Genomic DNA, 72,089 nt, shown 5'->3' with positions numbered 1-72,089 from the left:
CTCCTACCATCTCCCTAAGGCCCCATCTCCACTATACATTTAAAGCAGTATCATGCCACTTTGTGGCTTCCCCCAAAGAATCCTGGGAACTGTAGTTTCTTAAGGGTGCTGAGAGTTGTTAGGAGGCACCCATTCCCCTCCCAAAGCTACAGTTCTTAGAGTTCACTGGGAAGAGGGATTGGTTGTTAAAGCACTTTGGAGATTGTAGCTCTGGGAGGGGAAGTTGGTTTAGTGGCGGAACCGACCAACTATTTGGGCAATTCAGCTGCTTGCCAGGTTCTTACCTCGACCTTGCTGAATTCCCTCAAGATCATCAATCCCAAACTACTTCTCCATTGGCATAAGAACAAACTGCTGGATCAGGCCAATCTAGTCCAGCATCCTGTTCTCGCAAAAGACAACCTGTGGGAAACCTGTGAGCAGGATTCAAGCAGCAGAGCACTCTCCCCTCCAGTAGTCCCTCACCCCAAATGGTATTCAGGGACATTACTGCCTCTGTGTGTCTCAGTATTACAAAATTTCAGCAGGATATGCAGTAATTGGCATGAAGCAGTGCGACCGCTCTGAAGCTTTTGCTATATTCAAAGTGAGGTGAGGGGTGGAGGGGGGATATATTTACAAGAAAAATAACAAGTAACTGCACATTTGTTTTGTTACGCCTCTATCACACCCTTCCTTAGAGGAGCTTAGGTTGGAAGCTCTTTTCATACTCCTTATTTCCTTTCATGCCCCTACAACAACCCTGTGAGGTAGATCGGTCTGAGAGATAAGGGCTGACCCCTTATCACAACTGAGCAGCCATCTGAAGCTGGACCAGTCTGGTTGGCCAATTTTTTTGTCCACTAGGCCAAACCGGCTCTTGTATACAATCGCTTTATATTACACAATTCAGCTTCTCTTGTCATAAATTGTGGCTGTGAGGGGAAAGGACATGGTTACAGACCAAAGTTCTAGCTTTCTGGGCAATACTAAAGCACATAAAGTACATTATGTCCCTTTAGCATCACATAAAGCAATGCTAAAGGAACATAAGAGTAGACTCCCTGATTCATTGGTCTTTAGTTATGACCCCAAACTGGGTTGCATCACCATCTGAGTCATTCCCCACAACTCCTTCTTTCTTTTATTAATTTTTCAAAGACAGCATCAGCTGAATTGAGTCCCTGGATTTTTTTCGGCTCTGCTTGTCGTAGTACCTCAGCCCCCACCGCTTGCTTCTTGACCGATTGTGATTCTGATACACTGTTGGATATATCCAGCAAACCTCTTGGAAAGTGAGGTAGAAACTCCACAAAACCCATTATCAGCAGGGCCTGCAAACGTGCAAGAGTGCAGCCTGCCCACAAAACTGTTAAGAACCAGTTTAGGGGGACTCTAACACTGCCTGGAGTGAAAAATGACTCCAGATAAGGTGCAAGGAGGGTTCTGCCCATGGCTCAAAACTGGGGAAAGTGTTTCCAAGAACAGGGGGTGTCTGGGAGATGGTGGGACAATGGGATAGTGAAAGATGGCTGGGGAGAAGAGGAAACAGCCTAAATCACACTATCTATCTATCTATCTATCTATCTATCTATCTATCTATCTATCATAATGGAAAATTCTCTTTGGACTCCATCGTGCAATGCATTACTGAATGAAAGCCTGACTAATGGGGAATGTGGTTGGAACCCCCAAAGGGAATTTTCTCCTACACAAGCCCAAGCAGAGGTCCATGCTTCTCCGGAAGTTTAGGCTGCTGGCTTAGGTTTCCAAGTTGGCCTTTGTTTGCCCAGCTCTCTGTCACTGAGAGTCTGACATATCTGTTCCCACAGTGGCCAAGCAGATGCCTCTGATCTTACAAGCAAGGTATCAGCAGAATAGCATCTTCCCTTAGCTCAGGGGCAGAGCATCCGCTTTGCATAAACAAAGGTCCCAGGTTCAGTCCCCAACGGCATCTCCAAGTAGGGCTGGGAAAGGCTTCCTTTCTGAAACCCCGAAGAGCTGCTGGCAGTTAGTATAGACAACACTGAGCTAGGTGAACCAATGGTCTGAATGCCCTCCTCAGTGAGCAAGATGAGTAACATAGCTTTTGGCAGAAAGTGACCTGCAGTTGAATGGAAGCAGTGCTGCTACATGGGGCAAATGCAGGGCAGAATGGGAAACAGTGGCTTCTTACATCAAGGAACACCAGTGTGAACTGCCAATCCAATCTGGGCAGTGGGAAAACTTGTGACATCTGCATGTGCTCACAATTTGGTATCCTATTGATTTTCCAGCAAGTCTGACTAGTCAATGTGTAATGGAAATCGTAACAAAGTACAAACCTAGCAAAGAGCCACACAGATGTAGAAAAATGCTGCCCCTCTGACTTGTTGTGAAAATAAGACTGTGAGTAATCTGTTTGGACAGCCTTTAGTAATTCTTATTTTATTCATTAACAGATACCACAGCTTTCTCTTTACTCAGCTCCTCTAGTGTAAGGGCAATGTACAGATGTGGCGCATGGAGGCATAACGCTATCGAGAAGATAGCTTGCGGACAGATGGTATCCTAGATTTGCAAGAAGGCCTTTGTATAATTAACAGTGGACTCATTACATCGAATAACATTCTGTCCCATAATGTGCTTTTGTGCAGAAGCCATAGTATACTAAAGCTACTCGATTACAGTACTAAATTCACAAGGGGGAGAAAATGAAGCGACTTCATTGGAGGAACGAAGGGCAAGTCATTCGCTCCAGTTCTTAATTTTGATGCATCCAATTTTATAAATAAGGACACATTTTCTAAGGCTATCATTGCTAATTATGCATTTCCAGAAAGGCATCACATTATGTGGCTGATGAAATGCTAATACTGACAGTGACTTTGGGGGGGGAGGGGCTGGAGACTAAGTTGGCACCCAGCATGCCTCAATAGTATAGGATATTTTAACGCAGCTACATGCTCATATTTCTCGGTAAGCAAGTTCCTCTCACTCAAAGAGTCTGGCTATTTTATATGTAAGGACTTGTCCAGCTCAAGTGAAATCAGATGAACATCTTGACCCTTTCTTAACCTTGACCATTAGAGAAGGAACCTGGAAAATCATCAGCTGTTGTTTAAGAAAAGGTCAAGAATGAGCTGCCAAGAAGACTGAACTTCTCTTGTTGCTGGGGATCAAGGCCAATGCGGGAAAATATACTCAGAAACAAGAAGGATGGTAGGTAAGGAGCCAAAAAGCAACAAGAGAAAATGAAAATGCCAAAGTGAGAAATATTGACTGGATCATTTAAGGAGAGAACTTGGGGGCAAGGAGTACAGATATAAAATAATGGAGATGGAAGGGATCTAGGAAGTCAGCTAGTTTAATCCCATATCCAATGCATGTTCTGTAATGCAGGATGCAATCACAGCATCCTTGGCACATGTGGTCATTCTGCCTCTTCATAAATGTTAAGGTTGTACACAAGCCTCAAGATTCACCTTGTATCTGTATCTGCATATTTTTAAAAATTCTAATCTGAGTTGCTCCTCCCTCCCTCCCTCCCTCTCTCTCTCTCTCTCTCTCTCTCTCTCTCTCTCTCTCTCTCTCTCATTTGATCTATGTTTCAGGTGCTGAATTGCTCTGCCTAAAGTGAAGCTTTGTGTTCCCCCATTCACTGTAATGGGGAGTCTGAAAATGACTTTTGGGCCAAAGTGGATGAAATTTACAGGCACAGGAGTCCTTGCAGTGTAGATTCATCCTGCCAAATTGTAGACAAATAGCTTGAAGTGCAAAGGGGGGGGGTGAGGCAGGGAGGCAAACAAAGATCAGCTTTCCTCCTTAATTGCTTATGGGGGAAGGGGTGTTCTTTCTTTCTTCCTATAAAATAATTAAGAGGTGGCAAAGTGGTGTGCACTCTTGGGGGTACATCTTTTTAAAAAACCACAGCTTCACATTCACAACAACCTTTCTTTCTGGCAGGTGTTTGTGTCTTCCAAGAGGCCTTTAGGGACTTCCCAAGAGGCCTTAAGATGTGAGAGGCTGTCCAGAATGCTACCTGCAGAGTTCTGAAGAGCTCTGTGATTTAGTTATTTTTAAAGCCGAACAATGTAGGATTTTTTTATTTTTTTAAAAAAAACCTTTAAGCTTTTAACTTTTTATTTAAAAAAATCATTCTGCTGTGCTTTAACAACAACAACAACAACAACATCCAGAGAGCTCTTCAGTGTGTTGCAGCCAATATTTTGGACAGCCTCACTTCTTGAAAAGTCCACAGATCTAGAAAAATATAGAGATATACAAGAAAGTATAGAGCTGTAGATGGCACAAGAATAAAGAAGCAGAACAACATAATATGAAGCCAGAACACACTCAACACAACTCTCCCCTGTGAATTTCAAAGGAAGCCTGGTTGCAGCAACCAAGCTCATTGTCTCATTGAAAAGTCCTGATGGGCTTCCAACGAATCCCAGAGTTCCCCAGAACATAGTTTGAAAGCCACCAGTTGAGAGTAACAAGCTTTCGCAGAGCATTCCCTGGTTCTGCTGCCTGCTCAAGCAAAGGACACTGCAGCGGGAATATTCAATAGATTTTTTTTTCTGTATCCGGCTTCTGTCTAAATTGATAGAAGTAAAATGTTAGCAGAAAAGAAGCAGGGATCTCCACGGCCATAACACAAATACTCATTTTGCACAGCCAGAAACCTCTGATAACTCGCCTCTTTCGATTTCCACATGTCGAGTTCACCTGCTGAATAATATCACAACCACTGGGTTAATTCTGGTTATCTTAGCTGTCAGTGTCTTCATCAACCACATTCTGGTTTTCTCCTCTTGTCTTCACCCCCGAACAACTGTACCACAGTCACTGCAGGATGTACCCCTGGGCAACATCAGGAGTAGTAACGGCTCAGTAGAAATAAAAATGTACATACAGTATGTCAAGCTACTCCATTCCCACATTTTAGTGCGGGTAAATTTGCTACACCCTGATTCCTGGGAATCATCATAATGTAAACTGATGTTTGCTTGATCCTATGAATTGGATTCGCCAATGTGTGTAGATCAGCCTCTCTCAACCTGGTTCCCTCCAGATACAGGTATTTTGGATTACAAATCCCATTATACCCACAATTGGCTGTGCTGGCTGGAGCTAATGAGAGCTGAAGTCCAAAAGATCTGGAGGGCCCCATTCTGGTTACCCCTGCCTTAGGCAGAGACATTTTACCCAGAGATATCCAATGAGCACAGAGCAAAGTCATGGATTTTGAATGCAGATTTTCATCCATCAACATCATCAACATTACAAATAGGATGCTGTTTCATATCCCATCAGATTAATTGTCCATCTACCCCAGCGTGTGAAGCAGGAATGCTTCTGAACACCAGTTGCTGGGAGCCACAAGAGGGAAGAGCGCTCTTGTGCTCAGGTCCTCCTTATAGGTTTCCAAGAGGCATCTGGCTGGCACAGAAAAGACACCTTTAGAAGAGTGGCTCTCACAATGTCGTTATACAAATCTATGGTGCGACTTCTTTTAGAATACTGTGTATAGTTCTGGTCACCTCACCTCAAAAACGGATATTGTCAAGTTGGAGAAGGTTCAAAAATGGGCAACAAAAACTATGAAGGGGACAGAGCAACTCCCCTGTGAGGAAAGGTGGCAGTATTCGGTATCAGTGTAGAGATGACATGATAGAAGTTTATAAAATTAAGCATGCTGTGGAGAAAGTGGACAAAGGAAGGTCTTTCTCCCTCTCCCATAACTCTAGAACTTGGGGACATCCAACAAAGCTGAGCATTAGAAGACTCAGGACAGGTGAAAGAAAGTACTTTTTCATGCAGTGCATAGTTTAACTATGGACCTTGCTCCTGCAGGAGTCAGTGATCACTTGGCTTGGAAAGAGGATGGAGCTAGGCCTCCAGCAAAGTTGATGGAATGAGCCTTCTGCTTCCCATCTTCCCCACCGATGGAATGGCTGCCCCCAGGTGACAGCTGAGGGGAGAAGAGGCCTGGTGGAGATGCCTTCCCAGATCTCACGCACATGCCGGCTGATTGAACAGTTGGCACATGCTGTCTGATTGCGCCATTTCCGAAGCCATGCTTCACCTGGATGACATCAGTGCTGTAAGATTCCTCTTTAAGGGATTCTCCCCCCCCCCAACACACACACACTTTCCTACTCTTGCTGTCTCTGCCGCTACCCCCAGAGACAAGCAGCAGCATTAATTAAGACATTGCCATGCTAATGCTCAGCCACAGGCTTTGCCGTATACTCAAATCCCCAAAATAGACAGTGGTTGCAATAATCCCCATGCATTTACATTGTGAGTGTGTGTGTGAGTGTGTTTCCCCCAAACCGCTCTCGGCCCCACCATCACTCACGCTGCATTTATTTAAGGTACATTAAAAATTAAAGGGCAAGAAACCGCAGAAAGGCCACTGGAAACCTCCAAGGCACTCCAGAGGGTTCTGATGCTTTGATAGGGGAACATAAAAAAGAAAAGGCAAGCACACATTACCTGTAGGCCAGAAATCTAAGACATGCAGCCACTGCTGATACTGCAATTTTATGGCTTCAGCCAGAAATCTTATGATGGCAGCTGCATCATAGAATAAGAGCTGGAAGCGACACTGGGGATCATCTAGTCCAACCCCTGCAATGCAAGAATAGGCAGCTGTCCCATACAGGGATTGAACCTGCAACCTTGGCATTATCAGCACCACGCTCTAACCAACTGAGCTATCTGGGCTGACTAGTTTAGACTAGTTCAGAGACATCAAGGGCCTGGAAACCAAGCCTTATGAGGAACAGTTGAGGGAGCTGGATTTGTTTAGCCTGGAGAAGAAATGACTGAGAGGCGATATGATAGGCATTTTAAAATACCTAAAGGGCTGCCACTTGGAAGATGGAGCAATCTTGTTTTCTGCTGTTCTGGAGGACGGGACCCAATGGAGTCAAACAACAAGAAAGGGGATTCCAACTAAACATTAGAAAGAACTTTCTGACGGTAAGAGCTATTCAGCAGTAGAACAGACAATCTCGGCAGTGGTGGACTCTCCTTCATTAGATATTCTTAAACAGAGGATGGATTGCCACCTGCCAGGGAATATTTAGCTGTGCTTCCTGCATTGCAGGGGGTTGGACTAGATTGCCCTCAGAGTCCCTTAAAGGTAAAGGGTAAAGGAACCTCTGACCATTAGGTCCAGTCACAGACGACTCTGGGGTTGTGGCGCTCATCTCACTTTACTGGCTGAGGGAGCCAGCGTACAGCTTCCGGGTTATGTGGCCAGCATGACTAAGCTGCTTCTGGCAAACCAGAGCAGCGCACGGAAATGTCGTTTACCTTCCCGCTGGAGCGGTCCCTATTTATCTACTTGCACTTTGACATGCTTTCGAGCTGCTAGGTTGGCAGGAGCAGGGACCGAACAACGGGAGCTCACCCCATCGCGGGGATTCGAACCGCCGACCTTCTGATCGGCAAGCCCTAGGCTCTGTGGTTTAATCCACAGCGCCACCCGCGTCCTAGATTGCCTAGATTGTCCTCAGAGTCCCTTACAGCTCTACAATTCTATGATTCTACAATCCTTCTCGGTCCACAGAGACATCCCCGTCTATTGCCTGCAAACAGCAGTGAGAGGAAGGATGAGGGTTGGGGGGGTGTATATTAAAAACAACGGTGAGCCTTTTGAGCTTCCTGCATTGATGACCTTTTACCAGCTTCTTATGGGAATACAAATACCCCCATCACACTGGTTTGGGCTTGACTGGAATTGAAATCCCCCAGAAGGGTGGGGAAGGAGGGTGATGCAATAAAACCTCCCAATTTCATGTTAAACCACTGACATTTTAGAAAGAGGACTAAACTGACACTTGCCAGTCTATTGTTGTGAGCTACACTGAAGCAGAAACTCCTTGGTGAAGGTCGCAGTGCAGGCAGCAAAAATGGGAGTCTTTTAGCAACACCTGGCATGATCTTCTTTTTCTGTCCAAGGGCCACATCACTTCATGAACAAACTCCCAGGGGCCAGAATGCCAGCAGTGGGCAGAGCCAGAGAGAAAAGTGGGCAGATCAACAGACATGAATCTTACCTGGGGACAGTCGCCTGCATTCCTATCACACACAAGACAAAGGTTTCTACACATGCACACACACCTCTCTCCATCCAGGTAAGCAAGAGACATGAACCCACTTCAAAGATACATTCAAGCCATGCCATAGCACTCAAGAAGAAGATCATATGACGCGTGGTTGAAATTATGGAATGAAACACTGAAATTTACTGCATGTACTGCTTTGAAAGAAAATGTAATGAAAATTATGTACAGATGGTACTTAACGCCAGTAAAATTAGCTAAAATGTATAGGATGAGTAGTAAAACAGGCTGGAAATGTAAAGATAAAGATGGTGAATTTTATCATATGTGGTGCACATGCGAGAAAGTAAAAGGATTTCAGGAAATGATATACAATGAGTTGAAAAGTACACCTTTCCCAAAAATGAGTTGAAAGTACATCTTTCCCAAAAAATCTGAAGCTTTTTTATTGGGACTAATGGGAGAGGAAATAGCAAAGGGAGATCAGAGACTATTTATGTATGCTACAACTGCGGCGAGGACTTTATTAGCCCAAAAATGGAAATTACAGGAGATACCAACGATTGAGGAGTGGCAGACGAAAATGATGGACTATGCAGAACTGGCAACATTGACCTGCAGGATCCGAAACCAGGGAGAGACAAAGTTCCAGAAGGAATGGAGTAAATTCATTGACTATATGGAGGAAAACTGCAGAAGTTTAAGGACACCCACAGGACTGAAATAAATCCTACGAACTTAATCTATCCATGATTGTAAAAAGAAACTGCGAGATAAGAGTGAGAAAGAAAGCCGAATGATGGGAGGGAGGCAAGTCACTGCTCGGCAGAGTGAAATGAACTGAGATGGGTGAATATAAGATGGAATGTAATTATTATTATTTGTTTTTTGTTTATTTGGAAAACTTAATAAAAATATTTTTAAAAAAAGAAGAAGATTATAGAACATTAAATCATAGAGCTACCACGAAGATCATCTAGTACAACCCCCTGTGATGTAGAAATATTTTGCCCAATGTGGAGCTCAAACCCACGGCCCTGAGATTAAGAGTCTCATGTGAGTGGTTGCATACCAAACCATAGCTGCCAACTTTTCCCTTTTCTCATGAGGAAGCCTATTCAGCATAAGGGAAAATCCCTTTAAAAAAGGGATAACTTGGCAGCTATGTACCAAACCCAGGGACTTTTGGAAGATACTGGTTTTCTGGATCCATTTCAGTTGGGGGTTTAGGCCCGGTTTTGGCACAGAAACTGATTTGGTTGCCCTGTATGATGACCTCTGTCGAGAAAGAGACAAGGGATACATGTCCCTGTTAATTCTCCTTTACATCTGCAGGTGAGGCAGTGGAAGTGCTGGGCCTCAGTCTTGCCTTGGCAATGAACTGAACGAGAGCCAACAAACTGAAGCTCCCTGAGATCATCTTCTGAGGCCCTTCTTTGTGTGCCCCCTCCTTGAGACGTCCGGAGAGTGGCAACACAAGAACAAGCCTCCTCTGCAGTGGCTCCCCATCTGTGGAATGCTCTCCCCAGGGAAGTTCACCTGGTGCCTTCATTATACACCTCTAGGCACCAGGAAAAACATTCCTTTTTAATCAGGCCTTTGGTTGATTTGATTGACATCCTATGCCCTTTTAAAATGTGTGTAGGGTTTTTTTGCGGGAGGGGGGTTATTGGGCTGTTATTGTTTTTATTTTGATTATGTATTTTGTGATTATGTATTTTGACTTTGTTCTGTGAACCACCCTGAGACCTCCGGATATAGGGTAGTATATAAATTCAATTGATGATGATGATGATGATGATGATGATGATGATGATGATGATGTTCTACCAACTGAGAGCAGGGCATTTTTATATGCTGCTTTCACAAATATATCCTTTCCTTTGCAGACTTTATCTAAGTATACACATTTTGGGATAAATGATGTGACTGGAAAACTGAACTGCAAATTCAGAGAACTGAAAATTTTCTGGAAAAGGACGGTTGTGTTCCTGTTTGCGTGTTATTTCAGAAACTGCCAGTAGGGTACAGTGGTTCGAGTGTCAGACTAGGACCTGGGAGACCAGGGTTCAAATCCCCACCTGGCCATAAAGCTCCCTTGGTGACCTTGAGCCAGTCACTGCCTCTCAGCCTTGCAAGGTTGATGTGTGGTTTGAAAGAGGATGGGGAGAGCCACGTACACCACTTTGAGCTCCTTGGAGAAAAGGTTGGGGGTATAAATGCAATAATTGAATAAATTGGTAGATTTGCTTTTAAATGCAAACTGAATTGCATTTCCTCCCAATCTCTAACAGGTGCCATTTTGCCTCAGGCAGCGGAATGCCTTGAGCTAACTTCCCAGTTTTCACATGCACCCTGGAATTTTTCTCTGCTCTGATTTTCGAAGGCAAAGGTTTTGGTCTGAAAACTTCCAGTTCAGTCAAGTTCATAACCGAAAGCATACCTTATTCTGCCGGTGCTTGTTAATCTGCCTGCTGACTCTTGCTTGACCGCAGTAACTCCCCTCTTTTTAAACCTGACAGAGCCAGTCTGTTGGCCACAAACCTGCACCTCAGCATTTTCTTGCTTGACAGCCAGGCTCTTGATATTTATGGAGATGCTCTCAAGTAGCTGCGTTCCCCCTGTTGCTCCATGCTTGAAGGGTTATTTTTGCATAGCTGCTAGTCAATACATTCCCCTCTGGTGATATAGTAAGTATAAAGAAGCAAATAACTACAGACGAGTGCCTATAATAACTTGGGTAATGACAATATCTTTGGCTAAAACAAAACAAAAAAACCCACCTCTAGCCTGGAGCATATTGCTTAACTGCTGCTGTTAAACAAAGAAGAAGGAGGATTTCCAGGTGCTAAGATCAGACCCACATTTCTAATTAAATTGCTGAGAACAGAAAGGGATGAACTTGATGGGACGTGGGGCATGGAACAGAATGGGCTGGCAACAGCAGGCCAAAATACAAAACAAAACTCTGTCCAAGAGAGAGGTGGTGGAGGGGATTTTATTTTATGGAGCATTCTCTCATAACACTAGAACTCATGGACATTCAGAGAAGGTGAAAGTTGGAAGATCCAAGACAGATGAAAGGAAGTAATCCTTTCACACGGCACATCATTAAACTATGGAACTCACTCCCACAGGAGGTATCAATGGCCACCAACCTGGGTGGCTGTACAAGAGGATCGGATGAATTCATGGAGGAGAGGGCTATCAACAATGAGTTGCCATGATGGCTATGCTTTGCCTCCATGGTTGAAGGCAGTATCCTTCTGAACACAAGTTGTGGGAGAGCGCTCTTGTGATTCGGTCCTACTTCAGACATACCTAGAATCAGTTGGGAGGAACCCTGAGCATCATCTAGCCCAACTCCCTGCAGTGCATATGCATATGCAGCTGTCCCTTATGGGAATCAAACCTGTGACCTTGGTGTTATCAGCACCACGCTCTAACCAACAGAACTATCCGTATTTGTGGGTTTCCCACAGGCATCTGGCAAACCACTGTGAGAACAGAATATGGGACTAGGCAGGCCATTGGGGCTGATCCAGCAGACTCTTCTTACGCATGTTCTTACTTGTGCTCACAATTTTATCAGGGTGGTTATAAGTCCATACAATCACACTTTCAATGTCATTTGTGCCTACAAAACAGGCATCCTGCTTCATTTGCAGTAGGTGTGCATCCCATGCATTGCAAGGAATGCAATGAACACCATAGGAGCCAACTTCTAGGAGTCATGGGGGCTTCGGCCCCCACAATAAAATATTTGAGGGGGCTGGGCCCCTACAAAGTTGATGGGCATTTCCATTCAAATGGTGTGTGTGAACTGTGACATGTGATCAATTATGCAGGGTGGGGCTTACCTGGGCCCCCTCAATATTTTATTCAAGTCGGCACCCCTGATGAGCACAATAGGCTTCTCCCACTCTTGTTCCCCAGTGACTGGCGTTCAGAGGCATAACTGCCCCTCATCCTGGAGATAGAATATACCCATGATGAGTATTTATTTATTTAATGGGGATGGGGAACCTATGGCCCTCCAGGTGTTGTTGGATTACAACTCCCATCTCCCGCAGCCAGCAAGGCCAATAGTCAGGGATGATGGGAGTTGTAGTCCAGATTATTATTATTATTATTAATTGAATTTATATACCGCCCTATACCCAGAAGTCTCAGGGAAGTTCACAGAACAAAATCAAAATATAAAACCACAAAATATATAATCAAAATAAAAACAACCCAATAACACTCCCCAGTGCATCTGACAGGCCATAATTTCCTCTTCCCAGGTTTAACAAACATAGTCTGCTTTTCTGTACGTCACCCAAAGTGATTTGTAAACTCTCTTTCTTTCTGTGTATGTGTCTCAATGCAAATAAGAAAAATCAAATATTTAAGCCATTATAAAGAACAGTCCTAAGGGGCGAACACACCAATGGTCTCAGAGCACATGGCCGCCTTCCAGATTCTCAAAAAAAAAACCATGGTTGGAACATCCCATTTTGCTACTTGAGGTGGAGTGGGGCTTTGCCCATTGCCACCATGTGCCCTGACACAGGTGGAGAAGCACCACCACTATCAGTGCCAATTTGGGGCACACTAGCACCAATTTCAGGAAAAGGACAGGGCAGGCAGTGCACCCAGCAAGCTTGGGAAGCTTCTGCCGCCTGAAGCAGTGACCTCACCCTGCCTAATAGCTGGGCCGGCTCTCTAAAGGGCCATAATTTATTCTGAGAGCAGAATTTATATTTGCTGTTGCCAGGGTCAAAATTTATTTACTTAACACTCTGCTTAGCAGGCATCGTGCAGCAATTGCTCTCTCGGAGACACAAAAACATAATTGAATTCACTTTAACACCACTAGTCTACATCCGTCAACGATTCCGCACAACAGTGCAATCAGAGAAAATTCACAAATCATAGCAAGCACTAATTAATCCAGGAAACCTGAAGAAAAGAAAAGAAAAACCCATTAAAGGCACATCATAAAGCCAGATATTAGGGGCATGCAATTAAGAAAAGACAAAAGGCCTTGACACTAGGTGACAATGGGTAGTATGTGCTCTAACAGAGGGCACTGTTGTTACCGTACTGCTCTGCAAAAAAAAGTCCTGGAGTTGTGCTCCCCTGTGCCTCCAGCTTCAAGGAACCTCAGGTTACCACTCTTGCAGCCATACCAGAGCTTCTGGGTCATCTCTGGTGGTTGTTAGGTTAGTGCATGGGTAGACAAACTAAGGCCCGGGGCCCGCATCCGGCCCAATCACCTTCTCAATCCGGCCAGCAGACAGTCCGAGAATCAGCGTGTTTTTACATGAGTAGAATGTGTCCTTTTATTTAAAATGCATCTCTGGGTTATTTGTGGGGCATAGGAATTCATTCTTTTTTTTTCTTTTTAAAATATAGTCCGGCCCCCCACAAGGTCTGAGGGACAGTGGACCAGCCCCCTGCTGAAAAAGTTTGCTGGCGCCTGGATTAGGGTCATTAAAGCCCAGCTACCTCCATCCAAGTAGACTTGGGGTATCAGCACCCCACGGAGAACTCTTGCGCCTCTCATAACAAAGGTGGGTCAGTGAGCACTCCCAACTACAAACCTGATTCTTTGGGGCAGGTGTGCGAAAGCTTTGGACCTCCGGATGTGGCTCCCATCATGCTCCCTGGCGCTGATCAGAGTTGTAGTGCAGCAACATTTTGGAGTTGCAAATGCGCCCGGCCGCAGCCCTGGTTTTTTGGGGTGTGAGCACAAGCCCCTCCAGAACAGGTTGAAAGCGCCACTCTCCCGAAGAGATGAGCCACCCGCTCTCAGGCACTTCCCTCTGGGTCTGGACTGAGTTTCCGTGTGTTGGCCCTCATCCAGCCCGTTACTGCAGCCAGGCACTGTTGCAATGGAACATATGGAGAGCATTTGTTGATCCGACACAAGGCGTAAAGCAGGATTGAGGAGAAAGAACGCACCGCGGGCGCGCACCGTCTCCGCATTATCCCCTTTTGATTCATTCACAATTTGTGGCACTTATTGCCGACTATAAACTCGGAGGTGAAGACATTTTCCTTTTCCCTCCCCTCCTCCCAGAAAAGCATCAGAACTGCAGACTTAAGCAAGTGGTGTGTTAAGTCGACTGCAGCAGCAACATAATAGCTATACAAACTACACAGCCTAAGAACATGTAGCGGAGCGGGGGGCGGGGAGAGAGAGAGAGATCCCTAACATGGAATCTTTGCAGTGTGAAAAAAAATTCTTTTGTCTCTCCCTCGGCCAATCTCCTTGCAAAAGCGCCTTTTGCCCCGTCTCGGTGGCTGGGAGGATCTTAGTTAAAGAAACATCACTAACCACTAACTCCCATTGGAGCCCGTTGGGGTCCACTGCACTTTATGAAAAGCACAGGGAATCACATAATGAACAACACAAGCAACAACCGGCAGCATCCCTCCCGCGCTTTCATTTACCTGCCCCAAGGCCAGTGAAATATAAGCTCCGTGCAAGGACGTGCTCAGGGTACCAATGGCTGAGATGCCGAACGTGACATGATGGGGCATAGGGGAACTGCCAGAGGAAAAGCCATCAAGGGCCCGCTCCCTCCGTGCGGAGCAGCCATCCATTGCTGGAGTTAATGAAAACTCCCACGCAGATCCGGCTCCGTCGCATCGTGTGCGCGACTGGTCCTTGTCAGCCGTCCCCCCCCCCAGGGGGCCAAGCCAGAGGCAGTTCCCCCCTTGCTGGGTTCTGAGGCCCCGGGTCTCCTCGCATGCATCGGGCAGGGGCTGTAAAAGCACCCGAGATCTTTGCTGCCTCTTCTGAATTGCAGCCTGGCTGTTCCTTTCAGGAGTAAGTGAAGGGGGGAGTGACGTGTCTGCAGGCTGAACCTGTGTTGTGCACCTTCTGTGAGCATCACCACCACCACCCCGGACACACACACACACACACACACACATGAGCATTGATTTGTGAAAGCTAGGGGAAAACTGTACAGGAGGATCAAGTCTTAAGGCCGCATGGTTTGGAACTTTTTTAGCTTAAGACAGGTTGGTTGGCATCCATCTGTCTCGGAAGAAAATGGAAGAGTGCGTCTTTGGGGGTGAAGTCAAACTGTTGGAAGGTTACAGCATCTCTTGTGGAGAGCGATATGGGAGAGACATGTTTTGTTGCAGCTGGAGCAGATGAAGGTGTCTGTTGTGCTGCCACCGATGCACCATAGCGTTTCTTCTCTCTGCACTCTTCAGAACAGTCCTTCCTCCTCTGGTCACTGCTGTGGATACACAACCTGTCTGTCTCCAGGCACTGGCATCATCTGCAAGGGATTCCCGCATGGTGGGGTTGATGTTTCCAACCTTCATGTCGTGTTTGCGGACATCATTGTAACACAGAGTTGGTCTGCCAACGGGCCTAGTGCCTGAATCCTGTTCCCTGCAGAACACATCCTTGGGGATCTCGAAATAGGGAGAGGCAAAATATGCATTCCAGGTGTTTTGGATTATTCTCATCATCACTATTAGCATCCATACCCTACCTTTTCTCCAAAGAGCTCAAGGTGGCATGCAAGGTTCTCTTCTTCCCCTTTCATTTTTCTCCACAACAACCCTGCAAGGTAGGTTAGAGGTTACGTGGACCACGGGCCTGATCCACTTTTGAAGCCACCCAGGTTGGTGGCCATCACTGCCTCCTGTGGGAGTGAGTTCCACAGTTTAACTATGTGCTGCTTGTAGACTCAAACAAAAGTACTCTTTCATACAGCATAAGGGGTGCCCAAACTTTTTTCAAAGAGGGCCATTTGATGAAGTGAACATGCATGAGGTCTGACCGAAGTTCTTCAGCTTGAAGTTGTTCAGCTTTTTTTACAATTTTACCCCAGGACATATACTGCCACAGGGGGCGCGCTAAATTAGGCCCCCAAAATGAACTTTGGACATGCCTGGGCCATAAACTAAGGAATTCACTGCTACAAGGGGATCCTGCAAATTCATGGAAGATAAAGCTATCTGTTGCTAATAGTTCAGTGAGGGTCATATTGCCTCCAGAAGCAAAGGCAGTGTGCCTCCGGATATTAGTTGTTGGAGGTCAGATAAAAGACAGCCCTGTTGTGCTCATACCCACCTTGTGAGTCTCCCATATGCATCTGGTTGGCCACTGAGCAGCGAATGCTGGACTAGATGCGTCAAGGGATCTAAATCCAGCAGTGCGCTTCTTATGCTCTTATGTTCACAGTGTTAAGAGACAAAGCACGTTTTGCACACAGAAGGTCCCAAGATTAATCCTCAGCACCTCCAATTTAAAGAGGATCCCAGGTACCAGAGCTGGAAAGCAATCCAGAGGCCAACTTCTCTAACAAAACAAAACAAAATAGTAAAATAAACTCAGCAAGTGCACAGGCTTCAGGTTTTAGTTGTTTGTTTGTTTGTCTGTTTGTTTGTTTGTTTGTTTGTTTGTTTGTTTCAGAATTTATAAACTCCCAAGCAGTGTACACAAAACTAAAAAGTTAAAAACTGCAGAAATAAAGTAGAAAACCTTTGGGAAGGTTTTCAAGAAAAGAAATTAAAAGGTGGATAATAAGACACTGAAAACCTAGAAATATTGGGTTACATTCAATGTTAGTTCTATTCATTGAATAGACCCACTGAAATAAATGGCCATTACTCGCTTAGGTCCATTTATGTAAATGGGTCTACTCTGAGTAGAACTTAGTTGGATGCTGCCTGCTGCCTTGTTGTTCTCCTGCATCACAATCTGGTGTGGCATGTCTAAGACAAGCAACCACAAGTTGACAGCCTAAAGTGGCTGAGATCTACAGGACTGTTGTTGTTGTTGTTGCTGCTGTTGTTTACTATTATTAGCATTTATTCACCGCTTGGTCATTAGCATTTCTAAGCGGTGTGCATAAAAAATAAACCATGCAGAAAACGAAGTAATCAAAATTCATCATAAAACCATTGGAAACCCAAGCACTGCCTTAAAATGAGAAGAAATTCTTGGACAGGCATCTCCAAACTTCGGCCCTCCAGATGTTTTGGACTACAATTCCCATCTTCCCTGACCACTGGTCCTGTTAGCTAGGGATCATGGGAGTTGTAGGCCAAAACATCTGGAGGGTCACAGTTTGGGGATGCCTGTTCTTGGACATGTACCTGAAGTTCAGCTAGGAAGGCAGCCTGACCAAAACTCAGTAAGGAGAGGGTTCCACAGGTTTCTATGGCTATATTGTCGTAAAGCTCCATTCATGAGGGGTGGTCAGCAAAATGCCATTGGGGTCTGCACCCCCATCATTTTTGCCCCACCCCCAATTTAGAGTTTATGGTCAGGGTGAGCATCAGACAGGCGCCATACATCAGCCACTGCATCAGGTGGCTGTGAGTCGACTGCCTTTTAAATTACCTATCATGCCCCAGCAACAGGATCTCTCTGGGACTCCAGGTGAGGCTTTAAACAGCAGGTGGATTGGCAGGCCCATTGGCCACAGCCATAAACCTGCAGCTAGGAGTGCCCAGCATTGGTGCCAGTGAATACACCAAGGGATTCTGGGCTCCATCACCAGGGGGTGATGGGTTCTGCAGCTGTGATCCCTGCATAGCAGGGGCTTGGACTAAATGACCCTTTCAACGCTGCAATAGTAATTGTGATAGCACTGCCACTGATTGCTGCTTCTTTATACGCAGGGATTGCATGTGAAATTGTGTGGAGATTTCCAAATACCATTATCAGTGTTTAGAATGCTTCTTCCACTGATGGTGACTCTGACCTATTTGTATGCATGTACAACTGAGTTTTTGCTTTGCTGTATTGCGCTTTATGCCTATGTTTATTTATTTGCTTATTTGTTTCTTTCTTTGTTTATTCTAAGCGTTTGTGCCTTGCTTTTCAGTGGAAAAGTCTCCCAGGATGGCTTACATAGAAGACAATCTCTGCCTGCAGGCTTCCAATCTAAAAGGAAAAGGGAAAAAAACACGACACACAAGGGGAAAGGGACGTGGAGGGAAGAGGAAAATCAGAATCAAAACTCAGGCACTGATTTATAAACAGTTGTTCTAATACTGAACAGATGGCATGCAGACATGCCTGATGTTGTTCCTGTTTCTGGTTTATTGTTTATGGTCTGTAGACCAAATAAACTGAGACTGACTGATCAGTAGATAGACAGATAGACAGATAGATAGAAGAGAGATCTGCATACATCCCAACCACAATTTGGACCCAAACACCCTCAAAGTGATGCACAACATATTTAAAACACATCAGAATTTACTGTAAAATAAAATGTCGCCAGTTAATCATCAATCAAAATAATATAATACTGTGAAATAACAGCATGGAGGGAGCAGAAGGAAGCCTTCACATACTTGAGGATTAAAGAGTGCTGTCACCAGCCCTACAGTTCTTGTACTTAAGGACTAGAAACCTGAACAGACCATGAGAAATTATTTTTTGTTTTAAAGCAGCTTATCTCAGTAAATGTGCTCTCACTGGTTAAACCTCCCCCCCCCTCGCAATATTTCTCATTGGTCAGTGTATGGAATGCAGGGACTAGAAACCTGAGCAGACAATGTGAAATGCAGTACTAAACAACTTCCAATACAAATCCCTGCTTATTTTTCATCCGTGGAGATGGGGGGGAGGGGTGCACAGAAGGGGGAAAGCGCATTTTGGGGGAGGGGCGAGCTTCACCTGTTGGAATTCCAAGAGCAATTCCATCAAGGCATTTCGCCTTCCCCCTCCCAGTCCTGAAGACCCTTTCTTTTCTGAAGCCCTCCTCGTTTGGAAGTGGTTAGTTTCCGTGGGAATCCGCGCCGCTCAGCCAAGCGCAACCCCCATCCCGAGCTGAGGATGCAGCGCCTTCCCTCCGAGGAACCGGCCATGTGGGCGGTGGGGGGGTGAACTATTGGGGGAGACCTGCCAGGACTCCCCCACATCCCTCCACCAGGCACCACCTCTCTCCGGGATCGAGTCAGGAGGAAGGCATCAACCTTGTGTTTCTGACACACAGAGACCCTAGCCCAGCTCCCTATACGGAGAATGGGCACCGCACGCTCTAACCGCAACACACACACACACACAGCGGTCCTCCACCCCCATCCCAAACCGGAAATCGAACTTGCTGTGAATCAACTAGTCTGTCCCCAGCTCCCCCTCCCCCCTCTGGTCCCCTCCCCCGCCACCACATCTGCCCCTGCATCCAGTCCAGGCACCTGCCGGCTCGCTCTCGCCCCATCGCTCTCGCGCGCCCCTCCCTTTCGACATCACTTCTTCATGGTCTCCATTGCGGACTTTTAGCCGGGAGGGGGCTTTCCCCCCACCACTGTCTATTTGCAAGGGACGCCTCCCCACCACCACCACCACCATTTCTCTCTCTAAGGACTCTGGCTGGCGTGTTGCTTTTTTAAGGGAGGGAGCTCATCATCTCCCTAGATTTTATTTCTTTTATATCCGAACGCCTCTCCTTTTCGACCAGCGCCGGTCTTCTTCTTCTCCTTCTCCTTCTCCTTCTCCTTCTCCTTCTCCTTCTCCTTCTTCTTCTTCTTCTTCTTCTTCTTCTTCTTCTTCTTCTTCTTCTTCTTCTTCTTCTTCTTCTTCTTCTTCTTCTTCTTCTTCTTCTTCTTCTTCTCGGGTGATTTCCCAACCTCAGAAAAGCTGGAGAGAAGAACCAAGGTAAGAGATTTGGAAAAGTGAGACTTCCACACCAGGGGCTGTGGTGGCTTCCGAGTGGGCTGTGTGTGTGCGCGCAGTCAGAATCGTTTTGCGGCTGGGAGGGAAGAGGGCGAGAGAGAAGGGCTGTTTCCACGCCCTATGGACGCCGCCGGAATGTTAAACGCGGTGCGTGTGCGAGTGTGTGTGTGTGGGATTCGAATCCAGCTCTTGGCTCGGGGACAGCAGCGTCTCACTTCCTGGGCGCTTGGAAGCCCAGCTGCGCGTTTGCGGGGAAGTGGGGACCAGGTGGAGACGGCGCCAGCCTCTGTCTGTCTGTGTAGGATGTGAGTAAATTTCCCTTAAGAAGAAGAAAAACTCGTTGGGAAGGGAACTAGTTTCGGGAAACGATGTGGAGGCGGCTTTCTCCTTCCCTCCCTCCCTCCCTCCACCCTATCTCTGCCACCCCCTTCTCTCTCTCTCTCTCTCTCTCTCTCTCTCTCCGCCACCCTTTCTCTGTCTCTCTCACTCTCGCTCTGCCATCTGCTTCTCTCCCTCCGCCCCAGTCCCCCAGTTTGGGAAATATCGGTCGCGATGAATGAGGGGAATTGCACTTTGGGGGACTCAAGTCTGTCATAGAAGGCGTTCTTCCTCTCCCTAGTCAATTACAACCCAGACGCGCAAAGCAGATAGCAGTTGGCAACGTGCCTCCCCTGCTTGGGTGACTTGCTCCGTCCTCTGCCTGTCTGCGTGTGTGCAGCTTTAAAATCCAACCATTTGATCTCAGGGAAACACAACTTAATTTTTCCTCTCTCTGTGTCTCTCTCCCCGTCCCTCCCTCCCTCTGTCTCCCGGACTGGTCTCTCTCCCACCGCTGCCTCCACGCCGGAACGTCAGGTGGTGAAATTTCCTCTTATAGGTTGAGCAAAGCATCTTGATTTGAGAGGGGGTTAAAAAAAAGAAGAAAAGAAGGAAAAAATATCCAACCCTTCGAATCCTGCGCCTGATTTGGACCCTACACACCACCACAAGGGAGGAGAAGGAAGCTCTTCCTCCTCGCTGTGTCAGGAAAGAGGAAGGAGGGAGGGAAATCCCTTGGAAATAACGACTGGAAGAGCGCGGGGGGGAGAGACTGGGAATCGCTCTCTCGGCTTCTTCACTCTCCCTTGGAAGAGGAGAGCCCAGATGGGTCTGGGCAGGAAACCTGGGATTGCTTCTTCGTTTAGGGGCTCCAGAAAACGCCGTTCAGACCAAGGAAGTTGAATTGTGGTTGCCGCAGAGTTGTTAGAGGAGGAGGAGGAGGAGGAGGAAGAAGAAGAGGCTTCTGGCTGGTGGGAATTAATAATTACAATCAAACCGGCAGATTTACGCTTTGGCTTCTCAGGATCAATTTCTTCCAACGTCACGACAGCAATTTTTTCCTCTCCGCTGGACCAACTGGCTGTGGATTTTATATGTGCTTCCAAAGAGAGAGAACAGAGAGAAGAGAGAAGTGGGGGAAGGAAAGAAATCGAGCTCGGTGGCTATTTATTTCATTTCATTTTTAAAAGTATCCCTCTTCGTATTTATCCTGTCGCTGGACCAGGCTCTCCAATGCCTTGGCACTGCCATGGGATGTGAAGATCTCTTAGCCTGGTTGTTTTGACCACCCCCTCCGATCCCCTCGCTTTGCCCAGTACTCCAAAGTCCACATATATGAGATGGAAAATCGAGGGCTGCTAGGCTCCCTTTGTTACCTGATGCTCAATGCCCCCTTGCTCTTCATGGTCCAGGGTAAGTCCCAAACTTCTCCCCCCCCCCCGCTTTAATTTTGGTAGCAAAATCAAGGATCTGGTTCTCAGTCTGCAGCAAGTGTCTGTATTTTAACTGCCTTTCACTTCTGTTTCCATAATCTGCGCAGGCAGCTGGCTATAGATGCATAACTGACCTGATGTCTGGAAGCCAAGCAAATTGATATGTGCACCATTATATATTTTTGTGTGTGACAGAGAGATAGATGCTGCACTGTTTGCGTGTTTTGTGGGTTGCTTGTATCAGAAAGAGCTCATGCCGTTGGAAATGCAGGGGTCTGGGGAATGATGCTGAAGAGAAAAGGGTGCAGGCAAGAGAACACAGCCCGGGCTGCAGGACTGAGGGATGCCTGCACTCTTGCTGCAGAGAGGGAGAACCCAGAGCAAAAGGGGGTGGTGAAAACAGTAGAGGGGTACCACCGTGTCCCAGACACACAACCCTTGAAATGTGGTGGTCCCTAGAAAGTGGAGAGGGTGGGAAAATGTATCTCCCTGCAGGCTTTTGTTTTTGCTGGGGGGGGAGATTTATCCGGCAAACTTTTACAGTCTCTCCTCTGACACTTGTCTGATATGGATGGGTGCCCAGACTGCAGTGATCACCAGGGGGTGCCAGAGGGTGGGGGTGGGGGGCATGGCAGCCATCCCTTGTCAACAAGCAAAGATGGGTGGAGAACCTCGCCCTTTGTGATACACCATAATTGGGGTCTTACAGATGAGTCCATTTCTGGGCACTTGAGGGGATAGAGGGACTCGACAACATGACCTCTGGGTTTCCCCCTCATGGTCCCTGCCACCCTTCAGTTCCATGTAGCGTGGGCTGCTAGTTCAGGAAAGCCAATAAAATCTCCTCCTTCTGCAACGTTTTGCTGTGAATTTTGGACTCTTAGCAGAACAGCTCTGTTGTGTCTTTTTCCATCTCTCCCTGTTTGCCACCCTATCCTTCTCCCCCCCCCCTTTTTATTTTTGGTCTCCAGCTACATTTACAGAAGTTCCTAAAGATGTGACTGTTAGAGAGGGGGATGATATTGAGATGCCTTGTGCTTTCCGGGCCAGCGGATCCACCTCTTACTCCTTGGAAATCCAATGGTGGTATCTTAAGGAACCAGCACGAGAAATTGCTCACGAATTAGCCATCAGTGGCCCCGGCAGCAGAACCAAGGTAATAAATCCTCACAAATAGAGATATATATCCACCCATGCATAGACCATTAATTAGCAAGGTTTGATACAGACCATGGGAGGTAGGAACAGAAACCCAATACGTGGTTTTTTTAAGAGAGAGAGAGAGAGAGAGAGAGAGAAGGAACGAAAGAAAGAAAGAAAGAAAGAAAGAAAGAAAGAAAGAAAGAAAGAAAGAAAGAAAGAAAGAAAAGGAGTCCAGCACCACGCATCAAGAAAGTGGTATTTCTGGGGTTGCTTCTGCTTATCTCCACCTCTGCCGCACGTAACAGAGTGGATTCAGACGAATAAGTGAGGAATGCAGTCCACTAGGGGGTGTAACATTTGCCACAGAGGGGGCACTAGCAGGGACATTCAGGAATGTGATGGATCCATGGTTGGTTCACAAATGGGACTTGGTGGCTTCAGAATCAAGGGGCCATAGGGAGATAGGATGCTGCCTTTTACAGAGTGAAACCATTGTTTCATCAAGCTCATTACTGTCTACACTGAAGGGCAGCACCTCTGCAGGGTTCCTCCACAACCTTAAACTGGAGATGCAGGGATCAAACCTCAGACCTTCTGCTTGCAAATAAAAATTTCCACCACTGAGCCTCAGGCCTTCCCCTTCAAGCGGTGGTGCGCCTATGTGAGGGATGGCCAACGATCAAAGCTCACTTGTGGAGCTCGCATGTTACCCACACATCCAGGGTACAGGATTCTTCAGCACATTCAGCTGCTCTGCTGTGAGTTCTCCAGTGACAAGGCGTCAGGAGGTGTACGTGCATGTGTGAACAGGCCTTCAGTGGTGCATTTCCAATGCACCACCCCTAGGTTCATCGGTTTATATATTTTTATAAAAAATGGTTGCAGGGTGAGCCACAACCTTTGCATTTTGGTGATGATGCATCATAGCAGCCACATAGGAAGTTGGAACTCAAAAGGGAGAATCAGCCTGTGAGGACATCAACTGGTTGTCTGAATGGGAGGCAAGATGGACTGGTAGCAGAAAGGAGCAGAGCATTTTTGGTTCAGAGCAGGTGGGGAGCAGGTGGGGAGCTTGAGCATGTTTTCTGGGCTGGTGATAATTACAGTGGTTATCTGCAGCATGACAAATGTTGCTGTAGGGTATTTATGATGTACAGTTAAAATTAGATGACAAGGACTTTCTCGGCACAGGGAAACGGACACACAAAATGCAAGCTACCTCCATGGGTGAATGTTTGCAAGTCCCCATATCAGTGCTATCTGAGGCCCACTGAATCAAGTTGCAAATCTGCCCTCGATGAAAGATGGGGAAGGGAAGGATATGGGTAGAATTATTATTATTATTATTATTATTATTATTATTATTATTATTATTATTATTGGTTGTTGTGAATGGTAATTGTTGGTGAACTTCCCTTTCATTCTTGGCTTAGAGATGAATGCTTGGACTATAAGCCAGTGCAGTGTAGTGGTTAGAGTGTCAGACTAGGACCTGGAAGACCAGGGTTCTAATCCCCACTCGGTCATGAAGTTCCCTGGGTGACCTTGGGCCTGTCACTCAATCACAGATGGGGAGTGGGGGACGATGGACACCGCTTTGAGGTCCTCAGAGGAAAGGTGGGATATCAATGCTATAAGTAAATACTTAAAATATCGCAATGTGGCCTGGGTGTTGTTGTGCCACTGCACCTCTGCTTACCCAGCTATCATTCCACCCCTTGTGCCTCCTTTGACTTTCCCTCTCTCTCTGCTTATATGGACACCGGTGAAGGTTGTTCCATTAGGGCAAAGGGGACATTGTCTTCAGCTGGTTCTCATCTGCCTGCCTTCTCGCTTGCACAAAGGTTCCAGTAGGTGTCACTGACGGTCACCCTTGCCTTGCCTGAAGGCAGGCAGGGAGGGTGGGAACAAAGCTGGAATTAGTTGGTTCTGCCTATCATTGGCTCTGGCGCCACCTACTGTTGGTCTCCCTGTTGTCCACCCCACCAGTCCCAATGAGCACCAGAAACCACTGACCATAATCATAGGAAGGGCTCATGATGGTCCAGGAAACTTTTGCCCAACATGGGCTGCAACCCTCAGATTAAGAGTCTTATGCTCTACTGACTGAGCTATCCCCTGATGAACACTCAGAGTTAAGAGGTAGGAGGCTGATCGGCATCAGAAAATGCAGGAAATTCATAAGGGGTGCATTGAGTGATTGTGGTGAACTAGACATGGACTGGGAAGACTGTCTCAGATGTGAAGTTCTCCTTGGGCAAGCTGCTAAATCTCAGTCTTACTGTACAGCTTCCTTCCCCAACCTAGTGCCCTCCATATCTTTTGCACTATCACTCCCATCAGCCCCAGCCAGCATGGCCAAATGGCAGGGGTGATGGGAGATGTAGTCTAATGACATCTGCCTCACGGGTTTGTTGAGAGGACAAAATGTGAGGATGACTAGGTAAGCTACCCCAAGACTATGGAGAAATGAAAATGCAATTAATTTAATAGGACTGGGGCCTGATTATGTTAATTTCAGTTCATTAATTGCATGGGAATTAATTTGTTAAATTTGCATATCAAGATAAAAGCAATTGTTCTGAAGGAGAAAGGGTGCTTGCTTTGTTTTCAAGTGATGTACGACTCTCCTTGCAGACGACTTTATCTTAGAAGATGCATCCTCCTCTCATACACAGGAGGGAATGCCTCTTTTAAGGTAGCCCTTGCCACCTGTCATTTGCATAAGTATTTGTGCTGAAAACTTTTTAGTAAAAAAAAATTAAGCAGGGACCTGGTTGATTAGGGCACCACTTTTTCATGGCAAAATTCACGAATCTCTGCTGAGAAGGAATTTCTATTGTGTTCCCATGTAATTGTGCATAGGACTGCAGTCTAAGTTACCCCTCAAAAATTCAACAGTTATTGATTAAATGTTGCAGTCCTTGGAAAATTATTATTATTATTATTATTATTACTATTACTATTACTGTTATTATTATTCATTCTAGTAAGAGTAGAGCTAGGAACAGAATTACTACTGATTTGCCTTTTTCTTTGGTAATCAGATGCATATAAGATTTGCCAGTCACTGCTAAATCCATAACCTGCTTTACTTAATGGCACGATAAACGGATCACACCAAATAATTAAAGATGAACCAATAGGATTCTGCTGAAACACTGGTGAATGATTGTTATGGTATACCACTTTTTTTTGGGGGGGGGGGGTACATCTAAGATGATGCAAGTGTACACCTAAAGATGTAATGCATGAATATGACTCACATGCTTGCAGAACAGGTGCATTATCTAGGTTCACTTGTGGAAAAAGATGGGTTTAGCTATGGCTCTCTGTTGAGGGCATCCAGTTTTGTCTCCACGCCATGTGTGAAACGCCCCTTATTCCAGCGGCGCTTGGTGCCCATCTGGACTGGTGGGGCAGAAAGCAGGGAGCTTAACAGTAGGTGGCGCCAGAGCCAATGACAGGGAAAGCCGACTAATTTTGGTTTAGTCCCCATCCTTCCACCCCACTGAATTCTGCAATGAGACTTAGGAAGGAGGAAGTTGATGGGAAGGGCCACCTCCTGGACTGGATGTAAGCAAGCAGCCAGGCAGCTGGCAGAGGACAGGCTGATGTTGGTGGTGCAGTTCGTCATTCTCCCCAATGGACCAGCATCCACTGCCTTATTCTCATTACAGACTCACTGCTCCACTGCTGTCAAGCGAGCATTCCATTTCCCTCTATCTGCCAGCCAAGTAAACAAATCTAGGAGGTGGGTTGTTTGGCACAGGGAACTTTTTCTCTGCCGGTGATTCATAGTTGTTCGCTTTCCTCTTTCTCCTTCCAATCCTCCTCTGGTGGGATGTGACCTGTGCATAGTCCACCCCCCACCCCCCTGGGAGAAGCTGTGGGATAACTCTGCAGCGGAATGATTTATCTTTGCTCTGGCTCGTAATAATTAAAATGTAGAAGAGAACCGGGGGGGGGGGGTCCCATTGCTAAAGCCCACACCGGCATCAGCTAAAACTGTGCAGCCCACTTACTGGGGCTTCAGCTGGTGAATAGGTACTAGCAAAAAAATACCCGTAAGTTATGAGTGCATACCTGTATGTGCACAAGTGCACACTCGGTTGGAGAGAAGGCTTGCATACAGCAGAGAAGAGCGTAAGGTGACAAATTGCACTCCCGCATGTTGATCCTGTTGGCAAAGGGCAAGGCATCCACTGCAGGAGTGCAGAGCCTTCCTTACGCCCACTACAACTCTGAATCCTTGTAGGAATAAATGACGCACGTTCGCTTAAAGAGGAGAACAGAAAGGGATCGCTCGGAATAACCATTGGAGTGGAAACAAACCTACTCCCCTGCGAAGGAAGGTTGCAGTGTTTGGGTCTTTTTAGTTTAGGGAAAAGGCAAGGAAGAGGTGACATGATGGCAGTTCATAAAATTAGGCATGGCATGGAGAAAGTGGATAGGAAAAGCTTTTCTCCACCTCCTTCACCCAGTGCATAGTTAAACTATGGAACTCACTCCCACAAGAGGCAGTGATGGCCACCACCTTGAATGGCTTTGATAGAAGATTGGACACATTCAAGGAGGAGAGCTATCTGTGGCGACTAAACGTGGAGGCAGTAACCTTTCTGAATAACAGTTGCTGGAAGCCACAGGAGGGGTAAGAACTCTTATGCTCAGGTCCTGCTTGCAGTTTTTCCACAGGCTTTTGGCTGTGCTAGATATGCCATTGGCCTCTTTCAGCAGGCTCTTCTTTCTTCTTACACTTTTAGGGAGGGTGTTGCGCTGCTCCCAGTGACTTGCATAAGGAAGACATGCAGTCTCCTTCCAGCTGCATCCCAAATTGCAGCCATTTCCTATGAAACCCAGCTGGAGCCGCTGATAACCAAGCCTGTTCTCATTTGTGAAGCCCCATGTAGCCATCTGCATAGCTCCGCCCTGGGCTCTGTTCCTGTGTCACAGTAAAGTCTGGCAGATTGTTGGCTTTTACATGCGATCAAGGGGTCCTGCAACGAAATGTTGCAGTGGAGAGCCCTGTCAATCAATATTCCAGGCACTCTATTCCATAGAAATACACACAATTCACCGACACCACCACCAATAAGTCAATCAGCATTCCATGGCCACTGACCATGTTTCGTAGACTCATAGAATGGCAGAGTTGGAAGGGACACTAAGGGTTTTGTCTTATGTTTGGTGTCCCCACTGCCCTTAAGGTATTTTCACTCCTGGAAGGGTTTCCTCAAGTCTTCTGATGCCTCCCTCTTGTGCTTGGATGGTGCTATTTTAGGCACAAAAAGAAAGGCACTCACCACTGGAACATCGGAAATAGATGTAATGATAGAACCAGAGGCAGGAGCTGTAAAACAGAGTTTCTTGTTAGAGTGTCCTTTCCAGGTCACAAAGCTATTGCTGAAAATGTGCTCCTTTTGATTGTATAGCATGCCAGCTCTGCTCAAAAGGAGTTGCAAAGCAGGCACTCGCCCAGCAATATTGGCTGGGGTGGCAACAGAGAGGAAAACAAATAGACGAGGTTTACATGTTGCCTTTAACCTCATCATAAAAGACAAACTGGACAATACGTGGGAGATCTGAGACAGGGCTCCATCCACCCCATCTCATTTTCTTCTCCCCAAAAAACAACAACATAGGGAAGGGACTGCTTTGATTGCTGGTCTCATCTCCAATCTAACTATCAGCATCATCGTTATCTCCTGCTCTTCCTCCCCAAGGAGCCCAGGGCACCAAACACACCCGCAAAAAAACAATACAAATAAAAACATGTTTTAAACATATAAAAACCCTCTAAAAACAAATTGAAACATCGAAAAACATTCTAAAACAGTAATATACTTTCACAGCTAGTAATTTTAAGGTCACCATGAACAGCATCTTTCTGCCACCAAATGCCTGGGTGAAAACAGTTATGTTTGTAAATTCCTCCTGAAAGTTAATAACGGGAGAGACAGATGTACCTCACCAGGCAGGGCATTCCAGAAACAGGGAACCACCACTGAGAAGGTCCTGTTGTGGGTCAATGTCAGCAGGCACCACCGCTAAGGGCCTCCTTTGTCAACTGTTGAGCCTGAGATGTTTGATAGCTTTTTTCACTTGCAGGGTTGATGCACATTGCACTATACGTTTAAGCAACGGCATACCATTTTAAACTGCCATGGCTTCCTCCAAGGAATCCTGGGGACTGTGGTTCATTAAGGGCCCTGAAAGTTGTTAGGAAACCCCTCACAGAGCTGCAATTCCCAGCACCCTTAACAAACGTCACTTCTTAGGATCCTTTGCAGGGAGCCACAACTGTTAAAGTAGCATAAAAGGGCCTTAAATGGATGGTGTGAATGAAGAGGCCCAGCTGAAGTATCCTATTTCTAACAATGACAGAGCTGTTTGCAAACTGCACTCTAGACACCATGTGGAAGATGGAGCAAGCTTGTTTTCTGCTGCTGCAGAGGGCAGGACCCAAACCAGTAGATTCAAGCTACAAGAAAGGAGATTCCGACTAAACATTAGGAAGAAATTTATGATGGTATGAGCTGCTCAACAGTTGAACAGATGACCTCTGAAAGTGGTGACCTCATCTTTAGTGGAGGTTTTTAAGCAGAGGTTGGATGGCCATCTGTCAGGGTTTCTTTAGCTGTGATTCTTCTATTGCAGGAGATTGGATGAGATGACTCTTTGGGTCCCTTCCAACTCTACAATTCTGTGATTCAATATGCTACCATATTGGGTTCTTGTAATCCATCAACTAAAGCATTCAATGATCCCTGTTGTAGAGCTAGGCTTGACAAGGTGATTTTCTCAGCATGGCAAGCTACCCTTATCAGATCATTTCTCCAGGTTCCCCTACCATCAGTAGTGCAGTGGGCAGCTGCCAGGGGATGGACTTTTTAGTGGTGGCACTCTGGCTTTGAAATCTCTTCCCTAGAAAACCTCACCAGGCACCCATTCTAATGCCTCTCCAGTGCCACGCAAAACCTTTTTTGAAATAATTCCTAGGCCTTTTTAGCTTTTTAACATCAATTGAGGTTTTATTTTGATGTTGCTTTTATAAGTTGCTGCTTGTTTTAATATCAATCCTAACCCCTAAGGAATAGGACTTACTTCTGAGTAGACATGATTAAGACTGTTAATATGACACCGTCAGATACCTTTACCATGCACCTGAAGGTCAGGATAATGGATAGTGGATAATAAGCAACAAGAAAGACTCGTGTGGAAATACAATGGATCAAAATCCACTACCCCAGGCCAGTTCACCAATAAGCTCTCTTTCTTGCTTCTGCCATTGCTATACCACATCGCAAGGTTGCCTTTGGAATTGCAGCTGCTTGCGATCTATATCAGTTAACCGACTTGCGGCCATCCTTGCTCTCAAATGCTGTTATCAAATAGCAAAATGTGATAACTGTTTTACTACCACCCAGTCAAGCCGATTGTCTTTCACCCAGACCACATACGCAGCAAGTTAAGAAGCAATTGAGTGTATCCCCAATCAAGGAAAGGTGGTCTGCCATTAACCCTGTTTGAGGAAGAGTGCTGTCTGCTTAATTGGTGCATGTGAGGTGGGGAGGGGAAAGGAGGATGTGTGCGAGAGAAATACTGTTCCGATGCATCCATTCTCCCTGCTTAATTTCTCCCTCTTTTCTTTTTCAGGTAACAAATAAGGATGCAACAAAGATCAGTGTAAGTGTGTCTCAGTACATTCTGCTTTTCTGTAAGCATCTAGCTGGAGTAGGGGTTCATGCAGAGCATAGCCTGTGCACATAGGAAAAAAACAATCCCTGTCAATTCCAGTTTAAAGAATCTCAGGGAGCAGGGATTGGAAGAGCCCTCCTGTTCCTGAGACCTTGGAGAGGGGATTGCGCATGAGACCTCACAAAGATGGGGCCTTGATTCGTTGTGGTATGCAGCCAAATGTTCTCCTTGTACACGTTCTCCTTGGATGTTCTCCTTGTCCACGTCATGTCAGACCTCCAGAGCAGGGATGGGGAAACTTGTGACCCTCTTTGGACTACAATGCCCATCATTCCCAGCCAGCACCACTCATATTTTCTTTTTTAAAAAATGATGGGAGTTGTGGTCCAACAACATCTGAAGGGCCACAGGTCTGTCCCCCCACTGGACTGGATTAAGGTAGGGGACATCCCCAGCCCTATGTGGAGATGCCAGGGACTGAACATGGGACATCAACACAGAGGACAGATGTTCTACCACTGAGCTATAGCCCTTTCCATGAAAGAAATGCTACAAGGGAGCATTTCTCATGGCAGAACTTGCAAACATATAAACCCCCGGACTGCAGTGTCACACAGTCTAGGACACTGGCTCTCAAACTTTTTTCCCTGGGCCACACTTTCAGAATTAAAATTTGCCTGTGCCACACCAACATGTTTAATTGATAAGAGATGTATTGGAAAACACAACTAGGATTGTCCTCAGTATCACTTGATGCTCTTTTCGCTCGTTTGGAAAAGATATCTACCCATATTCTGCATATATATATATATATATATATATATATATATATATATATATACACACATAGTATATTACTACATTACATTACACTGAAATGTTTCATTGATTGTCCTTGAAACTTCCTGCCACACTTCCCATCCTAAACCCTTTGAGAACCACTGGTCTAGGAGCTTTACCACTTCCTTTGACTAAGTACGTACTCTGAACTTAATTCTGAATATATATCTGCACTGCAGTCAAGATTCTTACTTCCCCCATCCCAAAGAACCCAGGGTCTGTGGAAGGGGGAGTCATTAATAGGTTATGCCCTGCCCCATCACCAAGCTACAGTTCCCAGAATTCTTCAGAGGTTGTGACTGTTAAATCAGCACAAAAGACCAAAAATAAGTTCGCTGTATTCATACATCACACAGTGGGACATCTTGCAGAAGTTTTTTCACCCCTACCCAAATGAGGTGATGCACACACTTTTCCACCTGCTACATTGTTTTTTGGTTTTTGGTTTTTAAATTATTTGGACTCATTGCATCTTAAGCTTTGGAGGCAAAGCCATCCTGGCCTGCCTCTATAAAAATTTGTTTGTTGCAAATGGGAGGTTGCCTTAGATCTGGAGCACCCACCTGTAGTTGGTTTCTCCACGAGCTGTTTGCTGGTGTTTGGAACGTAGATCAATAGGAAACAGAATCTTTGGGGTTTCTTTGATGAAGCACTTTGGAGCTGAGCTTTATTTAAATAAAGGTCAAGCTCAGGGATCCCTGAGAATAACATGCATCTTTGCAATCCTAGAATTATTTCTGGTGACAAAAAAAAGGAATAATTAAAATATAGAAAGCAGAACCATAGGAGTGTGTGTGTGTGTGTGTGTGTGTGTGTGTGAGAGAGAGAGAGAGAGAGAGAGAGAGAGAGAGAGAGAGAGAGAGAGAGAGAGAGAGAGAGAGAGAGAGAATATGCACGTCTAAATATGGACAAGATCAGAGGAGAGGGAATTGATAAAGTGTTCCGTGACAGAATTTCAGAGGCAGATGTTGCGGGCTGCATTTCAGACAGGGGAACGGGAGGGGAAATGGGGAAATATATTAGTCCCGATGCATCTATTTTTGGAAGATGATTTGGACTCACTCATGGCAACATGGCTGTGTTCAACTTTGAGGGACCTGGTGCAAGTGCATCTTTTTTTCTTTCTCCCCTTTCTCTGGCTGGGATTTTGTGTGCTTTGCAGAGGATTAAATGCAGAAGCTGTTTTTCGTTGTTATTATTATCGGGTGAGGGGTATGAAGGGCTGCAATTATTTTGGGGAATCAGAGATGAAGCATGAATGGCTGGATGCTGTTGGATGCACTTGTTTCTGCAAGAGTACGAGGGCAGGATTAGAGAGAGCCAGCACAGTGAGGTTGCTTTTGGACAGATGATACATTTTAAATGCATTATTGCTGGAAGCAGAGGGGGGAGCAAGGAGGATTAGTGGCTAGCTGTTGACTGCAACAGAGAAATGCATTTAATTAAGGGAAGGAGGAGATGGAATTAGTGGCCAGCATTTGATTTCGGATGAGTGACCCCATGCTTGGAAGCATTCCTTGGTGCAGGGGGCGGATAGAAATGGCCAAAAGCAGTGACTTGCAGCAGTGGAATATTTGATTTTGGGGAGGAAGACAAATTGAATTTTTAAGACAGAGGGAAAGGGCAGGATCGAAAGGCTTTGTTGTTGTTGTTTAATTCCACAGAGCATCTTTGCAAGGAGTTGTCCCTCTAACACTATGTCAGGCATGCTGCCCATACACTGTCTATTTTTGACAAGGGGGGGGGCAGGACTCAAGTTCCTTGAGGAGCTGCCTCATGTCCCCTGCAAGTCCAGATCCATGATCCCTCAGGTGTGTGGACCTGCGACGAAAGATGCTCTGCACGTGCTCAGGGACACTCTCATCTAATGTGTTACAATGTAAATTCTGTATTTCTAGGTTCTAGGATGGCAGTCTGGTTAGCTGAGCTAACCTACAAAGCACCCTTTTTGCTTGTAATCTGATTACCTTCAACTTCTTCCTTATGTATCCTAATGGGGCATTAGAATCAACTAGAGTGCTTTTGCAGCCAGTTTCAATATTTTGTCTCCAGGGAGTCAGAGGTAGACTTTTTTTTCCTGCTTACAGCCAATGTGCTTGAAGCCAGATTTCTGGAGTTTTATTGCACTTCTCACAATAACTTATTGGTGGTGGTATTACAGTTATAGAGGGGTGGGGGAATGCAATCACAAAAAATAGAGTGGGTCCTGAAAACATACATCTCAGGTGTCAAAAACAGAGGAATAGGAGGAGATGAAGCAGATATTTATTTCAGAATGCAGATGAGAAACCTGGATTTTAGAGCAAACTATTGCTTTTTTTTCTACAGCAGGGACAGGGGAGCTGTAGACCTCCAGATGTTGCTGGGCTCCATTTCCCATCCGCTCTTGCCAATTGGCAGAGACAGTGGTAGCTGTAGCCCATGGATAGGAAATTGCTTCCAGACAGAGGTCCAGAACTGGATGTCGCCAGCCCTCCGCAAGCCATTCTGACAGGTCATTGAGATGGGAAGGGTTCAAAGTAGAGGAGAAGCTGGTGATGCTGGTGATGATTTCATGAGACACGTGTATTTCATGGGAGGCACCATGGCTCAGTGGTAGAACAGCTGCTTTGCATGCAGAAGATCTCAAGTTCAATTCCCTGGCATCTCCAGTTATTGAGGGTCTTTTTGATTGTGGGGAAAGGTGAAAGGAATGACTTCTGCCTTAGACCCTGAGCAGCCACTGCCTGCTAGACTAGACAATGATGGGCTAGAGAGAAACAAGGTGCTCTACACCTGCCCTTCCCCTGAAGATCATCATTTGTGATATACAACTTTATAATAGCCAACCAACTAAAAGTAATTACATAGATGGATGTTTCTGGCATTTTCCTGGGAAACATGGACAGCTTTGAGGCTTCCTGCGCACGCAAGAAAAACATGGATGCACATAATCAGACTCGGGTTCAGATTAATTCCCCACTGGTACTGTACCTCCTATGTGCAAAGCAGCTTCAAGTGTGTGTTTGTCCATACAGTGTGACCAGAGACTGGTTTATCTTCAGCGAGCATATTGACCAAATCCTGCACAGCCACCTAATGTACCATTGGCAGATGCTATGTAAACATGAAACATGTAAACACTATGGCACTCGATGTTGTAAAATGCAAAGCCCATCTGTAGTTACTGAAGATAGCTTATTTGTGCAGGGGGGACTTTGTCCCCGATTTTACCTTGTGGACCACCCTGAGATCTTTTGATGAAGGGCAGTATATAAATCTAATAAATAAAAAATATATACTGTATGTCAGAATTGCAGTGTTAAGGCTGCAAATGTACACACACTTACTCAGGATTTTTTGGGGGGGGGCGGAGGTTGACATACCAGGGGGGAATAGTTGCCCAAAACTCTTAGGTTACAAGCTCTAGTCTAGGCAGTTCTGCATATGTGTATTTAGAAACGAAGTGTGTGGGGGAACATTCCCACAGTGTGCATGTAAATCAGTTATAGCTGGAAATCTAGTATGTGAGCACATTCCATAAGAGAAGATCTGGTGTGTGCCCACAGTTGCTTGTTCGCCATATAGCTGTAAGCTGTGGGAGGCAGAGATTGAGGGTTCATGTGAGTGCACCTCTATGGGGAGGAGGGTACTGTATTCTATTAAAATTATACAGCTTTCCTTGTTTGCACCTAACAGGGCACACCTCCTTTACACCCAGGAAAGTTTGCAGCTTCGATCTTGACTCTACAGTGGTGGCGGGGGGGGGGATGAGGGGGGATACCGAAGGCACATAGAATATTTCTAGAGGGGCGAGTTGTCTCCCACATGTTCAGATCTCCAAAAGAAAAATATGTTCCTGGCAGGAGTCCAGCAAGTGGGGAGAGGGAGGGACAAGTGGGAGGCAAGGTCCTTATATACATCGCGGGTCTACTTCGAGCTGTGCGCTGGAACAGACCCCAAGCTCCTTCCTCATCCCGGGAACCCAGTCCTGCTGGACGGCTAAGGCGTCTCTCTTTCGCTCTCTCTCGCTCTCTTTGCAGACGGTGCGCGTCCAGGGCAACGACATCTCCCACCGGCTGCGGCTGTCCGGTGTGCGGCGACAGGACGAGGGCGTGTACGAGTGCCGCGTGTCGGACTACGGCGACGAGGACACTCAGGAGCACAAGGCCCAGGCGCAGCTGCGCGTCCTGGCGCGCTTCTCCCCGCCCGACGTGCAGGCGGCCGAGGCGGTCTCGCACATCCAGAGCAGCGGCCCGCGCAGGAGTAGCCCGCCCGGCCGAGCCACGGCCGAGCCGCGCCTGGGAGACAAGCGCCTCCTGCCGGCGCAGGGCGAAGCCGCAGCCTCTTCTTCTTCCTCGTCAGCAGCCTCCATCCCCGCCGCGGCTTCCTCCTCGTCGTCGTCGTCCTCTTCCTCCTCCAACTCCAGCACCACGACTATCGTGGCGGCGGCGGCGGCAGCAGCAGCAGCAGCGTCGTCGGCCTCGCCTCCGCCGGGCAAAGCCACCATCCTCCGCCAGCAGCACGGATCAGGTAGGTGGAGGCGCAGCGACACCCGACGGGGCGCGGCGGGAAGCGCAGGGATCTTCCTGCGGCGCGGTTGCAGCACCTTATTTGGCAGCCGGCGAATGTGGACCATGTCGAGGCCCTGCCAGAAAGTGAGCCGTCGGGGCACGGCTGGGTGTATGTAGCAGCATCTCCCGGGAAATGGAAATATTGGGTTCCCTTTTCTGTTTGGGAGAAGCCGAGTGCCAGTTTGGAGTCCGCTTTGGGTCTCCTTTTCCAAATGGTTCCTGCTAATCCTTTTAACAAAAGCATATGGTGTGTTTGGAAGAGAAATGCCAAATCCGACCTTGTTCACCTCTTCTTCCTTGGGAAAACATTTCCCGACTATGTCAGGCTAAATTGTCAGAAGTTTTACATGAACGAAAAGATACAAAATGTACACACAGAAGGAGAATTCTGCTGTTGGGACTTAATAATTTTTTCTGAGTTTTTAAAATCTCATTTTGATGTCTCACGTGAATTTAATCACCCACCAACAGAAGGGGGAAATGTGTGTGTGTGTGTGTGTGTGTGTGTGTGTGTGTGTGTGTGATGAAAGCTTTACTACTTACATCTGCAACATTTCTTGGTTTGTGTAACATTTATGAGAATTGAGTCTAATGTAGGCAGAAAATAACTAAATGGATAGAAAATTGTCATTTCCCCAACACATTCATTTTTGCTCGTGGCTATTTAGTATTCTCTGTTTTTTTATTTAATTCCCCCACCACACCATCACCATTTAATATTTTCGTAAGAGTTCAGATATATTTCTGAGCAACTTCTCACAGAATTGTAGAAAAGTAGAGTTGGAAGGGCCCCCAAGGGTAATCTAGTCCACCTCCCTGCAATGCAGGAATAATAGCTAAAGAACCCCTGACAGATGGCCATCGAACCTCTGTCTAAAAAATCCCAATAAAGAAGAGTCCACCACCTTCTGAGGGAGTCTGTTCCGCTGTCAAATAGCTCTTAATGATTCTCAGAACGATTCATGCTCTGAATAGTGCAGTTGAAAAGCTCACACCTTTTCATAGGAACTATTTTTTTACTGCTCAGTACTAGAAAGTGGTTGTAATGCACCACTGAAAATGTGGGCTCCACACAATTTTTGCCTCACTGGGTGCCATTCAATCTACATGATGGGGATAATAGATTTATACTATCTTACGATGTTATTACAATGATTATAGGGATAATTGATGTGAAGTGTTTTCAGTCCTGTAAAGTACACTATTGTCAATTGCAATTTGGTGGAAGCAAACATGCTTTCTCACACAAGCCTTTGTTGACAGTTTTAAAGAGTTCTGTCCCGCTGCAAAAATTAGCACTGGGGAAATGTTTGTAATAGGGATCCTGCTGAGGCCGCCATGACTCTTTCTGTGATATGTTGTGTTTTGTTGCGACACCCGTGCTGGAACTGAACTCCCTTGGCAGTAGGGCCTGTTGATTTCAAAGAAGCTTATTTCCAGGTGTGATTGAGAATGTAAGAATTTGATAGCAATTCCACAAGACTGATTGCTTGTGGGAAAGGTAACAGGCATGAGGAAGTGGGTGCTTAGAGCAGATAGTAAACAAGCTCTGTACATATCAACAAAAGAGAAGATATGTGTGCTTCTGAAGATCAAACTATATCAACTATCCCTTATTTATTGGTCTGCCGCATGAGAGCATATCCTTCCTCAACCTGGTGGTCTCCAGATGTTGTTGAACTACAGCTCCTATAATACCTAGAACATAGGAAGCTTCCTTATCCTTATGAGTCAGACCATTGACCCCTCAAAAAGGTGGCATGCATTTGGGACTTTTTAGTTTAGAGAAGCATGACAGAAGTTTATAAAATGATGCATGGCACAGAGAAAGAGGATGAAGAAAAGTCCCCTCTCCATTCTCTTGTGACACTAGAATGCATGGGCATCTGCCCAATGAAGTTGAACATTGGAACATTGGAATTCAGAAAAGATAAAAGGAAGCATCTTCACACAGCACATGGTTTAACTATGGAATTCTCTCCCACGAGAGACAGTGATGGCCACCAACTTAGATGGATTTCATAGAGGACTAGCTGGCCCAGCCACGCGTTGCTGTGGCTCATCCCTGTGACTGTCCCCACCTTGTTCCAACCCATGACCTATTCTGCCCCCATCTCCCCCCCACCCCCATCTCATCCCTGTGATTGGCCCCACCCTGTCCCAACCCATGACTTATCCCGGCCCCTCGGCCCAATCTGCAAAGCCAAGCTGAGATGCTGTGGAGAGGGAAGGTTTCCTAGCTGCAGTACCAGTGTAGCCATCGCTAGAGGGTGCTGTATTGCAACCTCTCCTGTGCTCCCAGCATCCCTGGCTGTCTGAGTTTTGTGTTCCGAAACAGTGGGTTCTACCTGCTTTACCTGCCATAGGTGTGACATCTATCTACGCAACCTGTATATGGTCACTCGCATATTCACTTGAGACGTTGTGTTCAAATTTGAATGCAATCGGTCAAGTGGTTTCGGAGAAAAGTGGAGACTAACCCACATGCCCAGTTTACATTTTTATATACTGTATATAGATTAGTCAGATTCATGGAGGAAGAGAGGGCTATTGATGGCTACTAGCCATGATTGGTGTGCACTGCTTCCACAGTTGGAGGCAGCAAGGCTTCTGAATACTGGTTGCTGAAAACCACGGGAGGGGAGGGTGCCCTTGTGCTTGAATCCTGCTTGCTGGTTCCCCACTGGCACCTGGTCAGCTCAAGTGAGAAAAGGATGTTGGAGTAGGTGGGCCACTGACCTGATGATGCTCTGCCCCTGAGCTTCAGCCGTTTCCTTGACCATAGGTCATGGCAACTGGAGCTGATAGAAGAGCATTTTGGAGGGTACCTGGTAAAAGTATGTGTGCTCTGAACTAGAAAGTTCCTCCATTATGAATGCTCATAGCCATTCCTTTTCAAGCCTCGGTTTCATCTGTGAAATGGTAACAATAATGCCGAACTTTCCTAAAAAGTGCTGTTGTAAGAAATCCGTGGACATTGGAAAGTTATGACATTAGAACAATAGAACACCGCCTCCATTTTCCAACACTTTTCTCCACTTTTGGAGAGAAAAGGGTTGTTGCACTCAGGTCTTGCTTGTGTGCTTTCCATGAACAAAATGGCAAAATGGACTACTGGCCTGATCCAGAAATGATTTTTGTTATGTTTTTTAAACTCTGAACGATAATATGCTGCATAGTATAGAGCAGGATTCAAGCACAAGAGCACAAGAGCTCCTGCCAACCTACCAGTTCGAAAGCACGTCAAAGTGCAAGTAGATAAATAGGTACCGCTACAGCGGGAAGGTAAACGGCGTTTCTGTGTGCTGCTCTGGTTCTCCAGAAGTGGCTTTGTCATGCTGGCCACATGACCTGGAAGCTGTACGCTAGCTCCCTCGGCCAATAACACGAGATGAGCGCCGCAACCCCAGAGTCGGTCACAACTGGACCTAATGGTCAGGGATGACCATTTTACCTTTTATAGAGCAGAGTGTCCCCCAGATGTTATTGGACTACAACTCTCATCATCTCTGACCTTTGGCCATGCTTACTGGGGCTGATAGGAGTCCAATAATATATGGATGGCACCATGCTGGCTCCCCCACCCCACCCCACCCCCGATTAAGAGTACTGTACTAGACTTCCAAAACAAACTTCCCTTCCCAGGAAAAAAAAAACTTCCAACAAGATGAAAGAGAGTATGTTATAAGTCAACATCACATTTCTTACTGCATTAATTTCAGTGCTTAGCAGAGTTCAGTCCTGGTCTCACTATGTTTAATAGAGACAGATCTGGCATGCTATGCTCAGAGGGTTACAGCTGTACGTTGTCATAAACTGTCACAACAAATTTTCGCCGCGCTTTATTCATGCCTCGGCCACCATTTCCCCTCTACACACAAATATATAGAGCAAGAGGTCATTTCTGTCTGTATCAAGACTGGTTCATGTTGCTGTTTATGATAAATGAGCTGACTCCAGAGAGAGCTGTGAAGGAGTATGTGGTACTTTTTTGCCCCCCCCCCCCGGTTCCTATCAATGAGGCATAGATCCTAGAAGTAGAGTAACTGTCTGCTTGACACAATGAGAACAACCTCTCTTTCCAGGAAGGAAGTGCAGAGAATAATTGTTAGCGGGGTAGAGATGGGGAGACAACGGCTCTCTCTGTGTGTGTAATGGCACACTTTTCTAAATAAGTGTTGGGCAGAACCTCTTGTGATGAAAAAATTGCATCCCTCCCAAGTAAAAGTGTTACTAGCCGCCATTGTGCCTATCGACCTTCAGCACCCCTAACAAACCACAGCTCCCATGATTCTTTGGGAGGAAGCCATGACTGCTTTTATTTTTTTAAGTTTTCTATACAACCCTTCATCATGAGGATCTCAGGGTGGTTTACAATATAAAAACATGAAAATGCATAATATAATAACAAACACAAAGCGTAAACAAAAACATACAATTTAAAATGCCATAGGTGGTTGAATTACTCCAAGGCCTGGGAGAAGAGGAATGTTTTTATCCGGTGCCTAAAGATATGTAACGAAGGCACCAGGTAAGCCTCCCTGGGGAGAGCATTCCACAAGCAAGGAGCCACCACCAAAAAGGCCCGTTCCCGTGTTGCCCCCCTCCAAACCATTTGCGGAGGAGGAACATGAAGAATGGCCTCAGATGATGATGGCACGGTCTGGGTTGGTTCATATGGGTAGAGGCAATATGATACTGCGCTTCACATTTACAGTGCAGATGGGGCCTGAGTCTTCCGACTATCAAAGAGAAAAATCAAGCTTCCTGCACAGCTGATTTATTTAGCCTTGCGTAGACTGCCTGTGGGTTGTGAAGTGCATATGCCCTAATGAAACAGCCAGAACAGATTGTGATGGGCACAAAGCCACGCTAACAGATGGGCACAAACATTTGCAGCTAAAAGAGCATGTCAGATATGTCTGTTAGGGCAAAGATCCCCTGCCCCTGATAATCTGGCCTTATCTTTTTCTATCTGCCGTACTGCTCTACATCTCTGGTGGTTGGACATGTTCGTGAATAGGGGGCACCGTGTTAACAAACCATTTGAAGCCTCTTGCACTGATGATTGGGCAGGAAATGTCGCAGCCAGTTAATGGAGAGGCAATCTTAGATCACAAGAGAATTTAATGGGAAGTGGGAAGGTGTGTGATGGGTGGAGCCCGTCTCAGAATGTGTTCTGAAGGCACAGCTTTGCAGGTCTGGGTTTGGTCAGTGCCTTCATGGGACATCTTCTGGGGAGGAAACCCTATTACGAGGGGATCCCAACAGGCATCAGGAGGATGCTGACAGTGTTCCAGAGCAATATGAAAAGGCAACATCCAGGAAGAGTCAGTTTCAGTCCTCAGCGAGAAGCAGCAGCAGGAGGAGGAGGAGGGGAAAGGGACAAGGAAAGAGAGGCAGGTGAGGGGAGATGGAGGAGGAGGCAAAGAGACAGACAGCGGAGGGATACCTCAAAGGGAAAAGTGCAGGAGGGAAAGAGCAAAAGCGAGAGAGTAAAAAGTGGGAGGCCAGAGGGAGGGAGGGAATGAAGGAGGGAGGGGAAAGAGCCGACAGGGAAATTATTTGTTTATTTATATCCCTTCTCCCCTGGCTGGGACTCAAAAACAGAGGGGTATCCAATGATGCAAAGGGGTAACTAAACTCTAAGAGCAAAGCCTCTTCCAGGAGGTTCTCTGCAAAGAAGAGGCCTTCTGAGGCTCTGAGGACTCCTGGGACAGGAAAACATGGCACCTTCCCTGAGTTCCAAAACGATGGCATGTGAATGGAAGAAACACCTAAGCAAACAACGGGGGAGTTCTAGTGTCAAGTCTGTCCCCGTCAACAGTCTAACCCAGGGCAGTCCACAGGTGGCCCTTGAGACTTTTTCTGGTGGCCCTCAGCAACATTTGACACCTCACCCCACTGGGCTTTGGGAAGGGTCCTAGAGCCCTCCATCCTCCTTCCCAAAGCCTATAGTTAGTGCTTTCCCAGCTTTGGGAAGGGGATGGGAGGGCTTTAGGACCCTGCCAGAGCCTTGTGCCTCCTTCCCAAAGCCCAGTGCCTTGCTTAGCCAGGGGAGGCACCACAAAGGGGTGCGTCAAGTTTTGGCCTCCAGAAAAGATGGAATGAGGGGTGGATGGTTCCTTATAAGCGCACCACCAATGCACTATTATTGCATCATGGACATGTTTGTGGACTGCTGCCCCCCAGGGAGGCTCACCTGGCACCGTCATTAATACATATCTGCAGGAGACAGGGGGGGGGGAAACATTTCTTTTTCACTGGGCCTCTGTGCCTAGTGGAAGTCTCTGTATTGGAGGGTGAAGGGAGTTTCCGAGTCTTGAGTTTTGTGATGTACTAGCAGATGTTTGCGGTACATTTTGTATCCTTGCCTAATTACTGAAGCGTTAATAGCACCTCTGCATTTCCTTGATTTAACCTTTCTGATCCTGAGGTTAATAAAATGTATATTTTTGGCAGACGCTCTGTGAATAATATATTTAAAAGCAGCTGTACAAGAAATAGAAGCTCAAAACTAAAGTCATTAAATGTTTAATGCATTTGCCTAAGATGCATATATGCATCCCAGTTTACTTTGGGATGGAAGGACCTGACAATTTTGGTTGACTCTGCTTCTCCTTTTTCCAATCTTAAATTCGGAATTTCAGATCTCCGCCTTTCTGCAGCATTTGGAAGGTTTTTCTTTTATAAAATCCATCAGCATTTTAGTGAGAATGTCTCCTAGTAAACACATTTTTAGATGCAGTTTTAACTCATGAACACATCTTTGCAAGCCGTTGTTCCTAATACAATGTGTTCTTGCATGTTGTTTTCATAATATCTTCAAAACACACACTTTCCCAGAATATATGTGTGTTTTTCTAAACATTGGTTGGACAACTGAATTGCAAAATTTGGATAAATGCCAGTTTCAAAGCACTGCTGTGTTTCAGTTTGCATACTGAGAATGTGATTTGGCTTTGCATGTGTACTGAATTGAATTTATTCTCCATCCCTATCTCTGACATCTCCAGTCTTAAAAGGATCAGGTAGGAAGTGATGGGAAATACCCTGAACTTGAGACTCTTAACGAGCTGCTGCCATTCAAAGCAGATAACAGTGAGCTCTAGTCAGTCAAGTTAATTGTGCATAGTCAAAGACCTTTACAAAATACAAAACTTGCAAAGCAACACAAGAATCAGACGAAAATATTGTTATGGAAGCTCATTGGGGAACTGTTAATAGCCGTGCATACCATCCTAGGGGTAACAAAGCATGGGATTAAAATTGATAATACTGTACGTTATAAATATTGATATGGCTAGGGCTATGAGATGGCCGAGGAAAATATTTGGGCCTGGCATAAGGCAACTTCCCATGTTGCTAATATTGCCCTAGTCAATAGACTTTGGATGTGGAACCTGATGCCCTACAGCTGCTATCAGGCTGAGCCAGCATGTGAATGATATGGGATGATTAGTGTTGTAGTCCAACAGTACTGAACTAGACGAGCCAATGGCTCAATATAAGGCAGCTTCCTATGCAGCTTCCTATGATAGGAGGCGCCTGTGTGGTTGCTAGACTCCAATTCCCATCAGTCCCAGCCAACATGACAAATGGTCAGGGATGATGGGAGTTGTAGTCCAGCAGTGTCTGGGAGAAATATCACATTGGCTACCCCTGGTACATACTGTCACTTCACTAACAGACCCTCCAAGTGTCCCTATTTTCCAGGGACAGTTCTGGATTTACAGAAGCCGTCCCTGTTTCTGATTTCATCCCGCAATATATTTTCCTTAGGATGTCCCTATTTTCATCAGAGAAATGCTGGTGAGTATAGAGTTAGTCAACCCCCAAACCAAGGAGATAAGTAACTATACAACCTTTAGAAGACATCTGAAGGCAGCCATGTATAGGGAAGTTTTTTGATGCTTAATGTTTTATTATGTTTTTTTATATGTTGGGAGCCACCCAGAGTGACTGGGGCAGCCCAGTCAGATAGGTGGGTATAAATATGATGGTGATGATGGTGATGATGGTGATGATATAGGACATTCCTCTTTTCATCAGAGAAAAGTTGGAGGGTGTGCACCAACTCTGCCCATTTTAACAACTAAGGGCTACAGCATTGATGTAGAAGAGACCTGGGTCTACTTATTCTAGGTATATTAAATACCACAAAGGATATTTGCCATAATTGAAATCAAGATAGAGTTCTTAAATGTCACTAGGCAAGAAACATGCAAAAGGAACTTCTTATTAAACATGCATCAGTAGAGTTTTTAAAGCCAGGCTTATTAAGGACTCCATTGAATCGTGGTGAGGTCAAGTTAGGGAACAAGGGGTTGTTGTTGTTGTTTTGTAATGGGATGTTGATTAATTCATAGAGTATGAAAAAAGTCCTTAGAGTCCACCAGAGGAAGCATATACGTGGTTGAACTTCCTCATTTGGAAAGTTTGTGATGGTCGAGAGCTATATTGGGCAGTGCTTAATTCTTAAAATGAGGGTTAAGGCATGCCTAGAATGTGGAGTCCCTGCTATGAACACACACTCTTTAAAAATATATATTAAAAAGTCTCCAAGCACCTTAAGGACTAGTAGATTTATTGTGGTGGCTGTTTTCCTAGATTAGAGCTCATTTCGTCTGATGCATGCCTGGAACATTGTTCTCAGGTGGCTGATGTACAGACGGGAATGCAAAAAAGAAGAGTCCCCAAAGGTACACAGAATATCTGTCTCTTAAAGATGAAGTTGGATCTGCATGAGAGCTGGATTTTATCTTTCCCAAAATAGGGGATTGGCCTTTATATGTTTCATCTTTCCAGCAACCCTGGGTGCTCCATGAAACCTGCAAAGGTTGTAGTTTAGGGCTCCTCCAAGCTTACAGAGAGGTTAGACTCTATTCAGTCTTTACTGAGCATCCATCCTGATTTGTTTGTGCAGAGGTCAGTACTGGATTACTGAATAGGTAGACTAAGCATGTTTTTAAGGCACCAGTAAAACAGGAGCACCCAGCTAGAATTGAGGATTTTTTTAAAATTAAAAAACGAAGAAGAATTTGACATTTGATTTTTTTAAAAAAATCATCAAAGTAGTCATCATTTTTCTAATGTTGATGATTACTAAATCATCACTCTTTTTCATGGCTGAAAAGAAAAAACCCTCAGATAACAACAATGTGTCAGGACAGACTTGATTCACTTTCTCTCTTTGTTGAGTCGGCTTCAATGAACTTTTCAAGAATTTTGCAATCAGAAAACTAGAAAGAACCCGTTTTAATTTCCGCATGCATGGTAAATTTGTCTCATTTTTTGAAAAAAATATTTCCATTTTACAGTTTCATGTTGTTCTTACAGTATTTAGAATTATGTATGGAGGGGCACCATCATATTTCCAGTGTTTAGGGCTTCTAAAGGTTTTAATCTGGCCCTGGGAGAGATTATATGACAATGGGCATTCGTCGTAAATTCATCAAGATTTGTTTGTATGGTGATCCATTCATCCCATCCTTTTCAGTTCATTTTCCTAACCACAGAGGTACCATTTTAAAAAAAAATAGATTTGTTGCATTAGGGCAACAGATCCACTTTAATTATCCAAACCTAGATTCCTAACCTGCGCTTGAATTCCCCCTTGCAAAAGCCTGGAGGTAACTAGAGTCTTACTTGAATGCTTGCTGCCTCTTTCCACAGAGGCACCTTGAAAATGGCCTACATTGAAAGCAGTAGTATGCCACTTTAAACAGCCATGGCGTCTCCCAAAGAATCCTGGGAACTGTAGTTTGTTACGGGTTCTGAGAGTTGTTAGGAGACTCCTATTCCTGTCACAGATTGCTATAGCAATCTGTATAGCAATCAAAGAGTAGTTCTGTAAATGGCATAGGGGGGTCTCCTAACAGTTTACAATGGAAACAAATCAAGTTATAAGGCTCCTTTTGTGGGGTGTTTGGAGTAACAGAATAACATTTACGCCTTTAGGGTTTGTCATTATCTGATGGGGCAGGTCTTTCCTCTAACCCAGATGTGTGTGGGATGACTTACAGAGATATAATTATGTGGAGTAGGTGGGAGAGGCACCCTGCAAAAACTTCTCTCCTTTTAAAAAAAATTGGAAGAGACAACCAATATAGTCATTAACTGTGAAAGGTCTGAGAAAAGAGAAAGACTGTTCCTGCTGAGAGTTCAGAAACCCAATATTTGCTTGTAAATACATCCATCAATGCTGTGAGTCTACCCCCAAAAAACAAAGGTTTTGCTAGCGCAGTTGCTTTCATATACAGTGGTGCCTCGACTTACAAATTTAATCCGTTCCGAAGGCACCTTCGTAGGTCGAAAATTCGTAAGTCGAAAAGCGCCATTGGAAACGCAATTTCCCATAGGAATGCATTGGAAACGGAAAAATTCGTAAGTCGAAGCAACCCCATCTAAAAATTCGTGAGTCGAAAAAACCCTATCTAAAACCACTGCAGTTTCCGTTCAGATGTCGAGAAATTCGTAAGCGCGCGGCCATTTGCCCCACTCGTAAGTCGAAAAATTTGGTTGTCAAGTCGTTCGTAAGTCGAGGTACCACTGTACCTATATTAGTCACTGATAGTATGTTAGCAGCTTGGAATCTGAAGCCCCAGGGTCATACTTGTCCATGGCTAACGACAGTAGACAACAGCATCCCCCCTCTAAGGCCTGAAATGCTCTGCCCTCAAGAAAGCTGCCAATTTAGGACACCCTCGCTGCTCTCACCGCCCCAAATCCCTGGGACAACAGGAGCAGCTTCAAGTCCAAGTGGATACCCAAACCAGGAAGTTCAGTCACTATCTGGCAACACAAGTTCTCCAATCATTGAGTCCTATGTGGGAAGCTGACTTCAGAATCATGCACTGGATCATGGCTATGCTGGTGCTCTAGATAGAAAGCAGTGGGGCAACTAAAAAACTGCTAAGGTGATGCTTAGCTGTTGCTAATGCAACATCCCTTCTTTCCCATTTCCTAGTTCTGCTTTGCTGCTTACCCTTAAGATATGGTTTGGATTCCCAACATTTGATCACTCTGGCTGCAGTTGATGGGAGTTGGAGCCCAACAAAGTTTGGAGGGCCACAAGTTTCTCATCCTTGCCTTAGCTGGACAAGTATTTTGAAAACCTTCTCCCCGATCTGCTGGACAGCTCCTTGGTAATACAGCAGTGGTAGGAGGAACCACAACAGTAAATAGTTGTGTTGCAATGCCCCTCCCTCCCCGTGAGAATAAAGACACACAACACATAGATACGGTAGATTTAAATGGGCGAAAAGGCCACAACTTTATTGGTTACGGATGTTGAGCGGTATTGGCTTAGGCATTGGACCCTAACCGTCTATATCCGACACCAACCCGTGTGTTAGACATCCGGGAAGAGTTAACCACCAGTAAGGAGCCCAGTGATGTACATCAACCGGAACTCCTCCTGTGATCACCGTTAGGGGCATGCCTTACGGCCCTAACCTCCCTTGGCTTCGGACCAGACCACGCCCCCAGAATCCTTTAACAGAATACTCCTCCATTTGATGGCGCTACCTGCCCTCCTCAGCTCTAATGCAATTTCTAATGCAATTTCCAATGCCTAACCGACAATCGAGCCTAAAGGGCTCACCGCCAATACCCTCACACCCGCAACCAACACCTTATTTTGAAAACCTTCTCCCCGATCTGCTGGACAACTCCTTGGCAATACAGCAGTGGTAGGAAGAAGCGCAACAGTAAATAGTTGCTTAATAGTGCAGTTGTATATACGCCTTCCCAGGCATTGATGATCCTCTCCTCCATGAATTGGTCCTTTCCTCTTTTAAAGTTGGTGGCCATCACTGCCTCTTGTGGGAGCAAGTTCCATAGTCTATGTGCTATGTAAAGAAGTCCTTCCTTTCATCTGCCATGAATCAACCTTAGTTAAGAATATAAGAAGAGTCTGCTGGATCAGGCCAATGGCCCATCTAGTCCACCATCCTGTTCTCAAAGGAGCCAATCAGATGCCTGTGGGAAGCCTACAAGAGCACCCTGCCTACCTGCGATTCTCAGCCACAAACATACAGAGGCATGATGTCTCTGACACTGGAGGTGGTTACATGCTGGAGTCTTTTTCCTTCTTTCTTTTCTGTGAAGCAAAGCCAACATTTTTATTAACAAGGGCCAAAAAGGTCTGGAAGCAGATAAGAAAAGCACAGAAATTGTGGGTATTTTGAAAGGCCCCGGTTTGTGTTGTTGCTGTTGTTGTCCCCCGCTCCCCACCGTACAAATCTCTGACAGCATTGTATTAGGAGGAAGATGAATTGATTATAGGTTTTTAATTTAAGGAGTGCATCTTGTGGCAAGTGCACAATGCTTGTATGTACCACTGCGCTCCTGCAAGCAAGGCAGGAACAAAGCAACTGTGTGCATCAATATTAAACAGCTCCTGTTGGGTTTTGCATTGGTAAAAGCCAGGGTGTCAGTGAAACGGGGGGTTATTTGTCACAACAGTCCTTAGCAACCGTTATTTTTGCTTTGCTGGGCTGTTACCAACGGGGAGGCAAATTGCTGTCATCGGAGAAGTGGAGCACTTTAGCAGAACAGCGGAATCTGTATCTTGCAAATATGGCTCTGGGCAAGGAAAAGATGTCACCATTCAGTCCGGCAGCAGTTCCGACTTCAAAAGGACAAAGCTTAGTAGGGACAAAATGATGGTTGGGAGGCATGCGATGCGCCAGCGCTTGCTGAACATGCGGAGGTACGAAGGAGACTGGCTGGAAACCTAAAGCCGCATTGAATTCCATGAAGGAAGAGAGGCAGGGCAGAGATCTTCCAGCCACGCAGCCAGCCATGCCCTCCTGAAATGATACTCCATTCCACCTCCTCCCTCAACTGATTTTACATCCCCCACCCCACCCCAAACAGTTGGCATTCCGTAGCAGCTACAAAGCGCACTCTGTCTGTGTATGTCTGTTTTTGAAGTTTTTCCTTCCCCCAATAATAATAATAAAATGTCTCTGTACTTCTGCAGACTCCTGTCTGAAACCATGGGCAGCAGCTATAAGTCAGTGTCGACAATACTGAGATAGATCAGCTAGATCTGACTTGGTCCAAGACAGCTTCCTATGCTCCTAGTTCTATAAAATTGGACATAGTGTCTATAGAGATGTTTTCCTCCACTTCTTGATGATTAGGAGATTCCGGACAGGCAAGGAAGGAACTACTTCTTCACATCATGCGTAGTTAACCTGTGGAATTCACTGCCACAAGACATGCTGATGGCTGCAGACTTAAGGCAGCTTTGTTGTTGTTTAGTCATTCAGTCGTGTCCAACTCTCCGTGACCCCAAGGACCAGAGCACGCCAGGCACTCCTGTCTTCCACTGCCTCCCGCAGTTTGGTCAGACTCATGTTGGTGGCTTTGAGAACACTATTCAACCATCTCGTCCTCTGTCATCCCCTTCTCCTAGTGCCCTCCATCTTTCCCAACATCAGGGTCTTTTTCCAGGGAGTCTTCTCTTCTCATGAGGTGGCCAAAGTATTGGAGCCTCAGCTTCACAATAAAGGCAGCTTTATTTATTATTATTTCACAAAATGCACATACTGTTTGATATTTTTTTTAAGACCTCAAAGCAGTTTACAAAAAGAACAACGCAGCAAAATTGCCAGTTAAAAAAACAGTTCCTTAAAACATCTGCTTCAATCTGCACTTCTAACCATTGAGGCTACCTGGGCCTCCAATGACAAAACTGGATGCAGAAGCACCCACCCCAAATTGCAGACTTGCTCCTTCAGGGAGAGTGCAATCCCATCCAGGTTAGGCAATTGTACCAATTTCTTGGCCATGGGAACTACTGGCCTTGTTTTGCCAGGATTCAAGCTCTGCTTCCTTTTCACCATCTATCTCACTGCTGTATCCAAACACTGATACAGGGACTTCACAGCCTCTCCCAACTCAGGTGTTCTGGAGAAACAGAGCTGAGTGTCAACAGCATAATGATGGCACATTGCCCCCAAATTCCTCAAGCCTGCTCCCAGCTTTCAACAGGCATTATACAAATTTGTGATAAATAAGGCTATCAAATGGTTACTCCAAATGGAGTATGCTTCTGAACAAATACCTGTAGTTCATGAGCAACACTGGGAGAGGGTTATTGCCCTTAGGTCCTGTTTATGGGTTTTCTCGAGGCACCTTTCTGCCCAGTGAGAAACAGGATACTGGCCTAGATAGACCTTTGATCTGATCCAGCTCTTTTCACATTCTCATGACGTATTCTAAGCAATGGAAAGCACTGTACAAATATTAAGCATCATTGCACAACTCATCTAAGAGATCCACACAGGCATACGGAAGAAGCAAATTCAACTCAGTTTGACCCACTGGTCTGCAAAAACTGACCAAGTGTTGAACTATGATGCTAAGCCTAATGTTTTATAGGGTTGTGACCTTTAAAGATTAATTATCTAGCTCTTTGCTGTCCTACTCACAAAACAGATAAGAGATTATTCTCAAAAGACAGGCAAATACCCCTGGGGATTCCACAAGCCATCTGTTGTAAACCAACATTTGCCCTGCATTTTTAAACTTCCGCAGTTTGCATGCAGGAAAAGATTAATATGCATTGAGTGGTTTAACAATTCAACTCCTCTTCCCAAGGGACTCTGAGAACTGTAGCTCAGTGAGTGGAATGGGAAGCCTGTGAACAACTCTCAGCACCCATAACAAACTACAGATCCCAGAATTATTGGGGGGGGGGAGCCAAGACGGATTAAAGTGTGAGGCAGAAACTATCCCACACCCTCCCCCTTTGTATTTTCCAGGAACTGGTATTCAGAGTAGGTCTGAGTGATATATCAACATATCGTCCAAAACCAGTTTAAAGTCCATATCATGATACTGATTTCATAATTTTTGACTTGGCAATTTATTGCAAATTGGGGGTGGGGGTGTTGTGCAAAAATCACAATATGAAAGAAAAAAGAGACGCTAACCAGTTCCTCTTCATAATTCCATCCTTATTTCAGATATTATGATATATTAGTATATTGCAATGTTTAGCTGGTGATATATCACAAAGCTGAAAACCAGATATCACCCAACCCTGCTGTTCACTTCTACATAGTTCCATCCTTATTTCAGACATCGTGATATATTGTGATGTTGAAAACCAGCTTTCGCTCGGTCCTAAATCAGTGTCAAAGTATCTCCTAACAGTCGCTGGAGATTGCACATCCTTGAGAGTTGTGCTTCTAAAAAGCAGCCTGGAATTTTGTGCCATGTCATTGTCATTTCTTTCAGAATGTTGCTTCTATCCAGTGGGCTGGAAGCCATGGCATTTGAACTGGCTTCAAGCTTGTTTAAATAAACTTATAATGCAGATGTGTCAAGCAGATGGGGCAGAGGCCATTGTCTGGTCACAGCAAAGTGCAAAGAAAGCTACAGTCTGGGGTTAGGTCAGCTCTGAAACAGACTGGTTGCAGCAGCTATGCCTGTACTAAATGCTCCTTTTAGGATACTCCAAATGGCAAAGGTTAAAGGTGGTGCATAGGGATATAGGAAGCTGTTTTATACCCAGACCATCGGTACACCTTGCCCAGAGTTGTCTACAATGGCTGGCAGAGGATCTCCAGGGTATCAGGCAGAACCCTACCTGGAGATGCCAGGGATTGAACCTGAGACCTTCTGCACACAGAGCAGGTGCTCTGCCACTGAGCTACATCCTGTCCCATGGCTGATCTAGGTGATCTGTGCTGATTTTTGTCTTCAGTGAACTTGACAGGCATAGGAAATGGTCTTATACCAAGCCAGACCACTGGTCCATCTATTGCCTACACGCTGCCTGGCAGCAGATGCTGTATTGCAGAGCTTTTGACTCTTCCCTAACAGTACCGTTTTTCTAAGAGGGTCTTGATGGAGATGCTTAGTGAACCACTGGATTTGCGGCATCTCCCAGGCCACATAATTTGCAAAGCAAATTCTGCAAATAATTGCTTTTCCATCATCATGAATTCCTTTTTATATTTGTAGCAGATTTTATTGCAGAAGGGTAGCTGGTTAGCAGAGAAGCTGAAATGTTCGGATCCCACTGGTACAAGTGGGACTTAACAGAGCATCCCCATGTATGTTTATTCAGACATAAGCCTCTTTAAGTGCAGCGGGGCTTACTCCCCGAGTGAACATTGGATTGCAGGCACACACAATTTTAAGCTGCAAAGCAATATAGATACTTGCTTGGGGGCAAACCCAAATAATGGCTTGCATCCGCGCCTGATTTGCACCACAGACAGCATTTTTTTATTCCACACTGCATCGTCTGCAATGCAAGTCGGAGGAACTGCTAGTTCCTATGTACAGCTGCCAATCATCAAGAATTGCAGTCACCGAGGGACGTGTGTGCCTGTGTGAAATGGAGTGTAACTTTTCCTGGATCATACTCAGGTTTGATCAGTCTTTCAGGGATGATATATATTTAATGAATAGCACATCTTGGAAATATGTTCAGGTTGTAGTGAAGGGTGGTTGTCTGTTGTTGTTTTTTAAGGGTGTATGATTTGAGCTTCTATCATAATAGCCTTGACATTTTAAGCATCTCAAACTATATTTAGGCTGCAGTTAACTATTGATTTAAGTGGATCTGCTGCACAGTGTCTGGTCATTTAATCTAAGACCTGTGGGGGCTGTTTGCGAATTACCCAGCAGTGAGAGAAAGGCACCGCAGGCACAGAGGCACTCCTTCTACTGTTTTCGTTTTACAGAGCTCGGGCCTGGAACTCTCTCAAAATACATCATGCTGCAGGGAGTTCCATGTGTACTCATGGCATTGCTGGGGGGACAGAAAGCAATTTTGCTCCGAGCCATGTTGGTTGGAGGCTCTGCAAGCTATCACATCCTCTCCTCCGTGAGGTTGTATGATAGCTTCCCAAATTGTGGGGGTGGAATCTGTAGTGCTATGTGTATTTTAAATGTAATTACATGCCACTGTGTGAAGATATTTTCTTTCCAAGTGTAAATCTGCTTAATAAATTAAATTAAATAGCCAGTAGCTTAGACTGCATTTTTTTTTAAAAAAAAAAAGAGGGTTGGAAAAACTGAAGGATCAGTGGAACTGACTCCCATAGGAGGCAGTGATGGCCACAAACATAGACGGCTTTAAAAGAAAAGTTGACAATTTCATGGCAGATGAAGCTACTATTGGTTACTAGCTGTGATGGCCATGCTCTACCTCCCCAGTTGGAGCAAGTAATGCTTCTGAATACCAGTTGATGGAAACCACAGGAGGGGTGGGTGCTGTTGTGCTAAAATCCTGCTTGTGGGTTTCCCACAGGCATTTCTCTTTCTACCGTAAGTTCCACTCTCCGCTCTCCACATTTCCTTATCAGCAAATCATGAAAATTCATCTGCATTTTTGTGCACATTCTCCCTATTATGCACTTTTTTGCAAGCTATTTCTGCGGATGCAGTGCATATTTTCGGACATTATTGCCATGTATGTATGGATTCTTATACACACTTCCCCCCCCCCCAAAAAAATACACTTTTTTTGTATACATCACTTGGCTGAAGAAACACATTGCAAAATTTGGAGATCTGTGATCTTGGAAAGAGAGTGACATTTTGGTGCACAGTGTGTGAATTGTGTCATTTCTCATTGAAATGTGAAATGAACCGAGTTTTTCTCCGTCACTAGAAAGGGGAAGGAGCTTCTTCTGATTCCCCTCTTCATCCATCTACACAGCATCAGTATTGTTCTGCTTTAAGGGAGCAGTATATGTGCCTTTGGGACGCAGGTGGTGCTGTGGGTTAAACCACAGAGCCTAGGGCTTGCTGATTAGAAGGTCGTCGGCTCGAATCCCCATGACAGGGTGAGCTCCCATTGCTCAGTTCCTGCTCCTGCCAACCTAGCAGTTCGAAAGCACGTCAAAGTGCAAGTAGATAAATAGGGACCGCTCCGGCGGGAAGGTAAATGGCGTTTCCGTGTGCTGCCCTGGTTCGCCAGAAGCGGCTTTGTCATGCTGGCCACATGACCTGGAAGCTGTACGCAGGCTCCCTTGGCCAATAACGTGAGATGAGTGCGCAACCCCAGAGTCGGTCACGACTGGACCTAATGGTCAGGGGTCCCTTTACCTTTTATAGTGCCTTTACATTGGGTGGTATTTCACTTGTACCAGAAACACAGGCGTGTGAGCTCACCTTTCTCTTTTCAACACACACGGCTAATCCATGGTGATGCACCCCTACACAACTATTTATGCAGAGCTTTTAATTACAATTGCATATGGACAGCGGAGGCCAGCCGTATTCCTGCAAGATGGCTTCTTGGAACGCTCTTTGGGGCTCTCCAAATTGGATTGCACTGAAATCTAATAGCAGGAATGCAGACAGGAGGATGAGTGTTATCGATTGATAGAGGCAGAGAAGAGTGCACCTTTTTGCTTGCTTTTTATCCCTTTTCATCATCTAGGCAATATGATATTTTATTGTTTCGATCCATGCAAGCTGTAATCAACCATAGAATTTATGTTCCAAGTATGCCTTTATTTATTTTCAATTAAATAAGCGTGGGGGGGATAAGATTTCTTTTAAAAGAATATCTTTGAAGCTCTAAACATTGAACAGAGTTCAGCGTCTTCATGCTCACAGTCAGCATGCATTAGTCAACAATATTGACTATGGAGCCAGCCAGGGCCGGCTCTAAGGCAAGCCTGGGTGGCGCAGGCCGCCAGGGGGGACGCTGCACAGCTGTGCCCGCTGCAGCAGCGCTGTGCCCGCCCGCCCGCCACGGTGAGAAACGGGGTGGGGCGCCGGAGCGATTATTGCACCATGGCGCCCAGGCGCCCGATATGCTTAAGACGGCCCTGGAACCAGCCACTGCATCTCAGCATAGATCAGTCCAGAAAGATTTGTAGTGGCTAGAACAGGGGTTGTCAACGTTGTCTCTACTGCCCACTAGTGGGAGTTTCTGGATTCTAGGTGGGCGGTAGGGGGTTCAACGGCACTAGCTGAATCCTCCTTCCATCGAGCTTTCGTGGGCGGTAAGGAAATTTTACCATAAAGAAAGATGCATTAGTGGGAAGTAGGTATAAAAAGGTTGACTACCCCTGGGCTAGACAGAACAATCCAAGCGTTCCCCTTGCCTATATAGACAGTAGGTATGACACCCAACCTGGACAATGAACATGGGATGTGTTGTATTTATGGACATACACTTCTAAAAACGGTCCTTGCATCATTGGTCCATCATCTAACTGGCTACTGTACACTCTCTTTCTGCCACCCTTCCTCCCGCCCCCCGCCCCCCATTTTTCCCTCCTTGCCATCCACCAGAAATGAGCCCAGGGGTCGTCTAAAATGAGCGCAAGATCTGCAAGTAGCCCCTGGGCCACAGGTTGCACACCTCTGCTGTAAATTGCCTGAACTGAAGGCATTCTGTGTGGGGTGGGGTGGGGTGAGCCCGTGGCCCTCCAGATGTTACTGAAGCACAACTCCCATCAGCCCCAGCAGAAATGGCCAAGGATGATGGGAGTTGTAGTTTAACAACACCTGACAGGTCAAAGGTTCCCCGTGCCTGCACTGTGACCACTCAGTGCTTCACCAAAACACTAAAGGTATCAATGATTCTGAACTGCTGCAAAAATTAAACCTTTCTCTTCTTTCTCTCTCTCTCCCTCCCTCCTTCATTTTTCTTCCTCTTGTTCCCTCCTAGGTACTGAGCCAATTTACGTGACGGATCCTTTCCTCTATTCGTTCCTGTTGATGTTCCATAAGCTTGTACACTTATTCTTAGACCACTGATGGACTTCTTTATCTGATAATCCTCAGCCAAATGAGAAGGAAACTATTTAAAACAAAAACAAAAAACACACGGAAAAAGAACCCTCAATGAGAACTAGAATCTTAAAGATGGACAGAAAGAGACTGGAAAAGAAGCATGAACACATTCAACAAGGGGAGGGGTAAAGCATATTTTTGGGACATTACACAAAGGTCAGTCACCTGAAATAATGCATCTAATTTCGAGATTCTATGGTATCAATGCCCTGTTCCACACAAGGTAGCTATTATTTCTCTCCTTTCCAACGTCTTTTTTTCCTAAACCTTTCCTCTGACAATTAATTTTGCACGAACTGTTGAACAGTTGCTTTTATGATGATATGTAAAGACATGGGTGGGCGGGGGGCCAAAGCCCTTCTAAGGAAGGGTCCTATTTTTTAGTAGATTATTGTGGTTAGGATTTTTATTTTTATTATTTTTATTTCCTTTCTCCTCCTCCCTTCCCTCTCCCCTCTTTTTAAATTAAATTATTTCTTTTTGGGGGGAACTATTGATTTTTTAAAAAGGCACATCTTACCATAATGGATATTCACTGTCAATAATATTTATTTTTAAATATAAAAAAGAGAAAGATTGGAAACAAGGTAAGACATTTGTTTATAAACCGTATTGTATATTGCTGAATAACAGTTGAATTAAAAAAAAAAGAGATTTTGAAATAACATTTCTGCATCGAGGTATAAATTTCCACCAAAAAAAACAAGCCATGGAAATTCCAACATTGTGCTGCTAGATTTCTTAGACCAGGGAGGCTTCCTATAGTTTTTTCCTCATGTAAAGACACACACACATTAATACCATTCATCTTTAGGCCTAATGCTCATTCTCCCCTGCTTTCAGCTGGGTCCATAAAGGGAACTGGTTCTTGTTCTGATCCAGATTTAGGGGACTTGTGACCCTCCAGATGTTGTAGAACGACGACTCCAATCAGACCTGGAAACCATGGCCACTGGCCAGGGGTGATGGGAGTTGTAGTCCAGCAACATCTGGAGGGCCAAAGTTTCTAAGCATAGCCAGCAGTTGCCCGCAAGCCGGTTCGCTGGAATCTACCAGTATCTGTCACTGAACAGAAATCCATGGGGCAGGATGAGATGACCCGCTTACTGAAGGACATTGCAAGGCAGTGGAGGAGGTGTAGGTGATGTGAATGATGGAGGGAGCATGACCTCAGCAACCGACACTGGGCTCTGCCAGCCATTCGGCAGCCACACACCTGCACAGTGCTAAGTTCAGAGCCCACCATCCCATGAACCCCTCCGTTTGAGGTGATGGACCTCTCCCGTGGAAAAGTGGGTGTTGGTATGTTCCTATACTCCTGCAACCAAGCGTCTTCTGTGCAGCCCCATCCTGTGTGAGCACATTGCTCCTGCGCAAGCAGCCTTTTCCATTCACTTCAGCTATACTCTGGAAGTGTATACTCAATTCTGGCCAAACTAAGCCTCCCAGAGCAAAATATACCTGCAGAGACGCTGCCCGAGTTAATGCCAAATATATTACTTCTGGTACATATGTGCTAGAACATTGGTGTCCCCAGCTTTGAAGACTCGTCTACCCATGTACTATCTGAAACCCAAGGGGCATCTTGGTTGCCAGATGCGAAATATTTTGGAAATATTTTCAGCTCTCATATGCCACTACTGGGTACAACCGGGGAACCAGTCATCTTCGACTCTGGACCTCTTCCCCGACCAAGGAGGATACAGCTCTGTCTCTGTGGCGCAATGGCTTGGTGTGTCTGGTTGCTAACTAGAAGATGGGTGGTTTGAGCCCACCCAGGGGTGGCTGGAGGCAGGATTCCTGCATTGCAGGGGGCATTGGAATGGATGACGCTCAAGGTCCCTTCCAATTCTATAGTTCATAATTGAGTTGCTGGACCACAACATGCAGATCCAAGTGGCCATCTCATGCAGCTGATTTTTATATGTCAGAATTTGAACTATTGGTGATACGATAGATAGATAGATAGATAGATAGATAGATAGATAGATAGATAGATAGATAGATAGATAGATGATAGATAGATAGATAGATAGACAGATGATAGATAGACAGATGTTAGATAGATGAGAGAGAGAAAGAGAGATGATGATAGATAGATAGATAGATGATAGATAGATGATAGACAGACAGACGATAGATAGATAGATAGATAGATAGATAGATGATAGATAGATAGATAGATAGATAGATGATACCGTATTTTTCGCTCCATAAGACACACTTTTTTCCTCCTAAAAAGTAAGAGCGTCTGTGTGTCTCATGGAACGAATGCATGGTCCCTGGAGCCGAATTGCCCAGGGGCAAAAAGCAGGTCGTGCTTTTTTAAAAAAGAAAAAGAAAGAGCTAAAGGCTAACAAGAGGGAAAGAGAAACCGCTCAGCAGCTGATTGCAAGAGATCGGGAGGGAGATAAGAGAAGCTAGCTCCCTTCCCGGCCCCACCTCCTTGCCTAGGCCTCCATTGTTGTGTTTCCCCAGCTACATGTGACTGGCTGATTAGATTATCTGTCTGGAAACTGTACAAATGGCTCCCTTTCCTTTCCTTTCCTAAAGAAGCTGCAGAACTGTGAGTTGAACTCCATAAAAACAGGATTTTCCCCCTTTGCAAGGTAAGCTGCACAACTGTGAGCTGATCTCAAAAAAATGGAACTTCCACCTTTGCAAAAAAAAAAAAACAACCCTGCACAACTGTGAGCTGATCCCCCCAAAAAGCGGCTTTTCCCCTTTGCAAAAAGACTGCACAACTGTGAGCTGATCCCCCCAAAAAACAGGGCTTTCCCCCTTTCCTCCTCTAAAAATTAGGTGCATCTTTTGGCCAGGTGTGTCTTATGGAGCGAAAAACACGGTAGGTAGGTAGGTAGGTAGGTAGGTAGGTAGGTAGGTAGGTAGGTAGGTAGGTGTGCCACTAAGGGGAGGGGCACATCATGTCAACTTTCAGGCACTCCAAACTGACTTGGACTATCTCTTCTGATATTTGCCTGCAGCTGGTGGCTCTTGGCCTTCCAGCAGATAATCTGTCCACTTGCTATTTGATCACTGCATCGTAAGAATATGGCACAGCATCCTGAATATCAGAGCAATGAGGGGGTTTTTTTTATTCCTTTGTCTGGAGCCTCCAGGGAGCTCCAAGCCCCCACCTGAGTGCCATTTCAAGAGGTTGAAAACCCTGAAACAGATGTGAGAGTCCTTGGCAGAATGCACATTTCTCTCTCTAATATACCTCAACAAAGCACTTAATTAAGGAGTTGCTGATGCTGCCACCATACAATGGGCAACATGGCTGATTGTTTCCACAAACAAAGCAATCTGAAGATGGCAGAATAATCTACAGGACCGGTGCTTTAAAAAGATGCCAGCAACCTGCAGTCAAAGCACTGAAAGATTCACACTATGATTAACTGCATCCTCCTCTCTCAGAAGCATAGCGTAGAGCTGGGGAGCTGTTTCAGAGCCACAACTGTTCAGAATCCTCTCTTCAAACTAGTGGTTGCAGAGAGGGAATTTTGAGTAGTGGACTTGGTCGTTGAGCTCAGCGCTTGCAATGAACTAGTTCCATTTCACAAAGTTCACTGAATTAGTTCGCAAATCTTGGAACTGCACCCGCAAGTAGTTCCCGGAATTGATGGGCAAACTGAACATGAATTAAATTTGTTTGATGGTGGAGCATTGAATGATGTCATCTTATTATTAGCTGTTTTATTTATAGCATTTATTTATAGCATCCCACCTTTTCCTCCAAGGATCTCAAGGTGCCATGCATGGGTCTTCCCTTCTGCATTTAATCCCCACAACAACCCTGCGAGGTAGGTTAGGCTAAGAGGCAGTGACTGGCCCAAGGCGAGCTTCATGGCCAAGCGGGGATTTGAACCGTGGTCTTTCCCAGGTCTTAGTGCAACACTTAAACCACTACACCACACTGGCTCTCTTCAACTTCATTCTCTTCCATGTGGTTCTTTTCACTCTTTAGACTATTTGGGCTTTGAAATAAATTAAACTCCTGTTCCACTGAGTGTGCATGTCTGTGTTGATTTCTTAGCCTTCTTAAGTACATTTTATACTTTATCACAGCAGCTTGTGAGATCTGAACTCGGGGGGGGGGGAATGCAATTTTGATAAAAGCACACGGTTTTGCAAGCTATTTCTCCCAGCACAGTGCATTTGTATATGTCATTTTCAACAATATCTCAATTCTTGTGCACGTGCTGCTTTAATATAATGCATTTTTATAAATGTTCTATGCATTGGAAAAATTTGGATAGATTCCAGAGGGATGGCTGTGTTCCGTTAATGAACTGTTTCCAGAAGTATGAACTGGATCAAACTGGGTTTAAATGCAAACGGAATCGAATTTCCCATCTGTCCCTGCTGTAGAGGCATGCATTCTTGCCATGCCCTTGCAAACTTGGTAGAAGATTTTGAAGCAAAAAGCTTCTGTCTCCCAAGGCCCCTCTAAATCCAAGCCTGCCCTCTGAAATTCCAGGCTCTGGATAAACACCGATTCAGTCCAAATGAATCACGTGTCTTGAGCTGCCGACATTGTCCTTGACTCCCTGTCTTCCCTCTGCATTTGTTTGTTACATTTTAGTCATACAATCAATTATCTGGGCAAGGGTTTGACATCAATTAAAGGCTTTTGTGTGTGCTGAGAAACTGTATGTAATAACCAAAGGGTATTATTCTTTTTTCTCCCCCATTCCCCCTGCATCATCCTTTAATCACATTAGAAGAATGGGCTGGGGGAGAGCCTGAAGGGAAGAATTAGAAGCAGAGGCGGGGGAGACTTTTTTTAATAAAATAAATAAATAAACGTCGAAATCAATTTTTTTTAAAAAATGAAAGGAACTATCATGGCTCAGTAGCAGAGGACATGCTTTGTGTGTAAAAGGTCCCGTGTTCAATCTTCCTCCTCCCTTGGTATCTCCAGGTAAGGCTGCCTACCTGAAAACTTGGACAGCTGCTGCCAGTCAGTGTTGGGAGAACTGCGCTAGATGGACCAATGGTCTGACTCAACAGGAGGCAGCTTTCCTGTGTCTAAGACGGAAGATCCTTGCTCTGGAACTACGGCAGGGATGAAACATTGCATCAGGTTATTGGGGACATAATTACCTTCCCCCCCAAATGGATTATTCCTTTTCTTTAGGGCTAGCACAGCTGAGGAAAGCAGGTCAGGTGGCATGGTCTTGCATTCTGCTGTACCCCTTTCCCCCCCCCAACTCACAAAATCAGTCCTCACTCTAAAAAGTTGATCTTCCTTTCATCCATATTGACTTCAACCTTCATTTTTTATTTATCTATTACAGTTTATGTCCTGCCTTTCCTCTAACAAGCTCAGGGTGGTGTGCATGGTTTTCTGCCTTCCCCATTTTTATCCTCACAACAACCCTGTGAGGTAGGCTGGGCTGGGAGATGGCGGCTGGCCATTGAGGTCACCCAGTGAGCTTCATGGCTAAGTGGGGATTTCGATCTTTATCTCTCCCAAGTCCTGGTCCAGGAACCTAACCATCACAAGAGTTTATCCATGTGATGAAAGACCAGAGAGAGTGATGTGAGCCTCTCCAAGTGGTGAAAACATCATTTCTTTCCATACAAGCTTTCGGTGAGGTTAATTCCAGCTTTTACACAGCTCGTCGAGTGTAGCAGTGAATTTCCTGTTTTGGATTAGATTTACTTCTTATCACTTCATAACATTTATATACTATTTGATTGGGGGCGAAGCCCTCCAAGCAATTAACAGAAAAAGAAGATAAAACAATAAAATTACCAATAAGAAGAATTAACAACAATCATTTAAGACTTTTGAAAAGTTAAAAAGAACAATAGAATAAAAGCAGATTAAAACTCGCATCTGCTTCATGTCAAAGTGCAAGTAGATAAATAGGTACCGCCCCGGTGGGAAGGTAAACGGCGTTTCCGTGTGCTGCTCTGGTTCACCAGAAGCAGCTTAGTCATGCTGGCCACATGACCTGGAAGCTGTACGCCGGCTCCTTCAGCCAATAATGTGAGATGAGCGCCGCAACCCCAGAGTCGGTCACGACTGGACCTAATGGTCAGGGGTCCCTTTACCTCTACTTCCTAAACATTTGGGTAGGCTTGTCTAAACAAAAATGTTTTGAGCTGGCACCAAAAAGTGTACAGTGAAGGCGCCCTCGTGATATTAATAGGCAGGGAGTTCCGAAGTGTAGGTGCTGCCACACTTAAAGATCCAGTTATGATCGAGTTCTTATGCAACACTTAAAATAGTGCTAAAGTGGTCAAGTGGGTGCATGTCATAGGCAGAGGAGCTTTGAAATCCCCCCCCCCCCGTGGTGCTTTGAGAGCCCTACTTCTTTTTTACTGACCATGTTTGCAAAGGACGAGAGTGGCTTTGATCGACAGAGGCCTGGGGCAAGCCTTACTCCTTCAGAAGAAGTCTATGTTCTTTCCAGTGCAGGCTGTCATGGTGAATTAGAAATGGACACTGCCCTAGCTGTACAAGGGCTTTGTGGTTTTGGGGTGGGCATGTGGGTGGGTGTGTATCCTCCACAAACCTAATCTCCTTCAGTTCTGAAACCTTTCAGAATCTAATGATGGGTTAGCTGAACCTTTTGATATGCTACATTAAATCAAAGTGCCATCTGGGTGCTGTGGACGGTTTCTAACTTGTATGGACAGTGTGCATCAAAACAGGTCACAAACTCTGGCTGTGCCACAGCACTGAGCAGCGCAGGGTTAAAGGATGTAGCAGGCCACCCAACAGCCTACATCTTGATGAGAGTGTCTATTTTAAGCACATTGCACCAGTGCTCTGGAATCTACACCCACTTCTTCTAAGCATTCTATGCACAAAGCAATGCCCTCTTCTTAACCAGCAGAGCCCTATGTGGCTTGGGGCATAAGATACTCAGGACAATGACATAGACATCATTTACAAAGTGACAGAAGTGGGTGGGAAGCAACTTCACTGCCCTGCAGTGCACTTACGTGTGTGTGTGTGTGTGTGTGTGTGTGTGTGTGTGTGTGTGTGTGTGTTCTGTCCTGGAGAGCTCAGCTGTGGAGAGGGGGAATGGTACCACTGTTTTCTAGCATGTCAAGGAAAAGCCAGTTCTACTGAGCATGCATTGGCTAGCACACATGACATCACCAAATCACTTCCCTCATCCCAGCCTTGCAACTGTTCTTAAAATGTTTGCAAATTGGGAAGTATGAACGTAACGTTGCATGCCACCCCGGTCTCCAAGTCATGAGAGATTCCAGGGGTTCTGTTTCCATGAAATGAAAGTCAGCGGAGACTGTGGTGTCTTTAGAATATATGGTTTTATTAGCAGATACTGTATGTATATAGAACCTGAGTTTAAAATGGAGATGCTCCCAGCCTCAACACCCCAAGAGATCTGTCTTCTCCAATTGGCACCACTTTGGATCCAGCACAGAGCGAGCATGTTGCTTCCTGCTTAGCTCATACACACACTCTGGCTTTTGTTCTCCTACCTAGCAGCTGGGGGGTGGGGGGTGGAGGAAAGGCCCAGCCATTACCCTATATGGCACCATCATTTAGTTGTAACTCTTGCAACCAAGCTCATTCTTTGGGGAAACTGATGAGGACATTGTCTTACAAAAAAAATAATGTTTGACCAGCAACCTCCTCTGTTAGAGGCAAACCCTCACTGGGGATTAGAAGGGACTCAAAATATAATGATAAATTTATGTTAATGCTTAAACAAGTGTGGCACCTCTAGAAGCTGAATGTGTCCTTCCTGGACTCCTCTCAGCTTAAATGTGTGTGTTTGTCTCTGTTTCCTCCCTGTTAGTGGTGAAGTGGGTGACAACTAGAGAGATCTTTTTGGCTTTGGCGTTCTGTCTATGGTAGGGGCAGAGAACCTCTGGCCAGCAGGCTGGATTCAGCTCACACCCTGACCCTGCTCATCCCCATCCTGCCAGCATCAATTGGGAGGTGAGTTTCCATTAGTGCAAATGGGACCTCCCCCATCCCAAGCCTAAACGCCTTGGGGGGGGGCAGCTGCAGAAGGAAGAGTTAGCCCTCTGCATGCCCTCTTCGAAAACTGGCGGAGGGACACCTTAAGAGGGTAGCAGCTGGATGGGAAAGGGTTAACCTTATCCTCTTTGTCTAATGCCACCACAGCTCCCCAAATCAGCGTTCCCAAATGCTTCGTTTTGGAGCATGCAGGAGTTCTTCCCCTGCACCTTCTCCAGAGGGACCTTAGGAGCCCATCCTCAGTGGCCAACTCGCCTCTTTTCACTCAGATTGACTCCTACCGGTATTAGCATGAAAGGTGAGAAGACATCTTCTCATTGGCTAAGAAGCTCCCCTTTCATGTTAAGTGGGTGGTTCTAGGATGCTGGAGAAAGGTACCCTGCTACTGAAAGAATAACCTACACACACACACACACACACACACACACAATCCTATACCACTGCGCCTCTACTTGCAAGGAATGATTGCAAGAGCAGGGCATGCTCAGCCTGGAAAAGAGAAGATTACAAGAGGAGGGCACAATGGAGTTCTTCAAATATCTGGAGGGTTGTCATGCAGGAGATGGCGCAGACTAGTGGTTAACATGCAAGCTCGTATCCACAGCATCTCAAGGACCCAATATATTTCAGGCTCAACCAGAGGTTCGTCAAGTTCATTTTTCATTATCCCTGAAATTCAGGCAGTTATTATTGCAAGTCCCTCAGTACTTCTATTTAATAAAAAAGGAGCTGAAAAATTTGATGGGATCAAAAATGTTAATGTCTTAATTAATGCTTTTAGCCAAGACAGATTGGTGGAGGGAAACTGTGAGAATATTAATTCAAAAAGTATGATGCAGCACAGTTAAAAAGAAAAAGTAATGGGCAAGCTGCAGTCAATGCCTATAGCATGCTCCTATTCCTGTCCACTCAGAAGCAAGTTTAATTCAGGTAAGTGGATACAGGGCGGCCACCTTAATTTATTTTTATTCATTTACTTAAAATGCCCTTCATCAAAACAGATCCCATGGCCTCATTCAACGGTAATGTGAACAACAGCATTATAGAAAATAAATTAGCTTAAACCTAATGACAATACATTAAAACACTAGCAGCCGTAATAAAAGACAGTGGGTAAAAATTAAAAAGCAGGCTTGAGGGTTTAAGGGGTTTTGTCAGCCAGAAAGGTCAATGGTGAGAACTCATATCCCTTAAGTACTTTTATATCCCACCGATTTCAGTAGGAGAGTTAAACATGCAGTTAACTTCCTCCCATGGAAATCAATAGAGTTCTAACTGTGCACCAGTATGCCTTTTTACTCAGAAGTAAACTCCACTTTGTTCAACGGTGCTTATTCCCAAGTAGGGGTAGGCAAATCTGTCCAATTCATGGCTGGAGAACCTGCAGTCCTCTGGATGTTGTTGGACCACGCAGCTCCCAACAGTCGTCAATTATATCGTTATAACTGCATCATAAACATGAGACACCAGGTGGCCCTGTAGGGCAGTGATCCATCATCAATGGGATTTTGCACTGAGAGCTTTAATGGCGCTTTTTTTCCTATAGCGTTTTTTTTTATCAGTATAGATCTAGCCTGGGTATCTCAATCTCTGATGAAGCTTTGGGAGGGCAATCCTATACCTGCTTACCTAGAAGTAAGCCCTGTGGCAATCAATGGTACTTACTTCTGAGTAGACCTGTGCAAGATTGCACTGTTAAGTATACTTATATGAAAGAAGTAATACTTATATGAAAGTATATTGGTTGCCTGATTCATGAATGCACTGTTTTAGTCAATCAAAAAGATCTGAATCAAACTGGCTAATTAATTGCCTGAAGACCATAGTCTTACTCCCAGTTTTTGCTGAGTTAGCAGAACAATCAGAACATTTGCTGAACATGCAATGCCTTGCTCAGCAGGGGCTGAAGGACCACCCTACCGTCTACTGCAGGGGATGTTATCCTCCTTCTCGCCAACACTTCAGTTCAGGATAATTGAGGCCTGTGGGCAAACGGTACTCAGTAGATTCTGCCCCTGTGTGTTTGTTTGTTTGAAGTCAGCTGAAGGAATAACTATACTGGGCAACGGTTCAGAACAAGCATTGCCTGAGAACAAGCATTGCCTGTTGTGGCTATGCTATTGATCAACCTGTTGGAACAACAGGAGGCCATAAGCACTCTGTGGGGACAAGCAGTGTAGGATTCTGAGGGAATGCCAGCTAACACAAATCAAAGAAGGATGCTGCTTAGCCTTGGATCAAGGTAACATCACATATACTACCAAATTTTGCCAGATTTGTTCCATATTGATAGTTCAGCTTTAGTAACAGTATTTCAACCTGCAGATTTTATTTTATTTCATTTATTTTTACTGGTGCTGACAAAACCAGATGTATCTTTACCTAGCGATGAATCAAATGGGTCCTTTAGAATTAACAGCGCTGCTTACGGGGCTTGTTTATACATGATCACTCATTGCAAAAGGGGTTTCAAAATCCACCCAAAGTTTCCTCCTTGCCTTCTTTATGCATTTATTTAAATCATTCCTATCCTGCATCACATTTGCTGATGAAAATCATGCACACACACTCACAAACCAATACTGCTTCTGTGGGAGGGCAGTTGCTAATCGCAGCTTATTGTTCATGCTGCAGCATCAACAGATCATATTTTTAAATATACCGTGTTTCTCATATTATAAGACATGTCTTATATTTATTTTTTCCTCAAAAAAACACACTATGGCTTATTTTCAAGGGATGTCTTATTGTTTTTCTCCTCCTCCTGCCGCGGCCGGCATTCCTGCTGCTCCTATCACTATGTCTTATTTTCGGGGTATGGCTTATATTCCTTGAATGCTTAAAAATCCTGCTATGGCTTATTTTTTGGGTATGTCTTAAAATATGAGAAACAGGGTATATATATGTATATAAATAAAATCACCTTGCATGTCACATGTCCTACCCTGTTTGGACATCCCTTCATAGCTTCCGTAATTTTATTTTATTTTTAAAGGTACGTGGGATACAGTCATGCATTTAACATAACACGTCATTTGGCCCTGAGAACTTGCAGAGGTGTCAGAGAAAGCAGCCGCGGGCAATAGAGGCCAAGGTTACATACCGATTAGTGGCTTGAAACACAGCAAGGTCAATCTCCCCCCCCCTGCTGTATTTCAAGTTACATTGCTGTACACTCCAGAGAAGGGATGGGGATGTCTTCACCCAACATCCTTTACTTAATTTGTTTCCCCAGGCCAAACTCCACTGAAGCTGTCATGTGTGCAATGGCTGTCTGGAGTGTACACACCTCAGCTTAACCATAGCTGCCGTTTCAAAATCGAATGCAAGGCAGTTTGAGGGAAAGCACATCAACCAGCAGTATTGCTCAAGAAACCACAGGATACAGGATGGATTGTGACTAGCATCAAGTGTCCTTGGCTTCAAACACCAGCAGTGGAAACACTCTGGAGCCAGAGTAAGCTGTAATGCACACACAGCCCAAGAGTCTGACTCAGTATAATGCATATATTTATACAGTATAGCCGTGTTGGTAGTGCATGGGGGGGAAATTGGATGGGGGTATGGATTGGGATCTTGGTTCAGTGCCATTGCCCTTCCCTGTCATGCAATGCAATGCTGCATACCTTTACTCAGAAGTAAGTCCTACTAGGCTTGCTCCCAAATAAGTATGCCTAAGACTACAACCTTCAAAGATGGAAACAATCCCAGGATCCCTGGAATGGTAGGCACTGAGATTTAACAGGCTTTCAGTGACTTCATTCATCCTAAAACTCAAACCCTGTTTTTAAAAGATGTGGTTATTATCAGTCTCTTTAGGGTGTCTCATTTTCTTGTGCAACGGCCCAGAGCGTGTGCAGAGGCAAACTTTTGCAAAGAAAACATCCAGCGGTTTTCTGTTTTGCAAAAAGAAGAAGAATAAGAATTTGTCAACACGGTCATAAATGCGCATGGGTGATTCCTGCAAGTTTATGGATCATTACCCAGGGATAATTTAAACCTCGCTGCAGCGGTGTGGTGCCAGGAAGTGTACAGCTCATGCTCACTGCCATGAAAAGGCCATGTGTCTCACACTGCGCGTCTCACTCCATTCGGCGATCGTCTGCTGTTGCTGCTGCCGCCGCCGCCGCCACTGGTGGCATTTGCAGAGCTGGAGACAAAGCAGCCGCCTGATTTGTTGCTTACAATGGAAAAGCCAATTAAATCATGAAACGGGGAGTGCAGGAGCTGTTTACCTGGATGCAGCACAGCGTCTGACAGCCGCAAATGGGAAGAGAGAGCTCAATAAAACTTGGTATTTGAAATTAGTTGGTTCCCTTAAGTAGGCCTGCTGAGATTACATCCTTACACAGCCACTTCCTGCTTATGGGCTAGCTTGAAGGGAAGACGAGGAATATACAGTAATTGGCATAGTGAAGGATGGTGCAGCACAGCAGTTGTAACCCTTTTTAGACACTCAATGCAGACACACACAAACAAACAAACAGGGAGCAGGATCATAGCAGTAGCTTCTCCCCTAGGCCCTAGTATACATGCATTCAATGTGTTGCATGAATAGACTCAGCACACATGCTTGACGTGCCATTGGAAACCTTGCAAAAAGTACGCATGTGTGCAGTTTGTGTAGGGTCTGTTCACACAATCCACTAGGCGGTGCACCCAGTTCACAGGGAGAGTGTATGGCCACAATCCTGAGTTTGCCTTCCCACCACCCACCTACCCTGTTTCTCATATTTTAAGACATACCCATAAAATAAGCCATAGCAGGATTTTTAAGCATTCAAGGAATATAAGCCATACCCTGAAAATAAGACATAGTGATAGGCACAGCAGCAATGCCGGCCGCGGCAGGAGGAGGAGGAAAAAATTAAGACATCCCTTGAAAATAAGCCATAGTGTGTGTTTTTGAGGAAAAAATAAATGTAAGACGTGTCTTATAATATGAGAAACATGGTAAGTAAGTGAGTGAGCAGGTGGACAAGTGGATGCTACTAACAATGTAAATAAGCACAGTGACAAAATCCATAGAATCTTCACCGTCACCATCAGATTTATTAACCATCCTTGAGCATCTTCAGCTGGAGGTGGCATCTCTCCTTTGGAAAAACTCTTTGAGACTTGAGGAGACAAAGGCACGGTCACATTCTGGAGGGACTTAAAAGTTGCAGACATGAATGCTTGGTACAAGAGAGCACAACCTATTGCCCTTACGGAAAAACTGAACCACCAATTAAGATTGGCAAGAGGAACAAAGCACAAAGACACCTTTGCGGGAGAATGGCGGAGCATGGTTTCGCTCACAAATTCTCCAGAAAGCCGCAGGCTTATATTAATTTGTGGGCTGTGTAATAAGAATGTGTTTTACAGGTGTATAGTGTTATAAATAGTGACATATGTACGGAGATACAGGTTTTCGTAATATATTTGGCTGGGGTGGGGTCCTCTGGGGAAATTTAAAGAACTAATTTTTCAAAAGAAGAGGGAGGCATGGCACCTCCTCTCTCCCAGCTCAGCCTATGCCTCCACCACCCACCCATGTCTCTTTCCTACCTTATCAAGCATGAGCCCCTTGCCTTTCAAAATCAATGTCTAATCCTACCCTGTTACAAAGGAGTCAACTCCTGGGGCTGAGGGGGCTTCAGCCCTCCCTATAAAATATTTGAGGGGGCTGGACCCCCCAAAGTTGATGGGCATTGCCGTTCAAATCGTCTGTGTGCACCACATCATTTGATCGATTATACAAGGCAGGGCTTACCTGCCCCCCCCCCAAAAAATATTTTATTCAAGTTGGCATCCTTGCTCTGTTAAAAATTCTGCTTTACTGTAAAGGGGTTGGGTGCAAACAAGGCCCAGAAAGTTTGAAAAGAATACTTTGCGCTCATCTCAAAAGGGCCTGATGTAATCACAAAAGTCGCTTAGCAAATGTTTAGGAGGTCTCGAAATGCTTTCAACCCAATATAAACCATGGCACTTCCATGAATGATTCCCACTGGTAAATCATTTACACTGCTCATTCCCACCTAATTGGGGTTCAATGAAGTGGGTAATTCAAATGCTGCAGAGCTTGAGGATCTAAAGAAAGGTTTAACCACCCATACAAAACAGCGAATGGGAGAGAAAAGTAGACCGAGGAACATGGGAAGTTGCTTTATACTGAGTCAGACCCATTGGTCCATCTAGCTCAGTGTTGTCTACAATGACTGGCAGTGACTCTCCAGAGTTTCGGGCAGGAATCTTTTCCAGCCCTGCCCTGAAAATGCTGGGGGTTGAACTTCGGCCAACTTGGTCAAACCTGCCTATAAAAATGTGCTTATTAGGGATATTTCACAGTGAAATGCTGATGAAGCTTCACGAAGTTTTATTATTATAATAATAAAAAAATCACGAATTGCAGCAAAAATATGAAGAACTGAATTTAAGAAGGGAAGATAACCAATATTGTCAGATCCTTCGATCTCCAGTTCATGTTGCACTAGATTTTGATGAAAATCTATAATTTTTTATAAATGGTGGGGCAAGGATCCCCTAAACTCCTGAGTGCCAGATCCGCTTCATAATTCCTAGATTTAGTCAGTGTTAGAACTTAACCAATACTTGGAGTATTACAAGAACATGCTAGATGTTGAATTTAGCAGTATCAAAATAAAACCCAGGTCAAACCAGTTTTTCTGTGCTCAGGAGATCGCCTGGCAGAAGTGCCATCATATTGTAGAATAAAAGAAAGGTAATGGGTGATTAACAAAACAGTTACTCTCTGCTGGATGCCCTTCCTGTTAGCAGTGATAAGCAAAAGGCTGCATAGAGGGTCAGACACAATATTTGGGGGCTCTTTGGAATCCAAGGCTGCAGCAATGGGAGGAAAAGGACCCTCTAAGGATGCAAATGCTTAAGCTGTATATACAGTATGTGTAAATAAGCCATATATCATAAAGACAGCACAGGCTCTACTGTGCCTCATTTCCAACTGAAACACAGACCCATAAGTGTCTGGAACCCCTGGAATCTCACACCACTCAGTGATAACAATATTCTCAAGAAAGAAGTGAAAATTACAATATTCATCTCCAAGACCAACTTGCAAACACAGTTCCCACATGTGCTAATTTAAACTTTCCAGAATTAAAGTCAAAAAATTGTGATCTATATCTGCAAGTGCTAATTGCTCGCATATGTATGTATCTGTGAAACCTACGATACTTGGGAAGAGATATCCACTTGGGGTACATGGGGTTTATGGTGCCAAATTATTTCCCATTCATTGAAGAGTGATCTAGTCGTTGGCTATGAGAAAGCCAGAGTAACAATTCACCAACGAATCTGGGATGTAGAACTTCAGCGTCACGTGAGCGAGATGAATAAGCATTCAGCAATCAAAGATAATGGGAGAGGGTTTACCCCAATGGCATATTTGTCAAAATTACAAATACCTAAATATAGACGGTCATTTACCCTCACTAGATTCAACATGCTGCCGTCCACCTTGGTGCAGGGCAGATACATGGGTAAACCATACATGGAAAGAGTCTGCCCCTGCAGCTTGATACAGGTGAAAACCATCTCTCATGTCCTGCTACGATGCCATTTTTACAGGGATATACGCTCGGTTTTTATCACCACTGTTATACAGAAAATTCTAAGTGGGTCCGAACCGCAATGTCTAAAATATTTGATAGAGGACAAGGATCCAGAGATCACGATAAAGGTGGCCAAATTTTGCGCGGTTGCCATAAAACTTAGAGAACAAGCTGTGCTATTATAAAGACTATGGCCTTAGAAGCAAATTTTAGATAATATTGTAGAGACTAAGACTTAAACCATATTTTAACTGCTGCCATAATTGTATTGTCTATCGTTATATTGATTGTTAATTCAAATTTTATTTTATTCTGCCTTGGTTTTGTTTAATATGGCATGTGAGTCTGGTTGGGGACCATAATCAATTCAATTCAATTCAATTGAAGAGTGATGATGGGATGCCATGTCCCCTGCCTCAGGGTCTCAGTGTTGCCCCAAGGAAGACTCAGATTCACACAATGCACAAGCCACCCTGCTCAGCATCCCTTTCTGCACTGACCCAGCCTAAGGACGCGACTCTTTTATCATCATTCCTTATTGATTCCACTGGAGCCTTTTCTGCTCCAGCACCATACAGATGGATACAATGGCAGAAGAGGCCATAGTCCCTTTAAAATGGCAAGCAGATCTCCCTTGAAGGCCAAGCTACTGAAAGGTCAAGTCAAGATTAAGCCAGCAGTGGGAACCTCCATATGTTGCTAAACTACAGCTCCCATCAACCCCAGCAATCATGGCCAATGGCCAGGGACGATGAGAGTTGTAGTTCAGCAATGTCTGGTAAGCCAAAGGTTCCCCACACCTGCCTTTACTCTGAGGCAGCTTTGCAACTTCAGCTAGAACTGGTAGCTGTCCAGGGTCCTGAATTACTTTGCCCTGGAAGAGGCCCTGGTATTCACTACCACTTCCCCTGTGGCCCCCAAGCCCCAGCAACTTTGCTGAGAACTGGCATTTTAAACAGAACATGCATAATGCAGGGAGGTATTGACAACTCGCCTCATTTTTCATTGTCTCAAAGACCACTATGTTTTCTTGTCTAAGACCATACAATGGAAGCCATCTCCTAATTCGTATCAATTGGCAAATCCT

The 72,089-nt window shown here is 45.2% G+C and overlaps 1 protein-coding gene across 2 annotated transcripts; it reads left to right on the top strand.

Annotated features, from left to right (window-relative positions):
* The first annotated feature begins 19,870 nt into the window (after positions 1-19,870).
* On the top strand, positions 19,871-56,115 carry VSTM2B (V-set and transmembrane domain containing 2B). Of its 2 annotated transcripts, XM_088671845.1 has the most exons (6): positions 19,871-19,991; positions 20,542-21,417; positions 22,409-22,593; positions 30,237-30,266; positions 35,141-35,630; positions 55,332-56,115. In XM_088671845.1, exons 2-6 carry the CDS (start codon positions 21,345-21,347, stop codon positions 55,418-55,420), a joined length of 867 nt encoding a protein of 288 aa, XP_088527971.1. In that variant the 5' UTR covers positions 19,871-19,991; positions 20,542-21,344; the 3' UTR covers positions 55,421-56,115. The 2 variants fall into 2 exon arrangements, with proteins under 2 accessions (XP_088527971.1, XP_034976752.1); XM_035120861.3 differs by lacking the exon at positions 19,871-19,991 and having other exon boundaries at positions 20,156-21,417.
* The last annotated feature ends 15,974 nt before the right edge of the window (positions 56,116-72,089 follow it).

Source organism: Zootoca vivipara, chromosome 6 (assembly GCF_965207765.1).
Source record: "Zootoca vivipara chromosome 6, rZooViv2.hap1.1, whole genome shotgun sequence".
NCBI lineage: Eukaryota > Metazoa > Chordata > Lepidosauria > Squamata > Lacertidae > Zootoca > Zootoca vivipara.
The sequence above is the reverse complement of the archived record's forward strand: the minus strand, read 5'-3'. Positions and strand labels throughout refer to the sequence as shown.

Coding starts and splice junctions, on each gene's coding strand:
- VSTM2B (XM_088671845.1), top strand. CDS start 21,345: ATGGAAAATCGAGGGCTGCTAGGCTCCCTTTGTTACCTGATGCTCAAT. Junction 21,418..22,408: donor CTTGCTCTTCATGGTCCAGG/GTAAGTCCCAAA, acceptor TTTGGTCTCCAG/CTACATTTACAGAAGTTCCT. Junction 30,267..35,140: donor AGGATGCAACAAAGATCAGT/GTAAGTGTGTCT, acceptor CTCTCTTTGCAG/ACGGTGCGCGTCCAGGGCAA.